This window comes from Petaurus breviceps, unplaced genomic scaffold (assembly GCF_028583685.1).
Source record: "Petaurus breviceps papuanus isolate PSGF00001 unplaced genomic scaffold, PetGlider_PUasm1.0 90775, whole genome shotgun sequence".
Lineage (NCBI taxonomy): Eukaryota > Metazoa > Chordata > Mammalia > Diprotodontia > Petauridae > Petaurus > Petaurus breviceps.
Window position 1 is genome coordinate 12,659,489 of NW_027187342.1, and position 72,089 is coordinate 12,731,577.

General features: G+C 39.1%; 1 long non-coding RNA gene and 2 pseudogenes across 1 annotated transcript; 2 read left to right on the forward strand and 1 right to left on the reverse strand.

Annotated features, from left to right (window-relative positions):
* The first annotated feature begins 2,597 nt into the window (after nt 1-2,597).
* On the forward strand, nt 2,598-8,055 carry LOC138146914 (Y-box-binding protein 1 pseudogene; annotated as a pseudogene).
* A 6,492-nt stretch (nt 8,056-14,547) lies between these two features.
* LOC138146956 (uncharacterized) lies at nt 14,548-48,447 on the forward strand. The gene is made up of 6 exons (XR_011164673.1): nt 14,548-14,677; nt 28,855-29,075; nt 30,291-30,339; nt 37,492-37,551; nt 38,190-38,354; nt 48,091-48,447. It is a non-coding gene; the product is annotated as an uncharacterized lncRNA (long non-coding RNA).
* On the reverse strand, nt 44,573-46,734 carry LOC138146955 (keratin, type II cytoskeletal 8-like; annotated as a pseudogene).
* Nucleotides 48,448-72,089: the final 23,642 nt, after the last annotated feature.

The following is a 72,089-nucleotide window of genomic DNA, read 5'->3' on the forward strand; positions in this document are numbered from 1 at the left end:
ACTCAATGTCTGGCATTTAATAATTGTTTTTTGAATTGAATTCAACAAAGTTATTATCCCTGAGATTGAATCTATCTGGGAATCTTGCATGATCTTAACATATGCATGAGACATCATGTAGGAGAAGAGCCTTAAAGTTTATATTTCATTCTTTGGAATCAAAGGCTTTATCAACACATATGGACACATTATTATAAAAAGTTATATTGATGAAAATAGTCATATTAGTTGATAATTGTCTTTTTGTTTCCTTTGTTTTGTATGAGTGGGGTGTATGTGTATGTATGTATGTACATACATGCATGTATGCATATGCATACCCACAAGTGTACCTGCATGGTAAAAATGGTAGTGATAATAATACATATGTGATTTTTTTCTTTTGGAATCTCCTTTTTAAGATATCTAGAAATCTGATTTCTGTCTGAGTCCAGGCTCATTTTCTCTCCTATCATTTTTTTGCTATTCTGCAAAGTAAAAAAAATTTTTTTTGCCATCCTCCACCATAATGTTTTACAAATGAGATATACTCTGAACCAGGATTGTTCATCACTGCTATGTTTCAACTTGGCAAGAAGATCAAGTTTTTGGTAGCTGAGGTGGTTTCTGGCCTCTTTTGGTCTCATCGTTTGGTGATTTTTTTTTTTTTGCATTGGTTAATATCCTCTAAGAAGTAATGATAATAAGAATAGATGTCTTTACTTTTATTCATTTCCCATTTTTCAGCTTCAATACCCACTAAGAGAAGTCAGGTTGGAGCTGTTGTAATTGCACACCATGTCTTCTCTTTGTCCTTATCCTTTATTCTAATTTGATATTGACTTTGACCTCTGATTAAAGAAGTTGATGATCTGTCAGCTAATTCTGCAATGACTCCCATTTCAGTAACATAAGTAATTAGTCACTTCCTGTATGTTTAGATATAATCAATGATGTTAAGTCAGCACAAGAGCCAGATCACAACTTTCCAAGATGTTCTGAAAGAGCCCAAGATTGCCCTGCAAAAACTGAGAATTCAGTTTCAGTGGGATCTCTTCTGAAGATGAATTATGATGCCTTTGTTGGATATTCTTTTGAATTACTTCCTTTTGGAAGGGGTTTGATGGACCTCCATTCTGGACAAATTGAGAGCTGTATTCAGAGTTCTTGAGAAAAATGATCATTCAGTCTGGTAGAGCCATCTAACCTGGATAGGTCCAGAGGAGATGGGAACTTTGAAGATTATCCTCTTAAATTCAATTAATGTAATGCATAATTCAAGGGTAGAAGTTGCTACAGTTAGACCAATGTCTAGAGGATCTGGCCGAGCATTTAGTTTTACTAGGGACCTATGGACTACTAATTAGCTAGTCATGTTAGACCCCTAGAATGACTTTGTGATGCTCCACAATCAGGTAAAACAAACTACATTTAAAACCTAGATGGTGGTAAGAAATCAGAGTGGAGTCACCAGCATGAGGTCTCATCAAAAAAAGCTCTGTACCTCATTTGTTAGGTGAATATGAAGTACTGCTTCATGTCTGAGGCACTTTGGGATATGATAGGATGTATCCCATTCATCAATGCTAAGTCAAACCCAGATATCATTTACTTCCAGGGCATAAATGAAATTGTTGGGCCTCTCAACTATACCTTTGCTACTGATCCCTAATTAATGGAAAGATCATGTCAAGGCATATATACCTTTTTATAATTTATCGGTCTGATGTTGGAGAACTAGGACAACTCCATCAAGAGCCTGAATGATTCCTGGTATAGCATCACTTACAGATGGAGAAAGTATGCTCATGGGAAGAAAAAGAAATTGAAGGAATTAGAATAGGCAATGAGGAACAAAACTATTACTCTTTGCAGATGATATGATGGTATACTTAGAGAATCCTACAAAACCAACTAAAAAACTACTTGAAAATAATTTACAATTTTAGCAAAGTTGCAGGGTATAAAATAAACCCACATTAATCATCAGCATTACTTTTTATGACCAACAAAGTCCAGCAGCAAGAGATAGAAAGAGAAATTCCATTTAAAATAACTCTAAACAATATAAAATACTTGGGAGTCTACCTGCCAAGACAAACAAAATATGAACACAATTACAAAATACTTTTCAGAAACATAGATCTTAACAATTAAAAAAATGTCAGTTGTTCATGGATAGGCCAAGCCAATATAATAAAAATAACAATTCTGACTAAACTAATTTATTTAGTGCTATGCCAATCAAACTATCAAAACATTATTTGATAGAGCTAAAAAAATTACAAAATTCATCTTGAAGAACAAAAGGTCAAGAATATCAAAGGAATTAATGGGAAAAAATACAAAGGAAGGTTGCCTAGCAATACCAGATCTCAAACTATATTATAAAGCAGTAATCATCAAAATTATCTAGTACTGGCTAAGAAATCGAGTGGTGGAATAGATTAGGTACACAAGACATAGTAACATGATCATAGTAACCTAGTGCCTGATAAACCCAAAGGTCCTAGCCTCCAGGACAAGAACTCACTATTTTACAAAAACTGTTGGAAAACAATAGGGTACAGATAAGTATAGACCAACGTCTTACATGAATATACCAAGATGAGGTCAAAATGGGTATGTGATATAAACATAAAGGGTGATACCATAAATAAATTTAAAAAGCAAGGAATGGGGGTGGCTAGGTGGCACAGTGAATAGAGCACTGGCTCTGGAGTCAGGAGGTCCTGAGTTCAAATCCAGCCTCAGAAACTTAACATAAGACTTACCCAAGTTGCCTTGGGTAAGTCACTTAACCCCAATCGCCCTACCTTCCCTCCTCCAAAAAGCAAAAAAAAAAAAAAAAAAAGCAAGGAATCATCTACCTGTCAGATCTATGGAAAAGGGAAGAGATAGAGATCAATACAAAATGTAAAATAGATCATTTTGATTATATTAAATTAAAAAGCTTTTGTGCAAATAAAACCAATGCAATCAAGATTAGAAGGAAAGAAGAAAGCTGGGAAACAATCTTTACAGCAAATATCTCTGATAGAGGCCTCAGTTTCTCAAATATATAGAGAAGTGAGTCAAATTTATAAGAATACAAACCATTTCCCAATTGATAAATGGTCAAAGGATATGAGCAGATCACTTTCAGATGAAGAAATGAACTATCTATAGGCATATGAAGAACTCTAAATCACTTTGACTAGAGAAATGCAAATTAAAAGCAACTCTGAGTTATTACTTCACACCTATCAGATGGGTTAATATGACAAAAAAGGAAAATGATGAATGTTGTAGAAGATGTGGGAAAATTGGGACACTACTGTACTGTTGGTGTAGTTGTGAACTGATCCAACCATTCTGGAGAGCAATTTGGAACTATATCCAAAGAGCAACCAAACTGTGCATACCCTTTGATCTAGCGATACTACTACTAAGTTTGTTTCCCAAAGTGATCATAAACAATGGGAAAGAACCTACATATGCAAAAATATTTATAGCAGTCCTTTCCATGGTGGCAAAATATGGAAACTGAAGGGGGTACCCATCAATTGGGGAATGGCTGAACAAGTTGCGGTATATGAATGTAATGGAATATTATTGTGCAATAAGAAATGATGAGCGGGCAGATTTCAAAAAAACCTGGAAAGACTTGTATGAACTGATGCAAAGTGAAATGAACAGATCCAGGAAAACATTGTACACAGGAACAGCAACATTGTGTGATGAATGACTTAGCTCCTCTCAACAACACAAGATTCAAGACAATTACAAAAGACTTGTGATGGAAAACACTATCCACATCCAGATAAAGAACTGATGGACTCAATGCAGATAAAAGTATATTTTTTCTCTCATTTTATTTTTTCATGGTTTTTTTTCCTTTTTATATCTTCTGTTTCTTCTTTTATAACTGTGACTAATATGGAAATATGTTTTACATGATTGTACATATATAAAACGATATCAAATTACTGTTTTAGGAAGATGGAAGGAAGATAGGGAGAAAAATTTTAAACTGAAAATCTTGTAAAAATGAATGCTAAAAATTGTCTTTATGTATAATTGAGAAAAAAATACTATTAAAAGTATACTCATGGATGTGCTGGAGCCAGCTCATTCTGTCTTTCAAGAGCCAACTGCTAAATTTTCAGTGTGATAATCTATATCTTGAAAATTGGTAAAGTTTACAAATCAGGGCTTGATTTATTGTTTTGTTAATTATCTAGACTTATGAAAGTAATGGAGAAAATGTTAATAATGCAGATTAAATTTAAAAGCATGTCAAGTATTATTTTCCTGGGGGAAGCTGGTTTTTAAACATTTACCAAAACACTGGGTGGAGTATTCCACACTGAAGGAGGTGAAAACCTGCTTGAAACAATAAAAGCAAAACATCAGGCCACAGTTCTTTGCTTTCCAAAGAATCAGGATGTTGTTGTTCTAGAAATCCTACTTCTTGATATCATTCACATCTGCGATTCCTTCTTCACTGATGAAAACCAATTATACTTCATCTTCCTTATTTGTTATGTCATGCTGGTAGTGACTCAGAAGTAGACATTAGGAAGGGACTTCACTTTGAACCTATAGCTGCTGCAGGATTACTGAATTACAAATATTCACCATATCCTAAACAAAGTCGAGCACAAAGATTCAAAATAGCCCAGTATCATAGAGAACAAGGACTCCATCTACCCAAAGACCCTCTTGTCAGGGCTGTCAGCCTCTGGGGACTCCTGGAAGACTCCTCCCTGCCTGGATATACTGGGGATAATAGTGTTGAAACTGCAAGACCATTCCATATGATCTTCCTCATCCACACAGTCCAATTAGCACCTTCTCCACTACCATATATACCTTCTTGTCTACCATGGGGTTCCCCTAGGCCATTTCAGCATTGGAACTAGCAGGCTTACTTTCAGAATAGGACTCCAGTTGATATGCAAGCTACATGAAGCCTGATACGGGTCCTTTCATGTTTCTGCTTCCTAATCCTTCCTTTCTTCCTACAGCTGGATAGCACAGCTCCTTCTTTTCTTGCTCTGGATGTGCCTTCTTCTGATAGGGACAATATCTACCTACCCACTTCCCTACTCCCTACAATATGAGTTAGGCTGGTTTTTGTTTTTTTCTTTTTTCATTAAAATGTGACAAAGTGGTTCCTGGGACCTGATTGTCCTCTCACCTCTCTTGATGTACCTCTCTCTTCCTGGTAAGCTGTGGTCATATTGATATGGCTCCCCTGTCACCTAAGGCCATAAAAAGGCCTACCTGCATAGACTGGGCCTTTCATACTTGGTGAATGTCCTGAAATCAAAAATGACCTGCTCTGGTAACCCATGAGTTTCCATATAGAAACAAGAGGGGTTGGTGCATCTGTCTAAACTAAGCACTAGAATAGCCTTGCTGAATATTTTTTTTGTGCTATAGCTAAGTAAAGCTCTTTTTGTTAACTATTTGAATGATCTATAGGTATATTATTTCACCCCAACCTCAAACCTGAACTAACAGGGTACTGGTCTGAGTCAGGCTTCTTTTTAACACTCTTCTTCTTCTTGGAGTTAGGGAGGTAAAGAGTTATCAAGAGAATCTCCATTCTTCCTTGTCAGTACTTTGGCTCCATCCTTAAGAAAGCAATGTTAGAAAGAACAAGAGGCTGATCCTGAAGAGCCTTTTGCTCTTGATTTTTCTCTTTCACTGCCCTATTTTTGCCTTATTTCATTTAGCACTTCACTTAATTCAGAAGTAAGTAGTTGAACACAATACTCAGATAGTGAATATCCCAATGACACTAAAACACTGTTTCTAGGGGGCCAAACAGTATCAGGACTGTAGAACCCAGACCTTATTTGTACACCTAAAGAGGTCCAAGGACCTTTAGTGCTTCCTCCATTCCATGTTCCCCACCCTAATCCCCCAAACCTAATGACAAGCCTATGGAGGCTGAGTGCCAGTCCAGGAGTCCCAACTGCTCCATTAAAGAAATTTTATTTTTGTTTTTGCTTCTTGGAGGGCAATGGGAGTTAAGAGACTTGCCCAAGGTCACATGGCTAGTAAGTGTTAAGTGTCTGAGGCCCAATTTGAACTCGGGTCCTCCTGCCTTCAGGGCTGGTGCTCTATTCACTGAGCCAACTACCCGCCCCATCATTAAAGAAATTTTGATACCAAAAGTCCATTGTATCCTGTAGAAGTTTTGATAAGTTACTGTGTGGCTTAATTTGTTCAAAAGCATGTTATTTTATTTTTGTGTGTATATATGGGAAGAAAGGAAAGTAGAAGAATAAAATATTACGGGGGAAGTGGGGAAGAGAACTATGGTTTGTTTGTTTTTTTCTCCCCATTCCCCAGTGCATGCTATGCAGCATGATCTGGGTCTAGGTATAACTACACAATCCCTCTTCCCCTCATTCACCTTCATATGTGTTTCGCAGGTTTGAATTCCGCCACATTCCTGGTAAAAATTCTTTTACCAGATGTTAAGCCAAGCTTTTTGTTTCTGCCAAGACCTTCTTCACAAATTTCTCTCTCTTGCTATTACCCTTCTAGTCCTGACAATATTTGAGTTGGTTTTTTTTAAACTATTAAAATTATCATTTATAGTTCGATTGGTAGCGGGAGCGGAGAGCGGACCTCAAAGAGCCCTGAGAGGAGCCCCGCCGCTGCCACCGACGCTGACCTAGTCACCATCACACCCCGGGAGGAGCCGCTGCTGCCACAGCAGGCCCCAGTCACCATCACCGCAACAACGAGCAGGAGGCCGAGACCCAGCAGCCGCCCATAGCGCCCATAGCCCCCCCCCCCCCCCAGCACCGCCGATACCAAGCCTGGCATCACTGGCAGCAGCGGAGGCAGCGGCGGTCCTGGCGGCCTCACATCCCACTGGCGGGGACAAGGTCATCACAACAAATGGTTCAATGTAAGAAACAGCTATGGTTTCATCAACAAGAATGACACCAAGGAAGATGTATTTGTACACCAGACTGCCATAAAGAAGAATAACCCCAGGAAGTACCTTCGCAGTGTAGGAGATGGAGAGACTGTGGAGTTTGATGTTGTTGAAGGAGAAAACGGTGCGGAGGCAGCTAACGTTACAGGCCCTGGTGGTGTTCCAGTTCAAGGCAGTAAACATGCAGCCGACCGTAACCATTACAGACGTTATCCACGTCATAGGGGGTCCTCCACGGAACTACCAGCAGAATTACCAGAACAGTGAGAGTGGGGAAAAGCACGAGGGATCAGAGAGTGCTCCAGAAGGCCGTCCCTACTACAGGCAGCGGTTCCCACCTTACTACATGTGGAGACCCTATGGGCGCTGACCACAGTATTCCAACCCTCCTGTGCAGGGAGAAGTAATGGAGGGTGCTGACACCCTGGGTGCAGGAGAACAAGGTAGACCAGTGAGACTGAATATGTATCGGGGTTATAGACCATGATTCTGCAGGGGCCCTACTCGTCAAAGACAGCCTAGAGAGGAAGGTAATGAAGAAGACAAAGAGAACCAAGGAAATGAGACCCAAGGTCAGCAGCCACCTCAATGTCGGTACTGCCATAACTTCAATTACCGAAGCAGACCCAGAGAACCCTAAACCACAAGATGGTAAAGAGACAAAAGCAGCTGAACCACCAGCAGAGACTATGTCCGCTCCCGAGGCTGGGCAGGGCGGGGCTGAGTAAATGCAGGCTTACCATCTCTACCATTATCCAGTTTAGTCATCATACAAGAAGAAAGAATATGAAATTCCAGCAATAATAAGAAATGAACAAAAGATTTGGAATGGAAGACCTACGTGCTTGCTTTTTGCTGTTGACCAGATAACTAGAACTCTGCATTATCTATGCAGCATGGGGTTTTTATTATTTTTACCTAAAGAAGTCTCTTTCTGGGAATGACAAACATGTTTTTTAAAAAGCCTGGTTTTCTCAATACACCTTTAAAGGTTTTTAAATTGTTTCATATCTGGTCAAGTTGAGATTTTTAAGAACCTCATTTTTAATTTGTATAAGTACACCTGATTTTTTTCAAAAATCCACAAACTGCAAGCACCTGTTAATAAAGGTCTTTAAATAATTTTTAAAAAACTATCATTTATTATAGATTGGTAGATTTTGTGGCAGAAATGAAGCTATAGTCCTCACATTTTATCAAGGTCACTTAGAGATTACAGTTTCCTACCATTCCTGCCCCTTATACTTTACGAGCTTTCATATTTTTATAATGTCTAATTCGTGTTTCTGACCATCTCTGCCATTTTTATAGACTCAATTTTCAAGAAGAAAGGAAAAAAAAATATCATTTCATGCATCTCTCCTTTGGGTTCCCACCTCTCAGTATTTGCTTAGTATACTGGGTTATTCCTCACTTCCAGTCGGAGTTTTGTGGTCTGGGGGAGGTTTCTGGGGTCTCCAGTAGAAAAAGTTTAAGAAGCCCTAGATCTTCACAGTCTAGAGTAGGTGTGGGGAACAAGCAGCCTCAAGGCCACGTGGCCTCAAAGACACCCCTGGTCTAGAGCAATAGCTATTTGAGGCCTATTCAGCAGAGAATGGCTTGTTGTAAAGGACACTTCTCCCAGGTCTAGAATCTATATGCCAAGGGATTTCCTTGGGAACAGTGAGGTACTGTGATAGTAATGGAATATAAAGTTCCCCCTGTATTGGCTTGGTTTTCAAATTGATTGTGTTAAAACCCAGAGCTTGTTAATCCCACCTGTGGGATGGACTTGTTGATGTGAAAAGAGAGTCCTGAACTGGGAGGAGCTGGTGACATAGATTTTGGAGAGACAAGAGAGAGGCAGAAGAACTTTTTGGAAGCAGCACCCACGTGGAGGCAGAGAGAGAGACTGATAGAATTGCTGAGGGCCACTTTGAATCGCCCTGGACTTTTGAGACCTGCCCCCGGAGCTGCCAAGGGCTGAGGAGACATGGCTGTTTTGCTGGTACTTTGTCTGTTTTGATGTTGTTTTGCCAGATTTGTCCACTGGTGAAAGACAGTCCTTTTGTTGAAGAAGTCCTGGAACCTGGCTTTTGGTTAAGAAGCCCTGAGACTGTCCTGCAGACAGAGAGTGAATACTGTCCACTGGTGAAGGACAGTGCTGTTGTTGCAGGGGTCTGGGAACCTTTCTGTAGGTTCAGAAGCCCTGAAGAAGGATTTTCTTGTTGTATGTTTACAGAAATCCTGGGAGAGGGTTTTGCTAATGTTTTCAGGGATTCTAGGACTGTTCTACAGACAGAGGATGAATTAATGAAGGGACTGGCAATGTATCTTGTGGCCTTGCTAAGCCTTGTCTCCCCAGGAACTAAGATTGCTGAGAACTTGCCTCATGTCAAGATGAAGAAAAGACCTCCATTTGGGTATTAAGTGCTGTGCTTAAACTTGATGTAAGTCTGGGGTAGATTCAATTGTGATCCAGGGGTGGGGAACTTTTGACCTTTTTTTGTTCTATTGTTGAACAAATAAATGTACTTTACTTATGTTTGGAAACTAATCTCCATTTGAGAAGAGGGGCTTTGTGATGGACTAAATGAAGGTACAGCCTAGGGGTGGAGTAGTACTTAGAACAGGGACTTTGTAATTGATTGAATGATTGGAAGGTCCTGGGGTGGGGTAGTACTTGGAGATTATTTAATCACGCTTAGTAAATGCTGTATTTTGAATGATGTCATGTTTTGACCTTCTCTGTTCTTGGTTTGTCACTGAATAAAATGGAGAGCACCTATGCTGGTATTTTGAACCTTGGGAAGTTGCCTTTCCTTGGCATTATATTACAGGTACAAAGGAAGAGGAAAATCAAGGATGTACTTACTACATTCTCTTATTTTCCTTCCCTCCCTGGGAGATCCTCTCTAATGCCTGGAGTGAATTAGGAAGGAAGTTAGGGCATATTTTCCTAATAAGACAGTTTAAACAACTATGTCTACAAACCTCGTTGGGGGATGGGGTCCATCTTCTGGCTATTTTTTTTCCTCTACAAAGGACCTTAGACTGGAAAGCTCCTCTCCACTTTACCTTCTAGGACTGCACTTCAAATCTTTTAAAAATTGAAGGCTCTGACTCAAAGGCAAAGCCAAGACTAGCTAGATAAGCTCAGACACCTTCCTCTGTTGTCTTCCTGAGCCTATATTGTTACAATCCTGCAAAAAAGATGGCACCTGGTCACCTTAGAAATTTATATTTCCTATTCTGTCCTACTGCCTTCTTGATTATGTAAGGAAGGTTGAAGGTGCCGATAATACAATGGTAGCAATGAGCCAACTTAAGGACATAAATTGGGAAATGTCCAGATCATTGGTCTGGGGTGAATTAGAGATCTGGTATTCCCTTCCATTGGTTAACTTTCCAGATTAAAACTATCAAATGGCTGACTCTTTTTGCTTTGCCTGTAAAATCCTGAAAGATCAGTACAACTGAAAACAGACCTGGGTTCTTTTGGGGAGAGGGAGCAGCCTGTTTATGTGCACAATCTTCCTTTGAGAAGTTGCCTTGGGGCAAAAGCTGTATATGCTCACCCATATAGCCTGAGAGATCCTAAGAGCAGACATTATCCCAAGAGACTGTAGCATCTAAGGCAATGATGGAGAATCCTGGAGAAGCACAGAGAGGTTACATATGCTCATTCACATGGCCCCAGGAGGGGAATCTATTGATAATATCATTCCTGAACCTCTGCCTCTTGGTTAAAGGAGTATTTCCTAGGTAGTGTGATTCTGAAGTTGAAACATCAAGAATGGGAATTTCCTTAGTCCCAACTTTGGGGGGTTGCCTGAAGAGTAACCCCGGGTTCAGAAATATGGCCTCCTAAGAGACAATTAGGTAGTTCCTAAGTGGAATGCCTTTTGGAGAAAGAAGTGGTCTCCCTGGCACCCTTGGTTAGGGGAACAGTAAAGAATTAATACCATAACCTAGGAGAACAGAAGACTTGTATTTTGCTCTCCATTATTACCATCTTTTTTTCAAACAGTCATTTCTGACTCTTCATGACCTCATCTGGGCTTTTCTTGGCAAAGGTACTGGAGTGGTTTCCCATTTCCAGCTCATTTTATGGATGAGGAAACTGAGAACAGGGTTAAGTGACTTGCCTAGGGTCACCCAGGGCCACACAATTCCAGGCCAAATTTGAACTCAGGAAGATGAGTCTTCATGACAGGCCTGGTACTCTATCCACTGTGCCACCTAGCTGCCCCTAGCTTAATAGGACCTACCAGAGGAACAGCCTTTTAGAATCCCTGGTGACCTCCACACCACAAAGAGACTGAATTGGGAGTACCATGATTTCATGTTGTTAATATTTCAATTGGTTATTATCTAAAATTCTCATGTGTTTTACAAGTAAATTAAGTGTTAAATAAGTACCCTAAGAGCTTGAAGTGTAATATGAGTCTCCCAATTTTTGTCATATTAATAGGATATATGTATAAAGAACCTGACATTCTATTCCAGTGAATTCCCCATTTTTCTCTGGAAGATACCAGACTATTTGTCCTCTTTTGCTTCATGAACCATGCCAGTTATGGGGTCTGAATCAGCCTGTCCTCTGATTCTCATGATCCAACTATTTTCCCTTTTAGCCATGATTATATTATTGACTTTGTGGAGTCTGGAATATAGAACCCTGCTGGAACACAGAAATGGAACAAGAGAATTCTTAACCATGTCCTGCCAGTGCCCTCATCTCATTGCATCACATGCTGAGGCTATCTAGTGGGAATTATGATTAGCAGTGAAACAATAGCCTTTAAAATGTACGAAAATTGAGTGAGGCAGAATTCTCCTTCCAATATAAGTATATACTTTGGAAGAAAGCCAATTTTCTGCACTCCTAAGTAAAATTATTGTTCTTGGAATTATATTACTATAGATGCCAAGATATACATTATATTCATCTCTAGAATATCTATTCCACAAAAATACTTGGTTCATTGCCTTGATAGATGAAAAAAACTACAATAAAACCCTTAGTTTTATAACTATTGAGATTTTAAAATGAAACATAGAATTTAAAATATGGGGACTAATTTCTCAACAACCTATTACGGTGTTCAAGAACAAGCACACTAACAATTGGTGCCTCTCTTATTTTGACAAACTGTGCAAATAAACTTAAATAGAATGCTAAGACTTTTATATTCTGTTTTACAGTTTGTAGGCACATTACTTGGTGTATGATGAAGTCAATTATTTTTATATTTGCTTCAGGTCCTAGCCTTAGGAGCTGTGAAGGTGTGGTTTTAAAGCCTATACTATAGCTAAGTTGATCCTTTTAGTACCCTATACAATCATGTGTATTTCTGTCAGGTTGGCACAATGTTCTTGAATAAGCTTCCTAGAATTTCAGAGAATATATATTTTTATGTTATTTGATTTGTATAACTTGTGTTTACATGTTTTCATTAATAATATACCCAGCTTTAATGGGTAGATTTCTAAATTTTGTCCTCAACATTTTCAAATATGTAGTGTGTACAATTTTGTCTTTCCCCCTTAGTATTTCCCTGTCAATTCTAGTTATTAACCTTATTTTTCACTCAGAGTGAATAACAAAACATGATAATTCATGCACTTTGCTTTTCTCACTCAGAGTGAATAATTGATACATGATCATTAATACATTTTGCTTTTCTCCCAACCCTGAGAATTCTTGTCATTTCCTACATTAGGATGAATTCCTTTATCACATGACAACTAACAACTGCATTATTTTTTTTGGGGGGGGGGAAGGTAGGACAATTGGGGTTAAGTGACTTGTCCAAGATCACACGGCTAACTTTGTGTTAAGTGTCTGAGGCTGGATTTGAACTCAGGTCCTCCTGACTCCAGGGCTGGTGCTGTATTCACTGTGCTACCTGGCCACCCAACTGCATTATTTTTTTTTAAGAAAGGGGTTGTTGGGGCAGCCAGGTGGCACAGTGAATTATTGCAGAGCTAATCACTATTTTGGGGTTTTTTTTTCAATCCTACCACAAGAATTCAAGAAATTTTAATAAAAAGTTACTAGCACTGTGCCAAGGTGCTGGAAAATGAACACCAAAAAATGTTTCTGCCCACAAAAAGCTTACATTCTACTGGGTATTATGCATGCATACCTACACATATGTATGTATGTGTATATAAGTATATCTGTGTATATATGTCCACATCCTTTACAACTTTACAGGCACAAGGCTCCAAATGATCTAATCTTATTTTGATAACAAAATTTCACACATTCTGAAGAGTAACTTTGTCATAATAAATACATTCTGATAGGAGTATATGTGGTATTCAGGGAGGACTAGCACCTCTGGTGTGAGGACTGCTGAGCCCTTTTCAGGGCTACTCATCTACCTTTGGTATCTACCTTTCATCCAACTCTTACCTCCAAGAAACTGTAGAGCCCTTTTCAGGGCTACTCATCTACCTTTGGTATCTACCTTTCATCCAACTCTTACCTCCAAGGAACTGTAGCATTCACGACAGTCATACCCCAGTAAAACTGTCTCAGCAGATGGGCTAACCCAGGTGGAGGGTAACTGACAGGTGTTAGGAGGGCTATCTACCCTGAGCATGTGAAGACTTTTCTCAGTGGAATGGGCAGAGGAGAACAATTTATCACAAAGGTGGCTGAAGCAGGTGCTGTGGAGCTTGGTCAAACATGCAAGATGCCAAGGTCATCCACTGAATCCCAGTCATCCTGACTTTTGTCTTGCCACTAGACTTCAATGACTCTGAAAGACCAGAGAAGGAGCCTGACAGCTTTGCCAAACTCTGCCTCGTTTAAATCCAATTTACCATCAAGTCAAGACATTACCCCATGATATCATTGTTCCTCTTCCAAAAAAAAGACATACAACATTCCAATAAAAGTCATGGAGGAACAGAAAAAAATCTTTCTGTCATTCTCAACTGTAGATATAATTATACTTCCTCTCCTGTCTCCTCCATATTTTCAACAAATGAAAGGACCCCAAAAAGCGCCAAGGCCCAGGGGTTTTTGGGGGGGGGAGAAGGGGCTGTATTTGGTTGATTTCTTCTGAACTTGTCTACAGATGGCTCAGATCATCAGGTCACACTAATTCATCTCTGACTCTCCAGGATTGCCTCTATTCTGAAAGAGAAACAAATACAAAATCCCTGCCTGACATGACACAAACTGTAATTTGGACTCCAGTTCTGGCTGTCTTTTTAAACCTACAGTAACACACAATCGCCTAGCATCAGTAAGCATCGGCCAGACTCATCAACTTCTGATGAAAAGATAACACTTCTGGGCTCTTCTACAAGATCTGATATTAAGTAAGATTTGTGGGGCCTTTTTAGAGGTTAATAAATACTTTATCTAAGGTATTAAAATCACTTTAGAGAAAAGATACATGCCTTAAAGATTTCTCCTCGAATTTCTAACACCCTTTCGTTTTTCACAACGGACTGGCTTCTCTTCAGCAAGTGTAGAGGCTCTGAAGAAGCTTCCCACCTGTTTCCGTTCCTATCCCTGCTGACTCCTCTTTTCTCCCTACATCACACCAGATATGGGGGAGGGGGGTGGTTGAGAGGCTGAAGGGGAGGGCGTTGTTGAGAGAGAGGCTGAAGGGGGGGGCGGTGTTGAGAGAGAGGCTGAAGTGGGGGGCGGTGTTGAGAGAGAGGCTGAAGGGGGGGCGTCGTTGAGAGAGAGGCTGAAGGGGGGCGTTCTTCACATAGAAGTTGAAAGGGGCGTTCAGAAAAAGGCTGAAGGTGTGTGTTGGGGGGGGTGCGGTGTTCAGAGGGAGGCTGAAGCGGGGTTGGGGGAAGGGGCGCGGCGTTCAGAGAGGCTGAAGGTGCGGGGAGCGCTCAGAGAGAGGCTGAAAGGGGGCGTGGCGTTCAGAGCGCTCACGCGCCGCATCTCCCAGTTCTGTCTGCACTTCATTCTTTAGTCAGGGGCTCCTCCATCTGTGGTGGCGGGCTATTTTAGACCAGGGCAGGCTGGCTTGCTCCAGGTCCCGGGGACAGCCTTGCAAAATTAATAGCTATTCTCCTTCTCATCCGCGTGGCCGCTGTAGCTCCCTACCCCCGCGGGGGCGCGAGCACGAGGCACTTGAGGCGGCCCTCCTCGGCTCGGCGGGGGCCCAGCCCCTTGCGCCCCGCCAGCCTCTCTGCCCGGTGTGCGCCACGGCTCTGCCCAGCCCGCGTGGGCGGCGCCCCCTAGCTCTGCGACTGCAGGCTGGGTGCAGTCTGTTCCGCAGTGTGGCGGGCGGGGAGAAAGAGGGCGGGCTGAGGAAAGCCAGCCTTGGGAGGAGGCGCAGGAAGGGCCTTCCAGGCCTGAGCTAGTCCAGTCCGGTCTGCTCTCCTCCTCGATGTCGTAGGAGAGAGTGCAGGCGCAGAGATGGGAAGTAGGCATCGTGGAGTGGCAGGCAGACACGAAGCTGCCAGCCAACACTAGGAGACACACAAACTGGCAGGCAAATGGCCAGGAGGGAGAAATGGTGTCAAGTCGGCTGCCACTTTCATCTCCCTTAAGTCAGTCCCTCGGAGGCCCTAGCCCAACGGGAACCTGTAGAAATCCTGGAAGGCTGGGCCAAAGGCCGGGAATCTATTCAACGTACTCCACAGAAATTGATTAATAATAAGTATTTGTTAAATTGGTGCAATTCTGCTGATTGCATTACAGCTTTGGAATATTACAGGGTTTACCATGAAGATCCATAAGATATGTGTACGGGGAAACGGATGAAAAACCTCTGTTTTGCAGACATGTAATTGGAGTCCCAGTCCACTGAGTTAGTAGGTCAGTCTGTATTTAGAATAGGTTCAGAAGGCAGGTTAGACCCAGAAATAAGGGTAAGAAGGCTACATTGTACTTGGGAAGCTGTAAAATGCTTTCAACCACCGAAAGCTGTTCCCAGTGTCCTGTCAGTGGGACCGATGTGTTCTGGGCTCAAGTACTCTTCAGTAACTTTTTCATCAGACTCTGGGGTCAAGAATATCTGAGTTTAAATCTGGCCTAAGATACTAGCTGTGTGACTCTGGGTAAGATACCTGACCTCTGCTTTATTTCCCTCAAACTCTACTGGGTGGTGAAGATCAAACAAGGTAATATTTGTAAATATTTTGTGCTTATCACAGTGACTAACACATAATAAGTTATATAAATGATAACTCTTAGTATTACCCACCTACCTCCCCATAAGTGGCATAAGGGATGTCAATGAAGAAATTGTAATCAGAAAAGGAGGCAGACCAATCTTGTGGTTCAAGGAAAGGGTGACAAATGGAAGGCCCAAGTGCTCCATCAGAAGAATGTTTACTGTATATTGCCTGCATCCTAAATAAGAATATAAACAATAATAGCATAAGATGAAAAGACATGAATGAATAGAAATCTCCATTGGAGGTATAAGAATATAATTCAGATGAAATCTTAAAGAAGTCTGCAGAGTCATTATAGTACTTTGGTCCTACTTTACCGACCTCCTGGGATAAAGTTCACCCAAGAATAGGTAGAATTGACAACTTCTCAGCTGGGATTTTGGGAGAAAGTGGAATGGTCTGGCAGAACAAAAAAATTCCTATGATTGCCTTCCCAGTCCCCAAAAATCCAAAATTAAATTTTGTTCCAAATGGTCCTTTGAATGTAAATATTACTTGTAAAGGAGGATTTATGTTAATTTGTTAACCACTACTAATAAAAGATTAGTAATAGGATTAGTTTATAGGATTAGCAAAAATGTCACTGAGCAGAGGGAGATAAAGCCACAGGTAAGAAGTACTACTTAACACTGTTTTGTAGTTCAGTCATGTCTGATTCTTCATGACTCCATTTGGGGTTTTCCTGGTAGAGATACTGGAGTGATTTGCTATTTCCTTCTCTAGCTCATTTTGCAGGTGAGGAAACTGAGGCAAACAGGTGACTTGCCCAGGGTCATACAGCTAGTTAAGTGTCTGAGGAAAGATTTGAAGATGAGTCTGCCTTACTCTAGGTGTGGCCACCAAGCTACCACCATTTTTCTAGCCTCCCAGATTTGTAACCTTGGTATCTGTTAACACACTTTAAGGGCACCCAAATATGTGGAAGGGAGAGAAGGGAGAGAAATAGCCAAAGGGCATACAATTAGATTAGAAATAAAAAGACAAACCTCTCCTATTGCAGTTACATAAAGGTCATGTAATTTTAGAGATCATCTAATTCAACCCCTTTAATTTACAGAAGTTTACTTTCCCAGCAAAAGCTAGGTCATTCTTCAAAAGAGCAGAAGTTCAGTTTTTCAACAAGTAGCATCTTCATCTTCTAAAAACCTCATTTTCAAGTTGTCACCTGAGGCCTTGCTTACTCTTTCCCCTTCCATTGCTAGACAGAAAGATAAATTCTAACTATATCAAAGAGTTTTTTGAAAAATCATAATCAAATTTTCTAAAATTTTAGAAAAAAAACAGGTGGTTTTAACCTCTTAATCTATGAGATTTTTAAAGTAAAAATTTCACAGACCTCCATATTATTAGTAGTTGTACTGTTAGTATTAAGAATTTCATCTATTGGGGTGGCTACCGTGTTTCCCCGATAATAAGACCTATCCTGAAAATAAGCCCTCCCCTTACTGTGTAAGATTCCTCTAAAATAAGCCCTCCCCCAAAAATAAGCCCTATTGAGATTGCTATTGTAGTGAAGGTGATCCCCTGCGATACACGCTATATTATGGTACCCTCTGTATGCACCGTCCCCCCCCCTGTGAAACTCATGCCACGCTCCCGAGCTGCATCTAATCAGAGCTGCAGCAGTGAGCACGTCATCCTGTTCTTCCCCAGTGATTTGCTTATAAAGGTACATTTTTTTGTTCACATTTACCTGTTTATTAAAATTGCTGTCAATGTTCATTAAAAATAAGCCCTCCCCTGAAAATAAGCCCTCTGGTGTTTTCTGTCCATAAAAAATATAATAAGACAGTGTCTTATTATCGGGGAAACACAGTAGGTGCCGAAGTGAGTAAAGTGCCGGACCTGAGTAAGGAGGCCCCAAGTACTGTTCCAGCCTCAAGACACTTAACACCCACCCACACACCCACCCCCTCACCCCCACACAAAACACTTAGCCGAGTAACCTTTGGCAAGTTACTTAACCCCAATTGCCCTCCAAAAGGCAAAAAAAAAAAATTCCATCTATCTACATAAGTGACTCTACTTCCTCTTTTCTCAGACTTCTAAATCCTCTGTAATCTGGCTTCTGATTTGGAGAGATTACTCTTTCCAAAATTATTAATGATCTCAACTGCCAAGTTTAATGACTTTTCTTAATCCTCATCTTCACCTCGACCTCTGAGGAATACTGTTGAGGTTTAGGGGTAAGGTTAGGGGTTCTTGAGACCCCAAAATATCAACACTCCAGGTCCTGTGTGAATTCAACCCAAGTCTTGACTCGCCATAATGGGTAGACTCTTAAGGAGCCTAATTATCTGTACTGACAAGCAGTCAGAACAATCTAACACAGAATTCCTGCTAGATTGAATTCTCTTCCCTTCAAGGAGGCAAGATGCATCTTATATACAGAAAGATTGTGGGAGGGATCTAGGGGTGGTCTAGAGGAGGAGTCAAATGAGATTACACTCAAGTAATAAGATTAAAGGTAGGAAATAGTTGAAAGCTACCTAGACAATGGAGGGCTAGGCTAGTTTAAGGGTAACAGATTTGGGTATAGATATTTTGATAGGATCAAGGGTGGGAAATAGCTGGACAATGGAGGGTTAGGCTAGTAAGAGTAAGAGATTTGGGCCTAGCTATAATGAAAGGTTTATGTTCTCAGGCAAATGCCTGATCAAGTGGGAGGATTCAGTCATAGTTCAAGGGGTTTCCCAGAGCCTGTACCCCATCAATACTACTGATCACCTCTTCCCAGATACATTATCTTTTCTAGGTTTTTCTGATAACCCTAACTTCTCTTTCTCAATCTCCTTTGCTAGGCCCACCTGCTGGGATAGAGCCCACCCAAGAATAGGTAGAATTGACAATTTCTCGGCTGTGATTTTGGGAGAAAGTGGAATGGTCTGGCAGAATCAAAACATTCCTATGATTGCCTTCCCAATTCCCCCAAATCCAAAATTAAATTTTGCTCCAATGGTCCTTTAAATGTAAATATTACTTATCTAACTTCTCTTTCTCAATCTCCTTTGCTAGTTCTTCCATGCTACCCCTATTTTTGACTATGGATAGCCCACTGGGGCTTTGTCTGGGCCCCCATCTTGTTTTTCCTATTTTTTTTTTTTGAGGGGGGTAAGGCAAGGCAGTTGGGTTTAAGTGACTTGCCCAAGGGGACACAGCTAGTAAGTGTGTCAAATGCCTGAGGCAGGATTTGTACTCGGGTCCTCCTGACTCCAGGCCTGCTGCTCTATTCACTGTGCCACCTACCTGAGCCCCCCTCCCCCTTTTTGTTTTTATACTGTTTCACTTGGTCTCATCAGCTCCCATGGATTCAATTATTATCTTTATGGAGATGATTTCCATTTCTATATATTCAGCCCATGTTTGTGTCTCCTGAACTACAGTCTTGCATCACCAACTGCCTTTTGTATATCTCCAAATGGATGGCCCATAGGCATCTCAAACTCAGCATGTCCAAAACAGAACTCAGTATCTTTCTCTTCAAATTCTCTTCCTTTATGAACTTCTCTTTTATTGTTGAAGATACCATCATCCTTCCAGTTACTTAGGCTTGCAACCTTGGTTTCATCTTTGATTTCTCACCTCTCCCATGAACTACTGTAATAATATTTTAACTAGTCTTCCTGCCTCATGGCTCTCCTCGCTCCAATGCTTTCTCTGTTCAGCTGCTAAAGTGATTTTTTCTAAAACTAGGATCTGACTCTGACACCTCCTTGCTCAAACAATTTCACTGGTATAAGAAGCTTCTAATGAAGAACTTTCTCTGCTTATTAAGAATGGCATCTTCTCTGAACTTTATTGTCTTAGAAAATTGTCTGGGGCTCTGAGAGGCTAAGTGACTGGTCAGAGGTAGGACTCAAGCAGGATCTTTGTAACTCCCAAGTCAACTCATTATTTGTTCAATTTAAAGAAGTTCTATTTACTCATTTATGTATTCACTCTCAACTTGATTGTGAACTTTACTGAGAAGATTGAAGACATTTGACATGACCTCCTCTTCATCTCAAAACCCCCTTAACATACCTCCCCACCACCTCTACTCTTAGCAATAGTAGCTAGGTGGCAACAGTGTATAGAGCAGTTATGAAGACCTGAATTCAAAATCAGCCTCAGATTCTTCCTAGCTGCATGTTCCTGGGCAAGTCATTTAATTGCTGCCTCCCTCAGTTTCCTAATCTGTAAGATGATGCTAATAACATCTCCATCCCAGGGTTGTCCTGTATTTGTAAAGAGCTTTGTAAACCTAAAAGCACTACTCATAGGTTCCCAAAGTGAGTGATACCCCCTGGGGGATGCTGGAATTATGGGGGCAGGTGGTAGTAGCCTCAGGTTCAATTGGGGGGTTTTGAATAAAAATAAAGGGGCAATGGTAGCATAAAAAAGGAAGAGAAGGAAATTTGGCAAAAATGTTCATACATGTTTCATCTGTTGTATTACAGAGTTAAAGCTGTAGTGATTACATTATTTTCCAAATAAACACACAAAATGCAGGTTATAACCCATCAGTGGTTAAGTCCACCCACAGGTCTTAACAAGTTGGGAAGTCCAGCATACATTGGCAGGAATATATGAGTGTTTGTTTATAATGACTTGTTTATAATACAATACTATAAACAGTTACATGATGCAAAAATGAGACATCAAAATTTCAATGCAGGAAAAACCCCGCAAATTTGCAATAAATTATTAAATTTAAGATGTTATTTTTAAAAAATTATATATTTTTTTAAATTATGGATTTAAAAAAATTGTTAAAGGGTTAAAGAAAGTAGATTTTGGGAGTTGGGGGTTGTTATGGGAATGGGAATTTAAGATCTTCCCTGCCCCTAGGCCCTTTGATAGGCTTAAGTGCACCTGGAGTCTGTGGCAGGAGGCTTGGTTTTCAGGAATGCCCACACCTTGGTGCTGTGCGATTGGGCAGTGGATCAAGAGGGTTGTGACATTCTCTGAGCCAGGAGAAGGCTATATATACCCTGATGTGAGGCTTTGCTTTGGGGGTCATTTTGAGAAGTGTGTGATTTGACCAGATGAGACTCTGGGCAGCCATTGAGCCCCCCCAGCTTTGAAAACCCAGATGTTGATGCTTCCCTCTCTGGTAACTGACTAGTTAAAGATGTAATGGTCAAGTAGAAGCGTGTCTGCTGATTTGTTTCTCTGTCTGTATTTTTTGTCAGCTTGTAACCTCTGTATTCTCTGAAGTTCCAGGTGCTGACCTTTTCCTCCTGAACTAGGTAAATGACATATGTTTGATTAAAGCAAGATTGTTGACCCATTTTGAATTGCTTTCCTTTAGAAAAGCAGATCCAAGAACCTGTGTTGGTAGCCACCCTGGGTATGGTGGGGTGCTTGCTGCTACAAGGGTTCTCAGTAATTTTTTTTAAAAGGGGGTGGTAGGCTAAATAGGTTTGAGAACCTCTGATCTAGATCATGCCCACCAACGGTGGGTGTTCCCCCAAAACTGTATCTTTGGCCCTTTGTTCGTCTCTCTATATTTTTTCTTGGTGACCTCATAATTTCCTATAGGTTTAATTGCTATGTCAGTGACTCCCACATCTATACATCCAGGCCATCTCTCCTTCCTACTTCAATACTGCATCACCAATTGCCACTATGGCATTTCAAATTGGATGTCCTGGAGACATGTCAAATTCAACATATCCAAAGTGAAACTCATCATCTTTCCCTAAAAACCTAGCCTTTTACCAAATTTCCTTACTTCTCTTGAAAGTACCATCATTTACTATAAAACTGTACATATCCATTGATATAGTACTATTAGGTCCATATCCCCAAGAGATCATAAGAAAGGGAAAAGGACCCACATGTACAATAATATTTTTAGCAGCTCTTTTTGTGGTAGCAAAGAATTGGAAGTTGAGGGGATGCCCATCAATTGAGGAATGGCTGAACAAGTTGTGATATGTGAGTGTAAGAGAATTCTATTATGCTATAATAAATGATGAGCAGGTGGACTTTAGAAAAACCTGGAAAAACTTGCATGAACTGATGCTGAGTGAAGTGAGCAAAACCAGGAGAACATTGTACATACTAACAGCCACATTATGCAATGACTAACTTTCATAGATTTGACTCTTCTCAGCAATACAGTGATCTAAGACAGTTTCAAAACACTCATGATCTGTATCTAGAGAGAACTATGGAGACTGAAGCATTGTATTGATTGTATTCTTCAATATACATTCTATTTTCTCTTTCTTTTTTTCTGTCTTGTGGTTTTCCCTTTTTCTCTGATTCTTTTTTCACAAGATGACTAATGTGGAAATATATTTAATATGATTGTATATGTATAGCCTATATTAGATTGCTTCCCTTTTGGTGAGGGGGAAGGGAAGGGAGGGAGAAAAAAAATTTGGAAGTCAAAATATTATAAAAGTGAATGTTGAAAACTCTATGTGTAGTGGAGGAAAAATACTATTAAGTTTTTTGTTTTGTTTTGCTTTTTGGAGAGGGGATGGCTGGGCAATTGGGGTACAGTGACTTGCCCAAGGTCACATGGCTGGTAAGTGTTAAGTGTCTGAGGCTGTATTTGAACTCAGGTCCTCCTGACTCCAGGGCTGGTGCTCTATTCACTGCACCACCTAGCTGCCCCAAGTGTTTTTTTTTTTTAATCACACTTTTCTAGTCTCCCATATTTGTAACCTTGGCATTTTCTTAATTTAACTGTTTTTTTTTTTTACTATTCTTTATTTTTCCTCATTCTACATATCCTATTAGTTGCCAAAGCTTCTGTGGTTTCTAATTCCACATCTCTCATCTGATCCTTTCTCCTTCACACAGCCTTAGTTGAGGCTCTTCACTTCTTATCTAAGTTATTGAAGTAGTTGATTTTCCTAATTGATTTCCCTCCTGCAAATCTCTTACTCCAGTCCATCCTATAAAGTTGCCAAAGTTATTTTCCTTGAGCACAGATCTGACCATGTAACTCTCCCTCTCTGATCAATTCCAGTGGCTTCTGATTGCTTTTAGAATAAAATATGAACTCCTCTGTTTAACTTTTAAGTCTCCTTACAACATGTCCCCAACCTATCTTTCCAGTCTCATTATACATTACTCCCCATCTTGCACTCTGTGAGCAGGCTAAAGTGTTCTTCTCTCTGTTCCTTACACATGATATTTCATCTCCCATCTCCATATCTTTGCATTAGCACACTTGCTGTCCTTCATTCCTGAAATATACTCCCTTCTTACTACTCATGGAATCCTTCTCTTCCTTTAAGACACAGTTCAAGTATCACCTTCTATACAAAGCCTTTCCCTATTCCCCCATTCATTAGTATCCTTCCTCTTTGACTACTTTGTATTTAGGAGGAGAAAGAAATGCCAAACCATTGCAGTATCATTGCCAAGAAAACTCTTAAGTGGGGTCATGAAGAATCAGAAACAAATGGATGACAACAACAACAAAAACAAAATTTATTTGTATTTACTTGGTATTATTTATTTGTATATTGGTCTCCTTGAAATGTAAGATCTTTTTGAATAGTAATTTTTTATTCATTATGTATGTAACTCCCCAAACTAGCACTGTATCAGGCATATAGTGGGTACTTAATAAATACTTAATGATTGACTGATTGATTGGACATGGTGAATTCCTTAAAGTATTTGAAGGGATATCAAGAGGGTTTAGACTTGTTTTGTTTGGCCCAAGAGAGCAAAACTAGAAGCAACTGATGGAATTTGCAAAAAGACAAAATTAAGCTTAATATAAGGAAAAATGTCCTAGAAGTTGGAGCTATTCAAAAGTGAAACGGGCCACTTCAGGAGGCAGGTATCTCTTCATTGGAGGTCTTTCTAGAAAGCATAGATTATCATTTGTTGGATATGTGGAAGAAGGGATATCTCATCATATCCTAAACTTAGAGTTTGAAGGAACCTTGTATATGATCTAGTTCAGTCCCTTTATTTTGTAGATAAGAAACTGAGACCCAGAAAATTTAAAGGACTTGCCCAAAACCACACATAGTAAATGCCAGAGCCAAGATTCAAACCTAGGCCTTCTTAATACCTAAGAAGTGTTTTGTTGAAGAGCCAAGTCCTTTGTACTGATAACTTCCTAATTGTTAGATTTTTGTTATCAACAGGAACTGAGGACATTACTGTATGACAGCTTGATGCAATAATTGAAGGTCATAATGATGGCCCAAGTCATTAAGAAAAGTTGGTTTGAGGTGGGGCCAGGTGGTGCAGTGAGTAAGAGTGCTGGCCCCAGCGTCAGGAGACCTGGGATCGGTTCCGGCCTCAGATACTCGGCACCCACACAAAAATAACTGGCCGTGTAACCTTGAGCAAGTTACTTAAACCCTATTGCTTAAAAAAAAAAGTTGTTTTGGTAGTAGTCAGGGAACTGATCAGGATTTTCTTCACCCAACCCAATTAATGAAATCACAGAAGGGATAAGGTAACAGACAACAAGATTTTGTTGTTTTCAGTCCTATTTGACTCTGTGTGACGCCATTTAGGGTTTTCTTGGCAAAGATGCTGGAGTAGTTTGCCTTCTCTAGCTCATTTTACAGATGAGGAAACTAAGACAAACAGAATTAAGTGACTTTTCCAGGGCCACATAGCTAATAAATATCTGAAACCAGATTTGAATTCAGGAAGTTGAGTTTTCCTGACTCTAGACTGGGCACTCTACTGTGCCACCTAGCTTCCCCAACAGACAATAAGATACATGTTAAATAAAATACAAAGATGTATTGTGTTACTGTTTTATGAAGTTTAAAGAAGACCTCTTTGTTAGAATTAGAGAATGACTTGCTATTGCCATAACAATGATAGGCCATTCCTTGGTGGCTTTTAAGAAACAGGATACACTTGCCAGCTAGACAAGCACAATAAAGGCATGATAGCTATCTTTTGGTCTCAAAGAAAAAAGCCAACTGTGTAGAAAGAACTCATCTCATCTCTAAGAAAGATCCTTCTTTGCCTTTCCCTTGTTCCACTAGGAAAAGGCAAGAGAGAAGGAAGGAATGCATTTTTCTCTCATTCCTCCTTACTCCCAGTTGCCATGTCATCTTGCAGCAGAGCTATTCTAGTCTGAGACACAACACTCAGGGAACAGAAAAAAAGAATTGAGGCAGTTCTAAGGAATGTGAGGGCTGGCCACAGAGAAGATACAGTTAAGAATTTAAAAGCAAATTAACTCTGACCATTAGGAAATGAGCTACAAAAAGCAACAGTCCCAGAGAGCTCAACTGAATGATCTGCCTAGTAATGAGCAGATGCCCAGTGGAGAGCAATATGAAAATGCCATGAGAAGGGAAAGGACATAGGATCTCATGAATGCCAGTGGTATGAGTTGCTTTGCTTGCATATTTCCTACATGTATGGTTCACTATCAGTGTATTCTATGTGTGTGTCCACTCTTTTCACTGGTGTTAGGTGTAGTAGGAGGAGTATATGCCCTAGGTTAGTAGGGGAAATATTTTATTAATAATTGTTTTTAACAGTAAATGCCTTTACTATGAGCTGTGTCCTATGCTGGCTGATTAAAGATGTATTTTTAAAGGTAAGTGAACCAGCAGGGACTTGTGAACCATAATTTTAGGAGTGCAGAGCACGCAATACCTTGAATTTGGGATAGTAGTCACTCCTTAGTGACCTAAGTTGCAGCCTGTGGGAGTTGGGGGCAGAATATGATATTTGTAAAAAATTTTTGAATAGTATTTTATCTTTTCCAAGTATATGTAAAGATAATTTTTAACACTTTAAATGGAATTTAGAGTTCTAAATTTTCTCCTTTCTTTCCTCTCCTCCTTTTTCCCTAAAACAGTAAGCAATTTGATGTAGATTATATATGTGCAATCATGTAAAACATATTTCCATATTAGTCATGTTGTGAAAGAAGATACAGAACAAAACGAAAAGAGCTGTGAAAAAAAATAAAGTAAAAATACTGTGCTTCAATATGCATTCAGACTTAATTCTTTCTCTGGATGTGGATAGCATTTTCCATCACGAGTCTTTTGGAAATTGTTTTGGATCACTGTATTGCTGGGAAGAGCTAAGTCAGTCATCGTTGATCATATGATATATTTTAGGGGAAAAAAGTGCATCCAAAGTATACAAAATTAATTTTGAAATTTTTGATGATTAAGAGAGTAAAGCTTTGTCAATCCAGACATTTGGTCATACAGAATTACACATTCCCTGAGGTTACTAAATATCTAGGAATCATCTTTCTAATTGGACATGAGGGCTAGTGCTGGCTGACAAAATTGACACCCTCTTCACAAAATAATGGCTGGGTTTCAATGAAACTTTTACTGCCAGAAGCTGTTCTTCAAGAGAAGTGTATTCATGTCCTTTGATAGTGGTGTGTACATTTATACCAGTTTGTTTACTGTGAGTCTGACAGAGGAAGTCATGTGAATCTCTCTGTTTACTTTTCCTTGGGACCTAGAAGGTCACTTCTAAAAATAATCTTGCTCAGTGTCAGAGAATGCAAGGTATGACACTGAATTACACACCTCATATTCTCTGTGCAGCTGGGTAACCCTAAGCCAGATATATCCAGTTTACCAAATGACTCACATAACTAACTTGAAGTAGAAAAGAGGGTTCCCAATCAAAATAGCCAGATTCTTATTTTATTTAGATTATCTTTTAGTCTTATTTAGGATATTTCTTAGTGTATACCTAGTAAGATTTAATTAATAATTGATTTTTTTAAAAGACTAATTCCTAGATAAATTCTGAACCAGCATACTAGCTGAGGGCACACACTTTGTCATCTAATGTTAATTTGCTCTGTTGGCATGCTACTTTGCAAATGTTCTTACCATCTTCTCTATATTCTGCCTTTTTAAAATATAGCCCATGACAAACTCATAGAGGTTGGGGACTATTAACTTCTATTTTATTTCTTCTGCTCTCCAACACTCTTCTTCCCAATATCTGGTACAATGTTCTGCACACAGTAGGCATTCTGTAAATATTCTTGACATTATTAAGAGTGACATAGAGTTGTTTTGTATGGGGGGAAAAAAAGGAATATTTGATGTAGCAGTAGTAAGTCTCAAGCACTCAAAGAACTTGTCCAGGTATCATCAGGGAAAAAAGTGTTAGGTGCTTAATATGAGAACAAGATAAGATCTATGCAAAATTATAAAATAGTCTTTGGCATACATGGTGCCCTTGGTATGCCTTCTGTCATACCCTTTTTGCAGAAGGGCTAGATAATGCTGACAGTATTTGCCCAGAATTACTTGTTGGGTTCTGTTGATATTATCTACTTAGTAACATAAGTTTTTCATTTGTTAAGTAATAATAATGGCATTTATATAGCACATAAAATGCTTTACAAATATTTCATTTTATCCTCACAATAAACCTGGGAGAAAGGTGCTTTTATTATCACCATTTTACAGGTGAAGAAACTGAGGCAAATACATTAAATGACTTGCCCAGCATTGTATAACTAGTAAGTATCAAAGACTAGATTTGAATTTTGGTCTTTCAGACGCCAGGTCCAGCCCTGTATTCACTGTGCCATCTAGTTATTTCCAAGAGTAAATGAGACAGTCTGTGATATAATGGAAAGATCTTTTAATCTAGAGGCAAAAGGACAGTCATCGAAGTCTTGGCTCTGCTACTTACTGACTGGCCTGAGACAAATTGCTATGTCTCCCTTAGCTGTAATTTCCCCTTCTGTAAAATGAGGAAAGTAAAAATTGTAATTGTATAACCTTATAGGATTATAAGGAAAGGGTCTCATGAGATGGACTGTGCAAGAAGGTTAACTTGGAAAACCCTATACAAAAGTAAATTATCAACGATCCTAATTTGAGGGAGGCATGAGAAATTTTTCAAGTGGTAGCTACTACCTAGACACTCTTCTCTAAGTAAACAGACTAGGTTTTTCATCCACTTAATTAGGCACATTTCTTAGTTTCCTACAGTGTGGACCTGTTCCAAAAGAAAGCAACTCTCTTTCATATGTTTACAACTACATAGTAGATTTCTTTCGCATAACTGCCTTCACTTACAGATATTACCAGAGTGGCAATATCCCAAGGTGTATCATGTGCTAATTTTGGATAAATACTTCCTATGTGCTGTAAACTCTCTGAAATAAAAAACATTTTATTAAAAAAAATACAATTCTTATTGTTTGAGCTTCCATTTCTACTAAATCCTTTAAAAACGACTTTTCTTGTTGACTGCCTAACAATAGCTATAGTGACATTCTATACATACTTACATTCAGAATCTGAATCCAAATATTTTACAAGGTCTGGAAAACTTACTTACAAAGTGTCAGTATTATGAAAGGGGATACTGATGCAATATGACTCCTCCCTTTGGAGAACTCAAAAGTAAATTTAGTCAAAGCTCCAGTCAGCATGTGTCTAGCCCAAAGGATACTTCAGTTACAGTTGCTCTTATCTGCTACTTCTGCCAATGCCTAATTTGGAAAAGCTCCATTTTTCTTGAGGTTCATTATTGTGGCATCTTGCTTTTGGACCTTCCTTCCTCCAGTTCCCAGACACTATAGTTTGCAAGGAAACTGGATAGTTCATAGAGTATATTGTCTGAAATCCAAAACGCAAAGGAGAGCTTATAAAAATCAATATGTCATGACTTTAGAAAGCATTTTTTTTTAGTGAAGATGGAACTATTAATTTACTTTATTCATTAAATGAGAAGATGAGAAGTTAATAATAACCTCTGCTAGTCTTACCTTCTTCCAGATGGAAAGTAGCTAACTGCTTTCTATTAACATACCAATAACATTTAATGACTTTTTTTCTTTCTTTCAGTTTAACCAGCCAGAATTTACCTTTGAACAATGCTAAAGTCCTTAAGACTAGATGGGTTCCATTTGACTACCTGGGGCAGCAACCCAGAGACTTGGAATGAGGAATGAAGCAGTTATATTCATCCCTGTTACAAAGATGCATCTTTAAGGCTTTGAGGGAAAATTTCCTTAAGGACTGCTGAATGTCTACTATATTCTTGAACAACAACAACAAAAAATAAGGTATTTTTATTTTTTAAATGCTTCTGTATCCTAAGAATTGACCACATCCTGAGACTTTCTAAAGTCATAGTCAATGTGCAGAAATGAATCTTCTGAAGGCCTCTATTAGCACTGCTGGCTGCCCCCATCCCTCCTTCATGATCCTGAAATGTTTAAATACTGACTTATTGGAAGTTTACACTTGTACTTGAGAACCATTCTGACTATCATAAGTGACCACTTGTAAGTAAAATTCTGGTATCTCTAAAATAAAGGATATATAGACATAAGAATTCACAATTAACTAGTTATGATTGTAGATTGGTAGCCAAGAGTAGGATCACGGAATCATAGATTTGGAGCTATAGGGAACATTCAACCTCCTCATTTTACAGATTGGAAAAATTAAGTGACATAGGTTGTTAAGGTCACATAGGTAGTGATTGACAGAACTGGGATTTATGCCCAGGTTCTCTGATTCTAAATGCAGTACACTTTTCACTGCATCATTATGAATTCATCAACAATAAAAACAAATATTCTTTAGCCCAAGGCATCAGGACTGACCCTGGGATTACAAAGAGGCATGAAAAGTCACATAACAATATGGGGTAACAAGATAAGTGCCCAATGAGTAGAACAGATGAAGTTGTATAGGAATTCAGAACAGGGAATGATTACTGAGGTTTAGGATGGTCAGACAAAGGAAGAGGAGGTGAGACTGGTCTTGACAGATAAGCCAAGGGTAGGATTCAGAGAAGCAAAAATAAGGTGGGGAGGAGACCTTCTTTTGGGTGTGAGAAATTAAAAAAACCCTATCTAGTTTTCTTTTTACCTTGCCTTCAAATGCCTGTTTTGCTCCTTATTCGCTTTTAACTTCGGGGCTAGTAAGTTCACCTAGTTCTATCACCTCCAGGATCACATACAAAATCCTCTATTTGTCATTCAAAGCCCTGCATAACCCGCGCCCCCAACCGCTTTTCTAGTTTTCTTCTTCCCTCGTCTTTCATGTACCCTGCGGCTTAGTGACACTGGCCTCCTTTTTCCTGAAGACATCTTCCTTAGCCTTTTCACTGGCTCTCCCTCCTCATTTCTATCTCCCACCTTCACTGCCTTCTTCAGGTCCCAGCTAAAATTCCACAGGAAGCCTTACCCTCTTCCCAGTCCTGGTTAGTTCTAGTGCCTTCACTCTGTTGATTATTTCCAATTAAGCCTGTCTCTATTTTGTTTGCACAGTTGTCTGCAGGAAGTGTCCTCCATTTGATTGTGAGCTCCTGGAGAGGAGGTACTCTCTTTTTGCTTTTCTTTGTGTCTTCATTATTTAGCACAATGCCAGGCTCATACTTAGGGCAACTGGCGTCACAGTGGATGGAGTACAAGGCCTGGAGTCAGGAAGACTCCTCCTCCTGAGTTCAAATCCAGCCTCAGACATTTACCAGCTATGTGGCCCTGGGCAAGTTACTTAATCCTGTTTGCCTTAGTTCTTCATCTGTACAAAGAGCTAGAGAAGGAGATGGCCAACCACTCTAGTATCTCTGCCAAGAAAACCCCAGATGGGGTCACAGAGAATCAAACACGACTGAAAGATGACTGAACAACAACTACTACTACAGGCACATACTAAGTACTTAATAAATGTTTATTGACTGACTCAGTTTCCTCATCTGTAATATAAGCCTAATAATACTTGGCCCACCTATTTTACATAGCTGGTGTGAGAATCAGATGAGACAATGTACATGAAAAACTTTTTAATTATAAAGCACCCTAAGATCATATATATTCCACTCTAACTCCCCAAAATGGCTTTAACTGCTTTACTTTATCTTATTAATATAGCTAATTATAGTAGGACACATGGAATGTCACTCTTGATGGTATAAAATATAGCATCAGGTGGGGAAGCTAGGTGGCACAGTGAATAGAGCAGTGGCCCTGGAGTCAGGAGGACCTGAGTTCAAATCTGGCCTCAGATACTTGACACTAGCTGTGTGACCTTGGGCAAGTCACTGAACCTCAATTGCCTTGCCTTCCCTCCTCATAAAAAAACACATTAAAAAAGAAATATAGTACCGGGAGTACAATCTTAGTATTTCTATAATTCTAGTACATTCTGTTTGCCCATTGAACTAGGAATAATAAACCATAGAAAAGGGGATCTTTATTTATGAAATAGGCTATCTACAAATGTTGTAGCTCTATCTGGTGTTCAGTCCCTATCTGGAACCAAAAACAACTACTTCTCCCTACAGTCAGCTCCTGAAATCTCCCACTCTGTCTCTGATATGACATTCTTAATTTACTCCTTTTTTACTTAAGAGTGTCAACCTCAGAGTTTGGTCTAAGAAAAACAAACACGATTAGGTAATGACTGTCATTTTATTTCTCTCAAAGTTGGCAACAAACATGCATGGGAGCCAGTCTGGAACTGGGCTCATTTTGGGGTTCAGGTGCATAATTCATTTATTATTTTTGGGTATACAGGGGTGATATCATGCCATCATCATTTTACCTCTGGATTTAGGAAAAACCTCTTTTATCAGACTTCCCCCCAGCCAGACCAGACAACTCCCAGTTTTGGGCTATCTAGACAGAAAAATCTGTCTCCATCCAAGCCTGAGCAGAACACAATGGGGCCTTCTGTACCTTAGATTAAATTATTTGTGAGCTTGGGTTGGGGTTTGACCAGGACAAGGAAAGTCAGTGTCATCTCATTATCAGAAATGTCCTTCTGAAGAAAAATTGAACATAAACTCAGGACTTTGAAAGAAGGGGGCTGGGGGAAGCTCTGAATTTCCAAGATAATGATTATTAAAAATTTTTCACAGGAGTAAGGAAGCTCCCTTGGAATTTTGGTGAGATTAGAGGGATTCAAGAACAAAATGCCACTTTAACAGCCATAGCTAGAGCAGCTGATTAGTGAACAGGACCCTTCAGGACTGCCTAATATTCTGGGAAGAAGTGTAGTATACTGTGTTCTGGAGGGAAAAAAGAGCTCTTAGTTTTAAGTATGGTATTTAAAGCCCTGTAGCATCATCTAGAGAGAACCCAGCAGCTGATCATTGTGTAAACTCATCACAAAGCCCTGAGAAACCTCTAGTTAATCACAAACTAAACCAGTGCCAGGGGCCTGGTTGTTTTTTAACTTTGTTCAACTTTAGGATCTTTTCCATCCCTGGGATAGTAGAACCAGTGCAATGATACCCTCTCCTAAAAGTTAGTAGGCTGGAGGGCCAGTGAAGAGTTAACCTCCAAAGCAGTGCTACAGACAAAGAATTTCACTCAGAATAGCAATAGACTGTTTTAGTATCCAGACTTAGTCAACCTCTTTGGGCAGCAACAGCAATAGCAGTATACACAGAGCCAGTCATCTGCCCCATGTGAGGTTTGTGCCAAGTCCAGGGGAAAAAGCCTATAGTGGCTTTAATTGATACGGTCTTCCCATTTCCTAGTGACCCTAGTTTTCAGGGGCTCTGGACCTGACTGAAGACTCACCCCATCCCAAGAACAACAGTGATAAGTGGTGGTAGATAGGTTTACCAGAATGGTATATTTTCTTCCCTGTACTTAGACCCTGCACTATTGCCATCCCCATACACACCCATACATTTTTGCTACAATGGATGTACTTGCAACTATACTTTCTTATTTGTTGTTCAGTTAGGTCCAACTCTGTGACCCCATTTGGGCTTTTCTTGGCAAAGATACTAGAGTAGTTTGCCATTTCCTTCTCTAGCTCATTTTACAGATTAGGAAACTGAGGCAAACAGGATTAAGTGACTTACCCAGGGTTACTCAACTTGTTATGTGACTGAGGCCAGATTTGAACACAGGAAAATGAGTCTTCCTGACTCCAGGGATGGTACTGTATCCATTGCATTACCTAGCTGCCCAATCCTCTTCTATTATTGATGGGGGTGGGGGGGAGGGGAATAAAGGAAGACTGAGCACACTACCTTTAACTAGGTAGCACTACCTTTGCCCATTTCATTAACCATGAATTTTGTTTCTATTTGATGTCATCTTTATGTAATTAAAGTCATTGTGTATAATATTTTAGGGGAGGCCTACTTTATTTATTCTTTGCAATTTCATGCAAGTCTTATCATATGTCTTTGGATTTTTTATAATCATCATTCCTTATCATTCTATTACATTCATGTGCCACAGTTTGTTAATTCATTTCCCCCAATCACTGAACACATAGTTGTTTATGGTTTTGTTTGTTTTTCAGTTTTTTACTTTTGTAGTCCCTGAAACATTCACTTTGACACATGGGTTCCTGAGAAAAGGTATTGCAGGTTCAAGGCAAGCATGAGTCTAAATCATGCTTATGAATCCCACTAATCAGTTTACTATTACCAATCATCAGAGTGCACATCAATTCCCACAAAAGGTATTTAAGGAAAGATCATGGCAAATAAAATGACGAGAAAATTCCCCTATGTGTACTTTCCCATACTGCCAGTGAGGTGGGACATATACTTTTTTTTTTCTCAATTTATTTTTAGTTTTCAACATTCATTTCTTTTTCTTTTTTCTTTTTTTTTTTTTTGCTTTTTGGAGGGCAATTGGGTTTAAGTAACTTGGCCACGGTCACATGGCTAGGTTTTTTTTTGTTTGTTTGTGTGTGTTAAGTGTCTGGGGCTGGATCTGAACTCAGGTCCTCCTGACTCCAGGGCCAGCACTCTGCTCACTGCACCACCTAGCGGCCCCCTCAACATTCATTTCTACAAGCTTTTGAGTTGCAAATCCCCCCCCCCCCCCCGCTTCTTTCCCCTACCCCTACCCCAAAATAGCAAGCCTAATACCCCTTCCCCCAATCTCTTATATCCTCCCACATGCCCTCCCCCAACTTTCTAGTAGGGCAAGATGGAATCTATACCCCAGTGCCTGTATATCTTATTTGGGACATATACTTCTATGGAACATGTGAATCAGGACCCCATGTGTAGGGCACTCATGTAGAGAATCTATGTGGCCAGGTCTCTTATATGTAGGACACATACAAGTGGTCAGAGAGATTCACAATGATAATACAGGGCTATTGATGGTGCTCTCTGCTATGTGTCACTCCACTGGACTGATGCCTAACATCTATTGTGCATTCGTAGATAGCCTGTTTCATAAATAAAGATTCCTTTTTCCATAGTTCATCATTCCTTGTTCAATGGGCAAACAGAATGTACTAGAATTATATAAATACTCAGGTTGTACCCCTGGTGCTTTATTTCATACCATCAGGAGCTTCATTCCATGTGTTCCCCTATAAAATTTTGCTACATTGGTACTCACTGTCACTGAATATTCTTTTCTATTTACACTATGGTTTTAGCCCTTGTTTTTTGTTTTGTTTTAGCCCTAGCACCCTACACAGAAGTTGCAGCAGTAAATGACCTAGAAAATTAAAGGATTACCAGGCTAACCTACAGAACACTCTTTTTTTTTCTCTTTTTGGAGGGCAATTGGGATTGTGACTTGCCCAAGGTCACATGGCTAGTAAGTGTGTTAAGTGTCTGAGGCTGGATTTGAACTCAGGTCCTCCTGACTTCAGGGTCAGTGCTTTATTCACCGTGCCACCTAGCTGCCTCAGAACATTCTTTAAACAGCTGATGTTGCATGTAAGTAGGCAACATGTAGAACAAGAATAGAACAACCCAGACACCTGGAGGAATCCCTGAAAATAAAGAATCAGGTATAGCTCTCTACTCAGAATCTTTGCTTTTACTGGCCCTTTAAGAAATTTTAAGATCATGTTGTTGGCTCCTTGTGGATTATCGAGTCCTATGACCTTTTAACTGAAATTCTCAGTCCTATGTATTCTACTTGCTGTGACAAATACACCTACACCCTCACCTTTACCAACAAAATCCTGTTTGTCCCTAATCGATATGGGCAGGAAGAATGAATAATAATAATAATAATTACTGGTATTTTTATAGTTCTTACTATGTGCCAGGCACTCTGCTAAGTGCTTTACAATTATCTGATTTGATCCTCACAACAACCTTAAGGAGTAGGTGCTATTATTATCCTCATTTTGCAGAGGAAACTGAGGCAAACAATGGTTCAGGGTCAGAGTCACACAGCTAGTTGAGGCCAAATTTGAACTCATCCAGACCTAAGGCTCTATCCACTGTTTCTGCTAGCTTCTTCATGGTGAAGAAAATCCTGAAAATATGAAACAATGGGGTTAATTCCAGTATTTTGCCTACCGATAAAAACTATGAGCTGAATGATCATACAATAAGCTTCTATCACCAGCTATAACAACAACAACAAAAAAAACCTCATAAAAACAAAACAAAAAACCCTAGCTTCAAGGTCCAGGAGAAATGGTATTCAGTCCCTGTCATTTTATAACACTTGGTCCAATATACTGAGGTCTTGCATAAAAACAAAAAGCACACACTTGAGCATACTGAAAGAGTCAAACTAGTCAACTAAACACTTTGTTTCAGTTTGCTGCTCATATGGAGTTCCCGATTTCATGAATTGTTTGGATTTTTGGCCTACCGCACATCTTAATTGACCACCAATGTGAGCAACCCAGCCCACTAATTGTTGATCCCTTTGGCACGACGACTTTTCTCTTGTTCTTACTTTTTTCAGTTTTAGCCTTTGGCTTAAGGCTTTGACTATGACTTGTAATTCTATCAGTATCTGGTGCTTGACCTTGAGTAGTTAAAGTACATGTAGCCTCTGTTGCCTTATGTCGATCTCTGTAACTCCCTGCCCCCATGTCCTTGATAGGATACCAATGAGAACTAAACAGACTAAAAAAACATGAGTTTGTAATGGGTCCAGTCAGGACTTATGTGACTTTCTCTAATACTGCTCAGAAACAAGAGCAGAAATGAAGAAAATAAACGGTAGATGTTAACTAGGATTGGGGACTGACTGAGTAAGCCCATTGGGTAAGATAGAAATCATGTAGAAGGAATTCTAGGGTCCTAATAAAAATAATATTGAAATGATTTGTCATGGGGCTCCAGACTGAGTAGAATGGCAAGTAAAACAGAAGTCTGATAGACTGGAAAACTATTAATTATAATATTTCTTCATGGTTAAAAGGGACCATAGAGATTATCTAGTTGCTTCATCTCCATCTGTTTGAATCCCTAACTTCCTTCAGGACTCAGCTCAAATGCCATTTTCTGCAGTAGTCTTTTCTTGAATCCCCCCAGCTGTCTTTTCTTCTAAATTTCCCTTCCATCTACTCAGTATGAAACATGTTTATGTAATAGGAGACCACAATGGGAGTCAATGAGCACCCAGTCCTTAGAGCAAATACAATATCCAATACTCGTTGCCAGTTTATGTGGTGGCTTGGTGAGTATGCTTCCAGAATTGTGTGGTAGGGTGGACTTTTCCCTACCTGCTTCAGAGCAGGGGTAGATGTAACAGCTGTGGATGTGGCAGCAGCTTTCTGCTTGCTTCATCTCCCCACCTGATTCTTGTGTACTATAAGACACACGGTGCCTCTGGAGCCTCTTTTCTGTTGTTCCATTCTTCCTTGGTCTTACATAACTAAGTATCAGAAATGGCATGGACCAGATTACAGCCCAGTGAGCTTTCAAAAGAGGCTCAGAAGAGTCATCAAAGCTCTCCTCAGTACTGGGCGCTGGTAACAGCAGTAGTTGAGTCAGGTGAGAAGCAGCCTGTTTGATTGAGCCTAGCAATGAATCAATCTAACATCTGAGCCACCATGTCCTGTAAGCAAGGGAGCAATGTGAAATACAGAAGTCAATTTGGGAATGAGGGCAATATTATATAACCATCACCTTAAGTTTGACTCAACCCTCCCTAGGAAAGTATATTACTGGTTTGGTAAGTTGCTATACTTTGGTTCTTGCTGTACCTTCTCAGTATTCCTCTATAGATACTAATTGATTGATGTTAATTGTTTAAATGATAATGGGAAGATATTAAGTGGTGTTTAATATTGGGGGGAACACACCAGCGGGGGGGACTTGTGAACTATCCTCTGGGGATCTAAACTGGAGTGTAGATTGGGTGAGAGTGGCTGTTCAGCCTTTGTATGCACACTCAGTTCCAGTTCAGCAAAGGACTTTGTATCAGCATGCAATAACCAGAATGGAAACAGTTAAAGAATACCTATGGTGCTATGAATCAGAGAGGAAAAAGGCCCTTTTTCTTTTTGAACATCATTTGTCAGCATGCAGAGGAAATTTCCCATGCTCTAAGGACTAGGGTTTCATTGACTAGTGTTATATATACATACAAATACATATATGTATACATGTGTATGTATATGTGTGTGTATTTATATTTATGTAAAATCTTGTATTACCCATTAGAGTATTGGCTTCTTGTGGACAGGATCTGTTTTTGCTTTCTCTTCATATCTCTAGCACTTAGCTAGGCCCTGGAACATAGTAAATGTTTAATACATACTTGCTTTTGACTAATATAGGAGCAATCTCGGGAGCTCTCATGGAGATAACCAGGCAGGAGAAAAAGAGAGTAGTAGAAGGTAGGTCACTTCCTTTTAAAAATCTACTACATCAACAAGAAGAGCCTGCCCAACAAGGGAACAGCTATGCCATCTCAAAGCATAAGCCCTTCAGGGTTTAGTTACATTCATCTCTGGAGTCCCTGGAGTTTTCCAGGGAAGCTCTGGCAACACAGTGATGGCCCCTACTGGCACATTTCCATACATGTGTCAACTCCAGCAATGTAGTCCGACTCCCTCATTTAACAGATGAAGAAACTAAAGACCATAGAGTTTAAATGACTTGCTCTAGTTCACCTGGGTAGTGAACATTCAAATACAGGTGTTCTGACTCTGGATCCCACTATCTTTACCCCATGCTGCCTCCCAAAATAACAACTCACATTTATAAAGTGCTTTAGTGGATTTTGACTATAGCAAACAATGAAACAAAGAAAAATACAAAACACCCCCCAGTCGTGTGTAACCTCCTTTCCCTTTTGTAATGACAGTGCTTGTATAGCTTAAAAGGAGACTGAGAGTGCTATAGTTTGTAGACCATCCATATTCTAATTTGACTATTGAAATTCTAAGTGTAAGATCCTTGTCCAGTGACTAACCAGTAGATAAACTGCTGGAGGAGGTGAATCATATCAATCTTGATATTCTTTCTATAAAAGGAACCAGAAGAAAGAAGAAAATTGCAGCTGAATGGAAGGCTGAGTCATAGACACTCCTTGGAGAAGCCAGAGAAGGAGTTGTTGAAATTTACATTATCCTATGACCAAAGACAACAAGAAACTATTTCATGAGAAATCTGGTCATCTTGTATTTCAGAAGTGATGGTAGGTGTTTGAAAAAAAGACAACTACAAAAATAATTACAGTTTATGTACCAACACTGGTTGTTGAGGATGAAGAGATAGAGAAATTCTATGATGAATTTGATAAGACTCTCCAAATTAAATCAATATATACAAATGAGAGAAATGATTGTTTATCTCTTATATTAATAACCCATTATTATAGGGGATCCAGGTTTTTTCCCCTTCCTATTTCCTCATTCTCTCTCTACTAGGTCAAATCAGCCTCTGAAGAGCAAGGCTTATGGTGAGACTTTAACATTGTCCTCAGTCTTACTTGATAGCCCAACTGGAGAAGCTTAGTTCTGATTAAAGAGTAAAAAGAATTCTAATATAAGTAAATTCTGGCCCAACCTTGGGGTAGGAGGGGGGAGGGTTAGATCCCTTTGTCTAGATTGTCCCAGGCTGAGAGTAGTCTGGGTAAAGAGGAATACGAGTGACAAAGTTATGGCCTCCAGCATTAGACTAGGTTCACCTCTCATTATAATATTCATTCTCTCATTAATTAACCAATCAGTTGGTTGATGCCTCTTGGGAATACCGCCTCTTCCAAGAGCATATAGACAGGGAGTGCCCTCCATGATTTATCTTTGGTTTATAAGAGAAAGCCAAATGACTATCTTTTTATTAATTATTTGCTAGCCATAAATTATCAATCATTTTATTTGCTAGCCATAAATAATAAAATGAGTGATAATTACCCAGAAATTATGTCTCTTGGACTTTTTACTTGGTGAACAGTGCAAATATAGAAAAAGTTGTCAAGAACTATAGATAAAAATATAGTTTAGGATAAAGGATTTAGAGAGGTAAAAAAACAACTTGTAAACTACATAACAAAAAAAGGGTGAAAATTATTTTAAAATAACCAATTTCTTTTCATTTTAGCATATAATGTTTCTTGACTAATGTGATGGTAATATTAAAATGTGAGACTTTTGTTATGTAGTTTACAGTTTTCTTGTAAGAGTTCTTGAAATATGATGTCTAGGGTCTATATATAATTTTTTTGGTCATAGCTCTTTTTTTTAGATTTCATGTTTTTAAGTAATATTTTATTTTTTCCAATTACATGTAAAAAAATCTTAACATTCATTTTTTAAAATTTTGAGTTCTAAATTCCCTCTCTCTTCATTCCCTTTCCCTTCATTGAGAAAGCAATTTGTTATAAGTTATATATGTATAATCATGCAATATATATTTCCATACTAGTCATGTTGTAAAAGAAAACAATTGATCATGACTTTCAGATAGTACAATGATTCTTAAGTTTTTTCTCCTTGACATGTTTTCCATGTCAGTTGTTTTTGCTATGAAATACTTTACATTTTCTTTTATTTCTTTTTCAACCTTTTGACTTTTTTCTGATATTCTTGTTGCTGTATGGGATCATTGATTTCTATTTGGCCCATTCTAATTTTCAGGGAGTTTGTTGCTTTTTTATTTATTTTCCCATTTTTTTCCTTAAGTACTCTTATTATATTTATAATATTTTTAAAATTATTGCTTCATATTTTCTAGGAACTTTAGGTAGGTATGTACCTAAGATGTATTTTTCTCTGAAGCTTTGCTTTTAGATAATTTGGAGTCATTCTAGTCTTATAGGTTTGGGTCTTGAGCTTCTTTGACACCATAATAGCACTTTATGGTGGGGTTCTTTTTTTGTTTGTTTGTTCATTCTTCCCACTTACTTACTGACTTCAAACTTGATGTTAGGGCTGGGCTATGCAGCACTTATGAAGGGAAGGTCTGGGCTAGTTCCATTGTTCTTTCTTGAGTATTGAATGTTGTGTTATTCCAAGATTACAGGGATAGGCTAAGAACTTACAAGCTTTCAGTGGTCCCAGAATAGTATGATTATATTTCTAAGTGTGCAGATAATCTTACTATTTCCTTTCAAATTGGCCCTGGATAAAGTAGAATTACCTCCAAAATGAACACATAATAAAGTTCATGATCAGTGCCCAAGTGTATTTCCTATTAAATGTTGAGTTCACTTGAAATATTATCTAAAAAATTATGCATTTTCTTTTTGTAAAAATTCTTAGAAATGAAAAAAATAAATCCTAAACAAACCAGTAGATAGCATAAATAATTTATTTCATTATACCTACTTCAGTATATACTATATTATTGTCAAGAGAAAGTAATGGCACATAATAATTGTTTTTTCATGATAATAAGGTAATTACTTCAATATATTGCTCAATGCCTAACTGGTGATTCATTAAGGAGAATTTTGAGTTTGTTATAAATATGAAAAGAAAATTTCAATATAGAGAGATCTCATAGATATAAACCTAAAGCCAGATCTGTACTCAGTTTGTGAGCTTAAGTCTATTATTAAAGTGATGCCTGAAGGAAAATATGTAATAAGAAGGCTACTAATCTAGATGTGCCATTCAACACAACTAGTTAAACATTTTTCAGAAATGGAAGGCACATATTGACAGTCAGCGATTTATGAAAATTATGTCTTCAAAAGCTACGTGGGTGTGTACCTGCTATACTAATTCCCATGAGAAAATAGTAAGAAACTTCCTCTTCAGTGAAATGCAAATGGAATGTTGGTATGCTTGGTATTTAACTGGGTACCAATAAAGTTCTATGGTATCATACTACCTGTTCAGATGCTTATAGGACTTTAACCAAGGTCTACTGTCTATTGAAATGTGCCATAGCAGCACTAACAAACAGATCAAAGGATTTTCTCACAGTTTTCTTTCTTTCACAAAGATACTCTACTATAGTTCTCTGGTTTTCATAATGCTAAAAGTCCAATAATAAAATATTTCAGTTTTTACCATTATCTCACCTTAGAGTTATCAATCTTTTGCAGATTGTATCCCTCTTGAAGCTATGGAATCATTAAGATGTAACAATATAACAGAGATATTCCCATTTCTGTTACTTGTATGTGACAAGTAAAATAAAGTTTCAGATTTGAGAATCCTTATTACAGGGAAATCTTTTGATATAGTACTAGAAAAACATTGACCATATGTATTCCAGCAACTTGTAGTTCAGTAAATTAGCTTTTATATCAATCATAGATAAAATGTTCATATGTTTTATATGTAAAACAACATTTATAACATAATTGTTATGATTAAAATGAGTATAATTTATAAAATATTTGTGAAATATTTTATAAATTAACTATATTTTCAACAAACTTTTCTATGTTTATTATATTTCTAAGTAATATTAGGAATGATATAAACAATTGAACTTTAAGATATTACTTTAAAAATTAGTGTTTTGGGATTCATAGATATTTCATCTGTAAACTAGTTAAGACAGCCAGCCTTTTGGAGGTAGCATGGTACAATGGGAGAAACATTGACTTTGGAGTCAGAAGAGATTCTAGTCAGAAGCCTGAGGTTTAAATCTCCCCTGGAATGAGTTACCTGTGTAATCTTGGGCAAGGTGTCTAACCTCCCTGAACTTTAGTTTCTTTATCTGTAAAATGAAGAGTTTGAATGAGATGGCCTCTGAGGTTTCTTCTAGTTCTACATATATGATTCTTTATTTTCTATCTCCTAATTCTTTTTTAGCGTATTAAATTCAAGACTCCCCTAATTAAGCTTACTATCTTTCGCTTTAAACCTCTTCATCCTTCTTACTTAATTTCTTGGAACACACTTTGGAGGCTCATCCAGGATATATTATGGATGTCCTATGCATTTTCAAGGATTGACTGAGATATTTTCTTCTGGGTTATATTTTGGATGTCTTATGTATTTGAGGGTATTTGGTTGTTGTCTTTCCTTCTTGAAGAGGAACAAAATGATATCACTATGCTAGAGTCAAGTTTCAATGTGGCTGACTGTGACTGATCAAACCCAATATGAGAATGCTCTACCACACGGTGGGCACAAATAGTCCATGTAAATATTTGGGGTGGATACTCCAAATTTGTGCATCCTGCATTTCCTTTGAGCTGTCTCAATTCTTCTTTGCATATAGAGCACAGCATCTTCTCTGATGTGGTCACTCCATGCTGAGCGGTCCTGTGCCAGTGTCTCCCATGTCACACAATCAATTCCAAAGTTCTTAAGAGAGACCTTGAGAGTTTCCCTGTGTCACTTCTTCTGACCTCCATGTGAACAACATAGACAGACCTACATTTGCCATTTGAACAATATGGCCAGCCCATCGGAGTTGCAGAGTTTGAATGCTTGCCAGTTTAGTTCCAATAAGGACCTCAGCCTCTGGTACCTTATCCTACCAGGTGACCTTCAGAATCTTCCTAAGACAATTCAAATGGAAGCAATTCAGTTTCCTGGCATGGCACTCCTATACTGTCCAGGTTTCACAGACATACAATGAGGTCAGCACAACAGCTCTGTAGACCTTCAGTTTGGTAGTCAGTCTAATACCTCTTCTCATCCAGGATTCTTTGTTTTGTGTATGTCATATTGCAGGGAAATTTAGTATTTCCCTGCAGAAAAAAAAATTAGTTTTTTTCTTTTGTTTTCAGATTAGTTTTCTAATATGTTTTATTTATATATCTGACAATTTGCTTTGAAATAACTTTTGAATGATAGAATATTTAAGTACTGATATCTGCTGAATTCCTGTATCTATTGGTAGCTAATGTGAACAACATGGAAATTGCATCCCTAGAATTCTGTTGCCTAGCAATACACTGAGAGTCACACAGAAGAATCCTGATTAAAGGCGTGCCTCTGAGATCTTTATGGACTCTAGGTCCAAAGAATAAAATAATTTGTCTTATGTCCTAGAAACCTTGAGTAATCAAGCCCAAATGCTTAGTCCCTTTTTGGGGGTCCCACAGACCTTTGGGGCTTTTTTGAATTTGTCTGATGTCCTTTAAGCTAGCCTGCTTGTCCTACCATAAGCTAAGTTTGGATCTTCATTTGGAGACTATGTATTGCTGGGATCCATTAGGGAAATTCTGTGTACACTTTCTATTGCAAGACCCCACTGGAGAAATTCTTTTTTGGACTTACATTTGGAATGCCATAGAATTTTATAGGGATCCATTGGAGAAATTAATGGATTGCCTATTTGCTAAAAAGACCCAAGGAGAAATTTTCACCCAGGGCAGTTTGGTTTCTCACATGAAGGTCAGGTGATAACTTCTAATTGGCTTCAGTTTCCTAATCCCTTTTGGGAGAGTCTCAGAAGCTCTGGGAGCTTACTTGGGTGTTGACTTTCCCTCAAAGAAGGGAAGCTTGCCTTTTTCTCCTTTTTCATTATTCATTTGGGGCAGAGCTTTTCATGTACCAAAGCAGGCTCTGGAACCATAACCAAATCAATGCTGCCATTGCTGCTAGTTATGGTATGTCAATCAACTCTTCTGTTGCTCCACTCACTATCCCTGTAACTTCCCAAACCAAAATAATCCTTCTTAACCACCATTCTCCTAGGTGTGTTGGCTTCTTCTGTTAGAATATAAGTTACTTAAAGGAAAGGACTCCCATTTGTATTGCCAGTGTATAACTTAATAAATGTTTTATCATTCATTCAGTTATACCAATATTCAGCCAATTTCCAATGTTCAAAATCTTGGGGTTATTTATTAACTTAAGTCTCTATGGTGTTGTGAAAGAGTACTAGATTTGGAATTATTAGACCTGATTTTTAATTCCACCTCTGAGATCTACTGTTTGTGTGGTCATGTGTAAGTGAATTCATCTCTTTGAACTTCAGTTTCCTTATCCATAAAAAGGGAATAAGAATACTTGTTTATGGTTACCCCCCCACCCAAGTTGTGAGGCTCAGATGAGATAATGTATGTATAGTGCTTTACAAACCTTAAAACAATCCATGTGGGGGAGGGGAAGGAGGGGGACAAAATGTGAAATTCAAGGAATTGTGGAATTGAATCCTGTAAACTAAAAGGAAACAAACAAATTAATAAATTAAAAATTGAATTAAAAAAAAAGAATAAAAGAATTCAATCTAAAAAAACAAAAACAATCCATGTATAGGAAGCATGCTTTGTAGTTTCACTCTCCCAGAGCAAAATTGATTCTATTTTTCCCTCAGGGTTCCAAGGAGGAGTTTAAGAGGTGTCTCTTCTTTAATGCTATCATCCCCCATCAGTTGTCATTCTTTTTTTTTTTCTTTTTTGAAATGGTGAATCGTGTTTATTTCTGAAAACACAAAATGTTTCAAGGATATTGGCAAGAATAAGGAACCCAGGCAAGGCAAAATAGAAGGTATGACTAGGACCTATAATGCAGATCTCTTCAATCTCTTCCCCCATCCCCAGTCTTCCCTTGGGTATCCTGGAGATTCTTAGGAGTATAAGGGGTGGGCTGTGAGGATCCAAGAAGACCTCTCTCGGGCAGAACATCTGATGATTCGGACACCAGCTTTCCATCTTGGGTCTCAATCTTCTTTATTTATTTATTTTTTGCTTTTTGGAGGGCAATTGGGGTTAAGTGACTTGCCCAGGGTCACATGGCTAGTTTTTGTGTTGTGTCTGAGGCCGGATTTGAACTCAGGTCCTCCTGACTCCAGGACCCATGCTCTATTCACTGCGCCACCTAGCCACCCCTCAATCTTCTTTACCACACAGCCTTACTGACTCAGCTATAAGAGGGGAGACCAGAGCCAGAAGTAGAATGGAAGGAACTCAGTCCATAGCTGAGGCCAGCTGAGACCTGAGAAGACCTCCATGGCTAGAACTAAACCCACCTGAGTAGTCTCTACTGGTGGTCTTGGTGTGAATACTCATGTTCTGCATGACCAGTTCCCCTTACTGCTTCACATCAGTGATGGAAGCTTCAAGCAAAACCCTCTGGCCTTTGAGCACCTCAATCTCAGCCTGAAGCCTGTCGACATTCCTTGGTCATCTCTGATCTCTGTCTTGGTGTGATGAAGGTCATCTCCATGTTTCCCAGCCAGGGTCTGCAGTTCCTCATACTTGATCTGGTACATGCTCTCAGCCTCAGCCTGGCTTCGATTGGCAATATCCTCATGTCAGGCTCAGACATTAGCAATAATGCCATCCAGGTCCAAGGAGCAGCTATTGTCCATAGACAGGACCACAGAGGCATCCAAAATCTGGGAGAGCAATTCTTGTATCTCTTCTTCATATAGCTGCCTGAGGAAGTTAATCTCATGGTCAGGCCTTCCAGACCGGACTCCAGTTCCACATAGGCTTCATCCACATCCTTCTTAACGAGAATAAACTCATTCTCCATTTCTGTCCGCTTATTGATCTAATCTTCATACTCATTTTTAAAATCTCCACAAGATGCTGCATGTTGCCCAACTCCACCTCCAGCTTCAGTTTCTCCTTCCCCATGGAGTCTAGCTGCCTTTGAAGGGTGGCAACATAACTCTCAAACATGCTGTCCATGTTGCTCTGAGATGTCTTCTGCTGCTGGAGGAGGCTCCATTTGGTCTCCAGCATCTTATTCTGCTGTTCTAGGAAGCATACCTTATCAATGAAGGAGGCACACTTGTTGAGGGTCTTAATCTGCTCCCTCTGTTGGCCTCATGGCCTGGATGTTGGGATCCAGCTCCAGCTTCAAGGGACTCAGGAGGCTCTGATTGACAGAGACCACCATGATCCCACCAACCCTGCTGCTGCCCCCAAAGCCCATACCCATGCCTGTGTCAAGCCTGAGACGAGATGGGAACCTACTCCTACTCCCCACCCAGAGAAGAAGGATGAGCTGATTTGGGAACTGGGGCTCCTGGAGTAGGAGAGGCTGCTAAAACTCTAGGGGTGTGGGTGGGGGGCCAGAAGAAGAGACCTTCAAGGTCCAGTGAGTGGTCGACCTGATGGACATGTTAAGGACTGATGGTGAGGACAAGGACAAACACAGAGACCCAAGAGAGGTGAGCTGCTCAGAGAGAAGGCACATCAGTTGTCGTTCTTCTATAGTTAGCCACTTGTGAATGACTAGAATCCCATTCCATTTGACCAATTAACATCAACTAGCTTTTATTAAGGGATATTTACTTCAAAGATATAAATAAAAATACAAATATCTTCCCCCAGCACCTTAGGGGCATACTCTCCCCATCTCACCTCTGTGGGTGGGAATAATGGGCTCAGATTTAGCATAGTCTCTTCACAGCACCAAGTTCATGTTCAAAGGTTACACTATTTCTCTCAGCTACCACTGCAATAAATCCAGAAGATCTCTTCCCATTCCAAGGGCCATCACTGCAAAACTAGACATGGATTCCATTCTTGGGGTCGTGGGCTCCTAGATCAGGCTGTTCTGACCTTTCAAAACTGACAAGGTCATAGCCCTCAATCTCTTCACCTAAAATAAACGGAAAACAAACCAGACAACTGAGGCCAGGACACATTTGCCTGTCTATGGCTAATAAATATCAAATGCAGGTTTCAGTTCCAGGCTTTAGCAATACCTCCTGTCTGCAAAGATGGGCAAAAGATTAAGAGGACCTGAGCCCAGGAGACACCCCCAACCCTCTACTTACTTGCCTGTATCAGCAGATCTCCTCTCATCCATTGATACACAACTTGGACTCATTCCCCAAGAGTTTGCCTTTCCCAACACCTCTTACTCTCCCATCCCAGTTATTCTGAACTCCCTCCCCCATCCTAAATGTCAGTTCCCTCATGTCCATCTACTTCAATTCAACCCTCTCCAATATATCTCTCCAAGCCTGTCTGCTCCTTCCACTGCCCCCTCTGGAATTCCTGCTTTATAATTAAGGAGGGGGGCATATTAAAAACCTCAAGTTTAGTAGAACTGAAAATATTTTTAAAATAATATTTTCTTCTAAAGCCTTTTCCAAAGCTCTCAGAAAAGCCTCTAGGACAAAAATGCTTTTCTAGGTAAATGAATTAAGGGCGGTCCCTTCATATCAATAAATAATAATAACAATAAACAATAAATAACAATTGTTATTTAGATTCATTATGAGCCAGTCTGGGCCCAAACAGTGACCAAGTAGGATTTGGTCTAGGGTAAGAGTGATTTGGGGTTAAGGCTGATCTCTAAGAGAAAAAAAACAAAACAAACTGAAACAAGTTTCAGAGATTAAAAAGTATATTCCCTTTGGGCAGAACACTGGAAGGTAAGGGTGTGATATCCTATGTGGAAAAAAGAGGGAGCAGAGGGAAAGAGGGATAAAGGGAGGGACAGGGAAAAGGAGGGAGGAAGGGGGGAGGGAGAGAGGGAGAGGGAGAGTGGATCGAGTGTCTCCCCCCACACACACACACACACACTCTCACTCTCTCTCTTCTCCTCCCAGATATTTTTTTTAAAGGAGGCCATTCTCTGCTTCATTTCTGATTAAGCCTTTATCACTGAATAAGCTTTGTCTCTGAGACTTGTTAAGGACCATAGCTTGAAAAGGTCAAGGATCCCCACTGCATTCTGGCCATCTCCAATTGCCGTGATCTATATCTGACCACTGGAGGAGAAAGTGAGGCTGGTGACTTTGCACAGCCCTCAGCTCACTTAAATCCATTTCACTTGCATTTCAGGGAATCACCTTCCTGATGTCTTGGTCCTTTTTGAGAACAAAGGACAAACAACAAACAGCAGCAGGGTTACAGGAAGAATTGGGATAGTGACTTCTTTGCTTAATTCTGGAATATTAAATTGGACTATATTTTAAGATATGTTTTACTTGTTTTTGACCCCTATAAATATAACTCAAAATTGTCTTAGGGCAGAGAAAATTACTTTATCCTCCCTAACCAATTCTCTAACCTACTCACCACAGCAGCTGTTAAAAATATTCTCTTTCAGATATCCACATCCAGAGAAAGAACTACAGAGTCTGAATGCAGATTGAAGCAAACTATTTGCTTTCCCTCTTTTTGTTTTGTTTTGTTTTGTTTCCTCTTTCTCATTGTTCACTCCATTGGTTATAATCCTTCTTTACAACCTGACTAATGTTTAATGTGAAGGTATTTGTAGATCCTATATTTGATTGAATGCCGACATGGGGGGGGGAGCAGGGAACAAGGGGGAGGAGAAGGAGGGGGAGAAAATTTTGAAATTCAAGGGATTATGGAACTGAATGTTGTAAACTAAAAGTAAATAAATATTTTTTAATTTTAAAAATGTTTAAAAAGATGCTAAAAAAAAATGTTCTTTTTAAGCCTCCAAAACCCTCCAATCCCTAGCCAACCTTCTCAGCTAAAGATCCCACCACGTCCTTCACTGAAAAAATGGAGGCCACATGTCATGAACTCCCTCCTCTTCCATTCTCCTCATTGACATCCCACCGATATCATTCCCCATTATTTAATTCTCTGTAGTCTCTGATGAAGGGGTGACCCTTCTTGGAAAGGCCAATAAGTCTACATGTACCTTTGATCCCATCCCCTCCCATCTTATCTAGCAGATTGCTTCTGTCATATCCTTTCCCTTTAATCTTCCTTCTCAGCCACCTAAAAATACTCCAAACCACCCCCATCCCTAAAATACCTTCATTAAATCCTATCATCTCCATTAGCCATTGTCCAATATCTTTCCTCACTTAAAATCCTTGAAAAAGCCATTTACATCTAGTTCCTCCATTTCCTCTCCTTACTCATTTCTAAACCATATGCAGTCTAACTTCCAACTTCATTGTGCTGTCAGTCATCAAGCATTTATTAAGTACTTATTATATGCCAGACACTGCTAAGCTATGAGGATACAAAAAATGCCCAAAACACTGTTTCTGCCCTTAAGAAGCTCACATTCTAATGGAGGAAACAACATACAAATAACAATACCCATCATATATGTAGTAATTGGAACACAATCTCAGAGAGAAAGGGGGACAGGATGTAGCAAACATGAGGGTAGAGGGGAGGGGAAGGAAATGGTAAAAGAATTTTGCAGAAGGCAGGATTTGAACAGTCTTCAAAGGAAGCTAGGGAAGTCCAGAAGTACAGGTGAGAAGGAGAGCATTTACAGGTATTGGGATAGCTAGAGAAAAGGCAAGTGTAAGGAATAGCAAGTAAACCAGTTCATCTGGGTCATAGAGCATGTGGAGAGGAATAAAGTGAAAGAAATGGAAAATGTAAGAAGAGGTCAGGTAGTGAAGGGCCTTAAATGTCAGAAAGAGACTTTTATATTTGATCCTGGAAGTAATAGGGAGCCACTGAAGTGTGTTGAGTAAGGGCTGTTTGTCAAAACCTGACCCTTAGAATCACTCTGGCAGCTTAGTGGAGGACTCATTGGAGTCCTCCATTCAGGCAGGGAGGCTAACAAAAAGGCTATTTTAATAGTCCAGTGGTGAGGTGATGAGGATCTGCACCAAAGTGGTGGCTGTGTGAGTGACAGGGAAATATGTGGGAGAAGTTGGGAAGGTAGAAATCGTCAAACTTGAGAACGATGTGGAGTGAGTGTGAGTAAGGCGTTGAAGATGACATGGAGATTGTGACCCTGCTTTTTACTGGAAGATGCTGGTGATCCTAACAATATTAGGAAAGTTGAAAAGAAGAGAGGGTTTGAGAGAAAGATGAGTCCAGACCAAAAAAAAAAAAAGATTTGTCAAATTAGCATTCTTTTTATCTAGAGGAAATACAAACGCTTATTATTACTAATCTTTTATTAAATTGATTTAACATTAAATACAATTTCTATTTATATTCTATTAAATGGATCTTTAATACTTGACTCAAGGTCCCCATCTTCGTCAAAAAGAGGAGATTCACCTTGGAATCACAAGTTTCTCTTCTCTACTCCCCTTTCCATTTTCTTTTTTACATTATTTACCCATAACCTTAAGCATTTTAGCCAGTATTACTTTAGCTATTTTTATTCTCTTATCATCCTCTTGCATTTAGATAATAACTAGTTAAACACAGTTTTAGAATATAGATTATTCTTAGCAATTTTTTTAGCTTGGTTCTTCCAAAAGCTTTTTCTGATGTGTATATTTTTTTAATGAATTCTTTAAAGTCCTTTTGATTTGATTCTTCTTTTCCATCTAACAGTATACTTACATATGCTGGAAAACTGATTCTGGTATGATAGCCTATATTTTATAATTTTATCTATCTTATGTTTCAACTCAATAGAATAATAGGGTCGTAGATTGCTTACAATTGTAAGCAATTAACAAACAGTAAACCCAGCTCAATGTTCAGAGGCATAGTTGTTCCCTAATGATAAAAGAAAAACTTAATTTGGAGTCAGAAGACCTGGTTTCAAATTCTGACTTTACTATTGTGATCTTTGGGAAGTCACTTAACTTCCCTAGATGTCAGTTTTCTCAACTGTAAAATGAGGGGGCTAGACTAGATGAGCTATTAGGTACCTTCCAGTACTAAATCTATGATCCTGAAGCCACACTTTCCCCCTTGGCATTCAGTTCAGGTGGGCAGCCTGGGTCTGAGGCTTATAGAAGGCTTTCTGAGAAATTAGCTATGCAGCTATGAAGTCCATTGGATAGAGCACTGGGCCTGGAATCAGGAAGATCCAAGTTCAAATCCAGCTTCAGACACTTATCAGCTGTGTCACCCTGGATAAACCACTTAACCTGTTTGCCTCAGTTTCCTTAATTATAAAATGGAGATAATAATAGCACTTACCTTGTAGGGTTGTTGTGAGATGATATTTGTATAAGCAACAACAATAAAACAAAATGCTTAGCACAGTAGGACACATAGTAGGTGCTATATAAATGCTAGCTATAGTTACTATTATTATTATTAATTCCTCTCTCTCTCTCTCTCTCTCTCTCTCTCTATATATATATATATATATATATATATATATATATATATATACACCTCCTTATCCCCTCACCTACCATCTTCTCTTACAGATTTCTCCCTCAGATCCTTCCTAAGCTGTCTGTACTCTTCAACCTCTACTACTAGTCTCCTCTCTACTGCCTTCAAACATGCTCAAGTCTACCCTTATCCTTAAAAAACCTTTGATTGGCACTATCATCTCCTCCAGCTATCCTTTTTCAGCCAAACTCCTAGAAAAAAACTACCTCCACTCTTTGCCTCTTCTTCACTTCCTCTTCTCAACCTTTTACACTCTAATTTCTGACTTCACTTAAAATGTGTTCCCTTCACTCATTAGATCCTTGAAGGTAGGGACTGTCTTAGGCCTTCCTTTGTATCCCTAGCACTTAGTACAGGGTCAGTGTGTAGTTGGTGCTTAATAAACGTTTGTTGACTCTGACTTAAATGGAACACTCAAAAAAAAAATGTGGATAAAGCCCTGGCCCTGGAGTCAGGAGGACCTGAGTTTAAATTTGACCTTACTCAGAAACTTATTAGCTATGTGACTGTGGGCAAGACACTTAACCCCAAAAGCCTCAAAAAAAATTAAAAATTAAATGAAAGTATTGTCTTCAAAATTACCGTCTCTTTGTACTAGTGAGTGTTGTAGTGGATGGTAGAATGAGTTGACTGACCAGCCGTCAATGCTTTTGACTCTTTCCTCCTAGATGGACAGGGCAAAATTCAGTCCTTTGATCATTCCAATCTACTCCCTGGGTAAGAGAAGGTATACTTTAGGTGTGACCATTTCTCTATTTATCACCCTTTTCCTCATCCTCTCCTTTTCCTGAGATTTCATCAGCCAAACTATTATAACAATTAGCTATGGTTTGTTTGTTTTTTTAGCTTAGGAAAAATATAATAGCATTCAAGATCATCTATTCCCTTTCTCTATATTATGGAATTTGTGTCAACGGTCCCTGGAGAAGGCTTTTGGTTTCTTTGAAGAGCCCTTGGATTATCCTAGAATGAATTTGTGTACTTATAGGAACCCTAGAACTGACCTACCTCCCTGAGGATCTTCTAGATTATGTACACTTTAGGACATGTACAAGAGATCCAGAAGACTACTCCTTGGCTCAATTAGGATTATCTTTGGGTGGTGGAGTCAAGATGGCAGAGTAGAAACAGGACTTCTGTGGGGCTCCTGCTTCCACCTCCTCCAATTCATGTAAAAGGTAACTCTGAACAAACTTTGGAGCTACAGAACCCCAAAAATGACACAGAGAAGCTAAACTCTTGCTGAGGATAGACCAGTAGGCCAGCAGGAAGCAAGAATCGGTCAGCAAAGTGCTCTGGGAGCTCAGCCCAGCCCCGAGTGAACCAGGGTGGCTTGGCCAGCCACCAGCTGGAGGGACTTCAGATAACCAGAAGCTGTGGTGGTTTCCAGAATTATCAACCCATAGATGCTAAGGACAAAGTGAGAGGTCAGTGCAGTGTGCACTTTGGAACCTGGGAATTCGGGAGTGCAGTCCGGCTTTGCCCCAGGGGCGAGAAGCAGCTGAGGCATGCTGCCACTGACACAGGGATGCTTCAGAGCTCCTGGACTGCAGATTGTAGGGGGACCAAGTGACCAGTCTGAGGGGTAATTGCTCTTGCTTTAACCTTCTTGGATCTGGATCAGTGTCTAGGGTGGAGGTCCTGGGGTGCATGACCAGTTTGCCAGAGCCAGTGAAGGTTTCTGAGAGGGCAGCCAACTAATAGCTCCAGTAGCTGAGATAACCCCAGCAATTGGGACAAACCTCCCCCCTTAAGTAGCACAGTTCTACTGTGGCAAAAAACTCAAAAGTCAAGTAATTGAGTGGCAACATGAGCAAATGAGGGAAGCAAGGCAAGCACAGCAGCCCGACTTTGGATTCCTTTTTTGGGGACAAAAAGGATCGGGGCATGGAACAAGAGGAAGACAGCAAAGTCAGAGCTCCTGCCCCAGAAGCTTCCAAGAAAAGAATAAGCTGCTTGCAGGTCATAGAGGAGCTTAAGAATGATTTTGAAAACCAAATAAGAGAAGTGGAGGAAAAATTGGGAAGAGAAATGAGAATAATGCAAGAAAATTATAAAATAAGAGTCAACAACCTGACTGAAGAAAATAACACCTTAAAAAATAGACTAACTCAAATGGCAAAAGAGGCTCAAAAAGGCAATGAGGAAAAGAATGCCTTGAAAAGTTGAATTTGCCAGATGGAAAAAGAATCTCAAAAGCTCACTGAAAAGAATCATTCCTTCAGAATTAGACTGGAGAAAATGGAAGCTAGTGACTTTATGAGAAATCAAGATACTATTAAACAGATCCAAACAAATGAAAAAAATAGAAGGCAGTGTGAAATATCTCATTGAAAAAACCACTGATCTGGAAAATAGATCCAGGAGAGATAATTTAAAAATTACTGGACTACCTGAAAGCCATGATCAAAAAAAGAACCTACAAATCATCTTCCAAGAAATTCTCAAGGAAAATTACCCTCATGTTTTAGAACCAGAAGGCAAAATAGAGGTTGACAGAATCCACCAATCACCTCCTGAAAAAAATCCCCCCCCAAAATTCCTAGGAATATTATAGCCAGGTTCCGGAATTCCCAGATCAAGGAGAAAATATTACAAGCAGCCAGGAAGAAACAATTTGAATACTATGGAAACACAATCAGGATAACACAGGATCTGGCAGCTTCTATACTGAGGGATCAAAGGGCTTGGAATATGATATTACAGAAAGCAAAGGAGCTGGGATTAAAACCAAGAATCACCTACCCAGCAAAACTGAGTATCATGTTTCAGGGGAAAATATGGTCATTCAGTGGAATAGAGGACTTTCAAGCGTTCTTTTGCTTTTTTTTTTTTGGAGGGCAATTGGGATTAAGTGACTTGCCCAAAGTCACATGGCTAGTAATTGTGTCTGAGGTCAGATTTGAACTCAGGTCCTCCTGACTCCAGGGCCTCTGCTCTATTCACTGTGCCACCTAGGCGCCCCTTTCAAGCATTCTTGATGAAAAAAAAAATAAAGTTGTGGCCAGGTAGCACAGCGAGTAGGAGCACCGGCCACAGAGTTGGGATGACGTGGGATCGAATCTGGGCTCTGATACTTAGCACCAAACCCAGAAATAACTGGCCGTGTAACTGTAAACCCCAATTGCTTAAAAAAAATTTTAATTAAAAAAAATTAATTAAAAGAAAAAAACAGAGTTGAATAGAAAATTTGACATTCAGATACAAGAAGCAAGAGAAGCATGAGAAGGTAAACAGGGAAAAGAAATCATAACAAACTTATCAAAATTGAACTACTTACATTCATACACGGAAAAATGATAATTGTAACTTATGAAACTTTTCTCAGTATGAGAACAGTTGAAGGGAATAGAAATATGTGTGTATTTATGTGTATACATATATATATGGGCATATGAATACATATGTGAATGTGTATATATGTGTACAGGTATACAGAGGGTACAGGACCAGTTGAACATGGGATGATACTTAAAGGTGAAATTAAGAGGTGAAAGAGGAATATAATGAGAAGAGATGGGGAAAGATAGAATGGGGTAAATTATCTCATATAGAAGAGGCAAGGGAAAACTGTTACAATGGAAGGGAAGAACAGGAAAACAAAAGGGAATGAGTCAAACTTATTCTAAATGAATTTGGCTTAGGGAGGGAATGACATACACACTAAATAGGGTATCTCACCCTATAGGAGAGTAAGGGGAAGGGGATGAGAGGGGGGATGATGGAAGGAAGGACAGGCTGGGAGGGGAGGGAAGTTGGAATCACTCACTTTTGAAAAGGGACAGGATCAAAATAGAGAATAGAACAAGTGGGGGATGGGATGGGACGGAGGGAAATATAGTCAATCTTTCACAATATATCCACATGGAAATGTTTTGCATAGCTACACATGTATAACCTATATTGAATTGCTTATCTTTCCAGTAAGGGTGGATGATGAGGGAGGACAGGAAACAATCTGGAATGTAAAGTTTTAAATCAAATGTTTAAAAAATATATATATTATTATTATTATTATTTTACATGTAACTGGGAAATAAGATATACAGGCACTGGGGCATAGAGATCCACTGTGGCCTACTAGAAAGTTGGAGGGGGTATGGGGGAAGATATAGGAGAGGACATATTGGGGGAGGGGATATTCAGTGCAATTGCTGTTTTGGGGTGGTGGGTAGGGGAAAAATGGGGAGAAAATTTGTAACTCAAAATCTTGTGGAAACAAATGATGTAAACTAAAACATAAAAATAATAAACTACAAAAAAAGTATTATCTTTAGCATGGACTAGAATGGACAAATCTCCAAGTATAGGGAAGAAAGAACTGTTAGTTCTGATCCCACCACTGACAATTGGGACCAAATCACTTTTCTAATCCTCATTTTCGTTAGTAATGTGAAGATGTTTGACTGAATGATTGTTTAAAGTTCCTTCCAGTTCTAAAGTTTTATGGCTTTATCAACCTAAAATGCCATTTTCTTCCTGTTCAGTTCTTTCTCTCTTCATATCCTGTGACCTGTAGGCTTTGTAGGAATTAACTGTAACTTTGTAGGAAACATCTCTGATATGGTCCCCCTGTCCCCCTTCTAGTCAATGTCCCTTGGAAGCTCAGCAAGTGAGCTGAACAATTTAAAAGATGTTGTCCAAGATAAGTTTCAATGGTGATACTAAGCTAGAGACTGGCATAAGGAAAGCCTCTGCAGAAGTCGGCTTTTTTCCCAATATATCTCTTGGAGCAGAGGGACTCTGCCTACCCCAGGGTAGTGTGCTTAGACATACTTTGTAGGGATATCTCTGAGGTGCACATTTTTGAAGGAGTGTCTTTGAAGCTCAGGGAAGAGGAAAAAATAGGGGAAAAGTTAAATGGCTGCTGAGCTCAGGAACTCCCACCTACTCCCATCCGCCTTATGCTGTGACTTGTGGACATTGACGTGTTCTCTAACTCTGCTGTGATCCAAGACTTTGGGATTCCACACAATCATATCCTGCTGACCCTCAGAAACAGTGGTTACCTTTACTGCGAGTAGAGAAGACAGATTCCTAAGGACTCAGTGAGTTTGTGGTAAGCAGCAACCTTTTGTGGTCATTAATCTGAAGGGTAATTTATCCTCTCAGAATTGGGTACCAAGCTGATAGAACCTGTACTCACAAACTTCTGGCCCAGAGTTAGGGGTTAGGATGGGGATTGGGGGTGGTTTGCTTTGTGATTTTAGTATTTCAGAGTACTTGCTGTTATTGTAGTTTCTTGATTTTATCCTGTATTTCTCTCTGAAGTGAATTGTCTTTCATTATTACAATGTGATATCATTATAGCGATTGGTAATGCAAAAGAAATTCACAGGGAATCGGGGGCTCAGAACATAAACCAGAATAGATATAAACCTAAAACCATTCCTTGGGAACCTGTATGTAGCACTGGACGGATGCGCTTAATAGACATTTCATTATATTTCAATGCTAACACATGCATTTTCTATTTCTTGCCTGGAAATAGTTCCCAATAGTAACAAGGTTATCACAGGTCAGATCCTTCTCTAGTCATCAAGGTCAGCAGGTGGTTGGTGAGGGAGGGAGTGAGAGTTAGTACAAAGCTAAAGTATTTTTGACAAAGTAAGTAAATTCAGGCAAGCACAAGAATTTTGAGGTGCCTAGAAAAGAGTTGCGTAGAAATCTTTCACAGGCTAATGAAACCAGAGACATGAAAAGCATAGGTGTATCAGCAATAGTATCAGCAATAGTTTTATCAATCCTTTATCAATCAATCAATAAACATTTATTAAAAACCAATTGTGTGCCAGATCCTGTGCTAAGAGCTGGGGATACAAAAAGAGGCAAAAGACAGTCCTTGCCCTCATGGAGATTATAATCTAAACCCTCAGTAGTATGGCTTCCAAATTCAACATTCAACTGACTTCATTCAATTGAAACTTCTCTTTCCAATGATCTCTTAATTACCAAATCTAATCTTAATCCCCAGTCTAACTGAGCCTTTTCTCTAGCTTCATCCTTCTTGACCTCTGTTGCCTCTGCTACTATTGTTGATCACCTTCTTCCCCGAATACTCTCTTTTTTTTTTTTTTAAAGCAATCGGGGTTAAGTAACTTGCTCAAAGTTACACAGCCAGTTATTAGGTACATGCCTTTGTGGTGCTAAGTATCTGAGCCTGGATTTGATTCCCAGGTCATCCCGACACAGGGGCCAGTGCTCTTCCTTGCTGAGCCACCTGGCCGCCCCTAGAATACTCTCTTCTTTCTAGGTTTCCTTGACACTACTTTCTCCTAGTTCTCTCCCTACCTGTCTGACCACTCCTTCTCAATCTCCTTTGCTAGATCTCTTTTTCAGGTTGTACCCATTAATTGTGGATATCTCCCATGGCTCTGTCCTGGGCCTCCTCTTCTTCAGCTCTGCTGTTTAATTACTGATCTCATTAGCTCCCATGGATTCCATTATCATTTAAATGCAGATGATTCTCATATCTATTTATCCAGACCTAACTTTTCTCCTGACCTCTAGTCTCAGGTTACTGTCTATTGGATATCTTCAACTGGCTGTGTTTCAGACATCTAAAACTCAACATATTCAAAATAGAACTCATTATCTTTCCCTAACATGCTTCCCCTTTTTCAACTTCCCTTTTACTGTCAGGAACATACCACCTCCTCCCAGTGTTTTAAGCTAACAGTCTCTATTTCATCCTCAACAACTCACTCAAACAATATCTAATCTGTTGCCAAGTCTTGTTTTTACCTTCATATCACCAGTATATGTTCCTTTCTTTCCACTTAAACAGCTGCCATTACTGTTGTAAGACTTTGTCTACTCATGTCTGGTCTATTACCAGCCTTCTGGCTGGTCTCCTTACACCAAGTCTACAATCCATCCTCCACTAAGCTGCCAAAGTGATCTTCTTAAAGTACAGGTCTAACTATTTTACCCTTTCCTCCCCACTCAGTAAACTTCCTTTTGCTTTGAGGATCAAATATAAAAATTCTTGTTTGGCTTTAAAAGCCCTTTCTAACCCTAGTTCCTTCCTACCTTTCTAGGCTTCTTGTATTTTTCTTTGAATAATCTATGATTCAGTGATACTGGAATACTTGCTGTTCCTTTCTTAAAACACTATATCACTCAATTTTATGCCTTTTTACAGGCTGTCCCTTATCCCAGAAATGCTCTTCCCTCTCACCTCTGCCTCCTGGTTTCTTCCAAGACTCAGCTCAAATCCCACCTTCCCTAGTGCCTTCACTCTGAAATGAACTCTTATTTACGCCGTGTATATCTTATATATACAGAGTTGTTTGCTTGTTAGAAAATGAACTCCTCGAAGTCAGGGGTCATGTTTTTTCCTTTTTTTGCTTTCCCAGTAGTTATCTCAGTACCTGGTATGTATTAAGTACTCAATAAATGCTCATTGGCTTTACTATTTTGTTGACCTTAATAATAATAGTAATAGACAACATTTACATAGTGCCAAACATTGTGCTAAGCACTTTACAAATATCTTTTCATTTAATCCTCACAAAAACCCTAGGAAATAAGTGCTATTATTATTCCCATTTTACAGATGAAGAAATTGAGGTTAAGTGACTTGCCCAAGGTCCCACAGTAAATATGTGAGGCTAGATTTGAACTCAGTTCTTCCTGATTCCAGTCCCTGGGTTCTATCCACTGTACCAGCTAGCTGCCTTCTCCTGGACCAAGAAAGGACCACCTCATTACCAGAGACTCTAGAAAAAATGAGAGTGGGAAATTATGTCAAGAGGTTTTAAGGTAGAGAAAAGGAGAAAATGTATATTTGCCTCTTCCAAGACATGATCATCAAAAATTCCCAAAATTTACTGTGTAGGGGGTCAACATTTAAAACTCTATGGCCAATTTACAACAGGTAGTTATTTAAGGATTTGCAGAAGTTAGCAACTTCTATAAAACATAGATTCTTCAAGATGGAGTCTAGAGCTGCCTACGCCATCTGGCAAGGAAATTGAAGAGCCTCTCCCCAAAGAGTGGTCCCAAGGTAGTTTTTAATGAGTAAAGTCTTTAAGGGATTTTGCAGTTACTCTTGGGCAAATCATAAAGTTAGTTTTCCTAGACTCTGTTATCAGTCTCTCTGAGTAGATACCAACTTCTAGGGGGTAAAAATCCAGATTATCATAACTCATCTTGCCCTGAATTAGCTGTGTATATGTAATCTACATACATGACATCTTAATGTGAGAGACTTACTCCTTCGCATCTCTTGCACATGATTTTCCCTTTGGAATGCACACAGGGGTACTGGACAAGTGGTTAGTGACCCCATGTTTATTTTTTCAGCTGTCTATTTAAAGTCTGGTCCAGTTGCAATAGAAGGGAATATTAATGCCCCTCCAGGTCTTAGCTTTATTGACAATTTAGTCTTTCATCATTTCAAGCAAGAAATTTTCAAAGTAAATACCTCAAATATTAACCTATTTTATAGAAACAGAAATAGAAAAGTAATCTTTTGCTTCAAAGAAAAGAGAATTAATATAATATACTGTTCATTTTTTTGTATTGTAGATGTTTTTAATATGTTCTGTTTTTATAAACTCTAACCTATACCTTACTCATACTGTCTTGCATGTGTTATATTTGTCCAAATGACTGCAGTTAAAACAAGGGTTAATGACCATAGACCAGGATCATTCCCAGGATTCCAGAGAAATTGTATCCTATATAAGGGAAAGGCTGGATATAGAAAACAGGTATAGACATGAAAGAAATGGTAGTCAATCAGTCATCACAACAGTAGGGTGAAGAGTTGGAGAGTATAGGTCATATCAGATCCTTTTGAGTATACTGTGTGTGTGCATGTGCATGCATGCGTGTGTGTGTGTGTGACTTTATTTGGGTAAAAGTTGTTCTCCCCAGTAGAATGTATTGTTCCTTGAGGGTGAGGACTGTTTTATTTTTGTCTTTGTATCTCTAGCATCTGGGACACAAAGTAGCCACTTAACAAATGTTTAAAGATCCAAGAGACAGGATCCATAAGAACAGGGAAAGAATGAGTATGAATGATCAGAAAGAACAGTGGCAAAAAGCCAAGACAGAAAATCATTACAGGAACTCAGGTAAACTAATAAAACGACAGTTTGACAATACATACAATTGAGGAACGGCTGAACAAATTATGATTTAGAAATGTATAGGAATGTTTCTGTACCATAAGAACTGACCTATATGAAGAATATTAAGAAATAAGTCACATGAAGTGAATTACTGTGGTAAATAAAGTAGAATCTGAATGACAATTACACAAATTGCAAAAATACTACTATTACTACTAATACTCATAATATAAAAATAGTGGGGAAATACACAAAATAAAGAGGTAAAAGAGGCATCACAGAAGAAAAAAATAACATTTAATTCTTTGTTGAAGTTAATGTACATTTTAAAAAACAAATTATAAATAATGGAGTTCATATGAACCTAGGGCCCTCTAGGCTTATGTGGAACCAGGTGTGATCCTGGAGATCTGACCCAAAGGGGCCATTATCTTTCATTGGTTCATTGACTCCTCTCCTAAGTAAAAGTCAAAATTGGAAGCTTAGGTATCACTTGTGTTTAAGTTTCTAAGTGGCTAATAGGGTACATCTTCCCATATAGTATATTTGATGTAATATGGGACAGCCTTTATCTCCTCCGTCAAGAAAATGTATAAGACAGAAAGGACTCCTGGAGCCCATGAACATAACGGTAACCTAAAACACCTAAGAAATACATTAGATTTCCCTAGACCACACCCAAGCTAAAGATACTTTGCAGTTAATTAATAAACATTCCCCATTCTCCTTATATTTACATTAATTTAGTAACTCAGGAAACTATTTTGAAGGGTTTTCATGGTCTAGATGGCTTATCCTCAATGGAAAATTCTATTCTTCCTCTGGGAGGCTGATACTCAATAGAGTTGAGTTTCAGGAACTCAATCTCTTGGAAACTCTACAACTTAGGAACTCTTGAATTCAGAATTACTTATGGAAATAACTCCCAAGGATAGGAATTACTAGAATTAGTCTTTTCTAGTCTGTGAATTGGAGTTCCAGGAACTCCCTAATCAGGCTCACCTACGTAAGCAAAGGCTGTTTACTATGTGTTTCTACTGCAAATCATTTTTTGCTCATAGGACAGGAAAGGGAAAAATCCTCTCCTAGTTTTAATGAATTCTGGTCTGAATGTCCAAGGAACAGAAAGTACAGGAAAATAAAAAGGGAGCAAGCCATATCACAGTTATATACATAGTACCACAAAAGAGAGATAGTTCAGCTAAGAGTATATGTTTCTGAACTTCAGCCAAGCAGTCAGAAAGAGACAGCCCCAAACTGTTCTCAATCAGTAAGAGGTCACTCTGTAAGTCCACTCCATGGGAGATGACTGTTAATTGAAAGGAATTCATAAAATTGATTGGGGGTTCCTCTAGTCAGCCTCCTTAATAAGGTTTTCATATGTGATCATTTTTCATTTGTCCACTTGAATCTTTACATTTGTTGATTATTCCTAAATATAGAAAATAAATAAATTACAGATTGTTACAAATTTCATGTTAAGTAATCTTTTAACAGTAATTTGATATGTTCTGGCTATGTGTTCTGGGCCAATGATTCAGGCTTGGGATTGAAATGAGATGAGATATCCACAAACACTCTAACATTTAACAAAAATAAATTTGCTTAACAACAACATAAAAAGGATAACTATCAAGGATACAGTATTGATTCAGTTCATTTCCCCTTTCTCCACATTTGCCATGGTGGTACATCTGATCAGCTGGGTGTATCAAGCCTGGAGTGTTACCTTCTCCTTCAAGTTTAGGAAGCCAGAAAGCCATATTAACAGTTTGAATTTTAGTCTGGGCCAATTAATTTAACTTTAATTTGGATCAATTAAGTCTTTTTTTTTTTGAGTATGTGAAGATGCCTTATTTTTCAAAAGAAGCTTCGCAGATTATTACATTTAATAAATATTCAGCAAAACAATTGTAATCTTTTTATTTTCAGTTCCCATAAAATACTCATTTAACAAGGAAATGTTTTCATTTTCTGTAATAATTTGCCCTTTATATTCTCTGGTTTAAAAATGGAATTCTGTATTATAATTTGAGATATATCAGGAGCTAACATCTTGTAACTCATTCCTTTGATAAGACTGCAGAATAGGCATATGAAAGGATCTGATCTTTGGGGGAAAAAAAAACCAGGCCAAAAAAATGGACTTCTTCTAAGATGACCCTTTCAAGCCTCTCACATCTTTCACATGTTTTCTTGGTAGTACTTTTAACCCAGTAAACCTGTAAGTGTTATTGTTATCTTTTCATAGTAGTTCCTATATACATATCCTATTCATTTCATTTCTTTTTTTTATATTTCATAGTCCAACTAAGTCTTAAGGACAGTTTTATTGCCATTTAGGAGAAACCAAGGCTAGCCTTTTTGGGGGGCAAATGTTGCTCCTGTCACATCGTGCTTCATTGTATTTCTTAAAGATATAACTGTCAGAAACATGAATCTGTACAATTTCACCCTAAATTAATAACAGTAATGTTGGGGTTCATATCCAGAAAGTTGATACTCCTAACATTCTGTCTATCAGTACACTATTTAGTTTAGATTATTTCTGGTAGGGGTGAGGATTTGCAGTGATTCTTCCATATCTGTTTGTGACTAATGGCATATATTTTTGGCACAGTTAGTGGAGGTAAAAGGTATAGTCTGTCATATGAATCAGGGTGAAGTTATTTACTTTTCCATGTAGGACTCCATATAGGATTCAAACTCACAAATTTGAGGCAGTATGCTATAGGCCATTAATCTAATCATCCATAAACATTTTTAAATGAATGAAAAAACACATTAAACACATCAAAAGGGGATAACTTATGAGTCATCAGTATGTAAATGACCATAGTATTTTGTTTTTATTTTACTAATATAATCATTAGCAAGCTGAAAGCTTTCTGTGAAATGTAAACTATGCCTCACAGTAACTCTGGAAACAGTAAATTTTTTTTAATCAAATGCTTTATTAACTTCTAGTTTACATAATTCATTTCCACAAGATTTTGAGTTACAAATTTTCTCCCCACTTTTCCCCTACCCACCACCCCAAAATATAGATCCCACTGGATATCCCCTCCTCCACTCTGCTCTCTCCCATATCTTTTCCCATACCCCCTCCAACTTTCCAGTAGGGCACAGTGGATTTCTATGCCCCAGTGCCTGTATAGCTTATTTCCCATTTACATGTAAAATAATATTGATAATAGTATATATGTATATATATATATTTTTTAAACATTTGATTTTAAAACTTTGAATTCCAGATTCATTCCCTTCCTCCCTTGTCATCTACCCTTACTGGGAAGATAAGCAATTCAATATAGGTTGTACATGTGTAGCTAATGCAAAACATTTCCATAGCAGATATATTGTAAAAGACTGACTATATTTCCCTCCCTCCTATCCCACCTTCCACTTGTTCTATTCTCTACTTTGATCCTGTCCCTTTTCAAAAGTGGGTGCTTCCAACTTCCCTCCCCCATAGCATGCCCTCCCTTCCATTATCCCCCCTCTCATCCCCTTCCCCCCTACTCTCCTGTAGGTTGAGATACCCTATTTAGTGTGTATGTCATTCCCTCCCTAAGCCAAATTCAATGAGAATAAGGTTGACCAATTCCCTTTTGCCTTCGTGTTCTTCTCCTCCATTGTAACCATTTTCCCTTGCCTCTTCTATATGAGATAGTTTACCCCAATCTATCTCTCCCCATCTCCTCTCATTATATTCCTCTCTCACCTCTTAATTTCATCTTTAAGTATCATCCCTTCCCATTAAACTGGTCCTGTGCCCTCTATCTATGTACATCTGTACACATATACACACATTCACATATATATTCACACACCCAAATACCCTCCTATAGACATATATATATATATATACACACACATTTCCATTCCCTTCAATTATTCTCATACTGAGAAAAGTTTCATAAGTTACAATTATCGTTTTTCCATGTAGGACTGTAAATAGTTCAACTTTGATAAGTTCCTTATGATTTCTTTTCCCTGTTTACCTTCTTGTGCTTCTCCTGCTTCTTATATCTGAATGTCAAATTTTCTATTTAATTCTGGTTCTTTCATCAAGAATGCTTGAAAGTCCTCTATTCCACTGAATAACCATATTTTCCCCTGAAACATGATACTCAGTTTTGCTGGGTAGGTGATTCTTTGTTTTAATCCCAGCTCCTCTGACCTCTGGAATATCATATTCCAGGCCCTTCAATCCCTCAGTGTAGAAGCTTCCAGATCCTGGGTTATCCTGATTATGTTTCACAATATTCAAATTGTTTCTTCCTGTCTGCTTGTAATGTTTTCTCCTGGCTATAATATTCCTAGGAGTTTTCTTTTTGGGATCTTTTTCAGGAGGTGATTGGTGGATTCTTTCAACCTCTATCTTGCCCTCTGGTTCTAAAACATCAGGGCAATTTTCCTTGAGAATTTCTTGAAGGATGATTTCTAGGTTCTTTTTTTGATCATGGCTTTCAGGTAGTCCAATAATTTTAAATTTATCTCTCCTGGATCTATTTTCTAGGTCAATGGTTTTCCCAGTGAGATATTTCACATTGCCTTCTATTTTTTCATTTGTTTGGATCTGTTTAATAATATCTTGATTTCTCATAAAGTCATTAGCTTCCATTTGCTCCAATATAATTCTGAAGGAATGATTCTCTTCAGTGAGCTTTTGAGATTCTTTTTCCATCTGGCATATTCAGCTTTTTAAGGCATTCTTCTCCTCGTTGCCTTTTTGAGCCTCCTTTGCCATTTGAGTTAGTCTATTTTTTAAGGTGTTATTTTCTTCAGTCAGGTTGTTGACTCTCATTTCATAATTTTCTTGCTTCGTTCTCATTTCTCTTTCCAATTTTTCCTCTACTTCTCTTATTTGATTTTCAAAATCCTTTTTAAGCTCTTCTATGGCCTATACCCAGCTTGTATTTTTCTTGGAAGCTTCTGGTGCAGGAGTTCTGACTTTACTGTCTTCCTCCTATTCTATGCTTTGATCCTTTTTGTCCCCAAAATAGGACTCTAATGTTGGACTCCTCTGTTTGCTTTGTTTCCCTCGTTTACTCATGTTGGAACTCAATTACTTGACTTTTGGGCTTTTTGCCACAGTAGGACTCTGCCACCAGACAGGGGAGCTTCATACTAAATGCTGGGGTTTTCTCAATGCCAAAGGTATTAGTTGGGTGCCCTCTCTGAAGCCTCCACATGCTCTGGCAAGCTGATCGCACACCACCAGGACCTCCACTGGACTGCAATCCAGATCCAAGCAGGTTAAAGCAAGAGCAACTCCCCCTCAGACTGGCTGCTTGGTCCCCCTACAGTCTGTAGGCCAGGAGCTGAAGCTGCCATGTAGCAGCAGCTGCACAGCCTCAGTGCCTCAGCAGCTTCTCCCTCCAGGGGATAAAGGCCAACTGCACTCCCAACTACTGGATCCCAAAGTCCACACTGCACTGACCTCTCACTTTGTCCTTAGCATCTATGGGTTGATAATTCTGGAAACCACCACAGCTGCTGGTGATCTTAAGTCCCTCCAGCCAGCAGCTGGTCAGGCCTGCCCTGGGGCTTAAACCTCTGGCTCCTGTGGGGCTGGAGTTGGCTCCCAGAGCACTGTGCTAGCTGCTTCCTGCTGGCCTGCTGGGCTGTCCTCAGCAGGAGGTTAGCTTCTCTGTGTCATTTTGTGGGTTCTGTAACTCCAAAGTTTGTTTGGTCACCTTTTACATGAATTGGAGGTGATGGGAGCCGGAGCCCAGCAGAACCCCTGTTTCTACTCTCCCATCTTGACCAACAGTAAATTTTTTTTTTAATAACCTGATGTATTGTTGAAGGACCAAGAGTTTAAGGGACTTGGTTGAAAGAAATTCAGTAAATTAGTGCAGAATTCCTGACCCCAATTCCTATCAATAAGCCTTGATCCTTCTATGATATGGCATTTGCTTATTTATATGGTTTTATTACCTCATAGAGCAAGAGATAACAAATTTACAGCTCTATCAATGCAAGTGTTATTGAGGAAGAAGCACTACTTCCTCCTCCCCCACCCCAGTGGATTAGTGGGAGGACATGGACTAGAATCCTATAGTATGGAACTGAATTGTGTACTAGTGGAGAAAGTAATGTAGTGATCAATAAGATCAGATTCACTGAAGTCTTGTTGAAGAATTAAATATCACAATATGTAGTTTTACTAGTTGGGATATTTTTTCTTCTTTCACCACAACTTGTGCCAAAGAAAATAAAAAAATAGATCCCAGTTCTATTGCTTACTACTTATGTGTCTTTTGACAAATCTTTTAACATTTCTAGGTCTTAGGACTAGTCTCTGAGATGCATTCCAGTTCCAGATATATTATCCCATTATCCTTGAACTTGTCATGTGTCTTTCTTCTACTTCAATACAACCAAACCTGATTCTATTCTATGGATACCACATCCCTTGTAACCTTGCTTACTGGAAACCACACCTTCTCCCATTTCACTTCATTCAAAGGTCCAGAAGGCATTCCCCTTGGTCCCTAATGCTGTTTCTATACCATTCCTCTACTACCAACTGCCATGACATTTTTTTTTCTGTAGTCTGTGTGCTATACTTGTACCGGCTTTTCTCCTGTTGCTATCTATCATACCAATGTCCAAATCATTCTACCAATTTTTTTCAATGACTTTAGTACTTGGCTCATAGTTTTCTTCTCTTTATTTCCAACCATCATTTTTAGAGACTTCAGTAATCATGTTAACAATTACTCTTAACAATCTGATCACATAATTCCTCAACCTCTTCAACTCCAGTGACTTCCTTTTCTAACCTCCTTTAGTCACAGAAGATGCACGTCTTAGACCTCACCATATGCTAGACTTGTGTCACATCCAAGTTCTAGAACTGAAATTTTACTCTACAATCGCATCTGCCTATCCTTTTACTTCTGCATTTTTGCTTTTGTTTATGAGGTTTTTATGCTCTGGTCTACAATATAGTCAGTTTTTGTAGATACACAAACAGCTCAGAAATATGCATATTCCTTTAAATTCCCACTCAGTAACTACCAAAGATCTAGCATATCTAACTTTTCTAAATTCTGTTTAGATCCTTAATTTCTTTTTTGTTTATGTTTTTGTTAGATTTGTCTAAGTCTAAAAGGGACATACTGAGGTTCCCAAAAATTATAGTTTTGCTAGCTATTTCTCCAAGTAACTTGATTTAACTTTTCCTTTAATTATTTTTATGCCATTAACATATATATACATATATATATAAACACACACATATGTAAATGTCTCTATCTATATATGTGTGTGTGTGTATAGTTGATATTATTTCATTATCTATGGTGCCTTTAAGCTAATGCAGTTTCCCTGTTTATCTCTTTTAGGCATGTCTATTTTAACTCTTTATCTGAGATCTGCTGCTTCTACTTTTTCGAGTTTGTCTAAACGTTATAAATTTTACTCCAGCTCTTCATTTTCATATAATCATAGATTTAGAGTTGGAAGGGAACAGAGAGGCCAATACTTTCATTTTGCAGATGAGGAAACTGAGGCAAAGATCTGAAATGGTTTGCTCATAATCACACAGCTAGTAAATGTTATGGGATTTAAACACAGGTCTTTCTGACTTCAAATCCAATGTTCTATCCACTACTCCACACTGTGTGCAACTCTATATGAACCTTTGTGTTTCATTTTTCTTGTAAACTACATCTTGTTGGATTTTGCTTTCTAATCAATTCTGCTACCTTCCCAGGTTTTATGGATAAATTTATTCCAAGCATGTGCACAGCTATGATTGTTAATTATGTATATTCTTCCATCTTATCCTGTTTAATTTTTTTCTCCTCTTTGCTCTCTTCTCTCTTTTTTGCAAAGAAGTTGTAGTAAAAGAGAAAGAATTTGATAAATATTTTTATTATGTAATTGAACCAGTCTTCTCTACTTCTCCAACTTTCCCTCTTTTTGCTTTCCCTTAACCCAAAATATTTCTTTTGTTGTTCTTGGCATTTTCTTCTCTGTTCTCATATCTCTAGCCTCAGTTCCTGGATTGGGTCTTTGTACCAGGGCCAGCCTCCATCTGCACCAGCAGTCTTGGAACAGGTGGGTAGACTGTATTTGGTCCTGTCCTATCTATATGGTCTGAATATCATTGCTGCTACAATTCTGGATATATTTTGGCTTATTCTAGTTCCTACTGTCTGCCTCAAACCATGATTTCTCTTTCAGTCTCTTGGTGGCCGTGTGGGAGTATTTGTCTCCTTCTGCCTCTGCCGCCTTCTTTTACAATCTCCAGTCAGGAGTTGGTTTTGGTTTTGTCTTCTTTGATGGTCCTGACAGGCCCCAATCAGATGCTGAAGATCATACTAGTCTAGTTCTCTTTACAAGCCCTCCCCTTCCTCTCCAAATGTATATACCTGGTTGTTGAGCTCACTCGGTCTCCTACTCTGCTTCCTAGTACTTCAAAGAAGGTCCTCTCTCTTTTTATTTGACCCATGAGGTCTGGCTCTGTCCCTATCTCTGTTCCAACAGATCAGGGCAACACTCCCATGAAAAGTAGTCCATCCTAGCTTCCAAACTCCCTAAAGTTCAGAGTGCCTATAGGCTTCAGGACCATTTACTGGCAGTCATGATACTTTCTGAATTTCCTGGAATATGCCTGATCAGAGTGCTTACAAACCTCAAGCTTGTTAACCTAGGATTGCATTGGCCTCTGCTGCCCCTGGCCTGATCTTCCACTTCCTATAGTCATCTGTTCATCTTCTCAGAGAGTCTTGAACTGGATGGAGGAGCTTACTGATGTTTCTTTTTGTTCTTCTTGATTTGTTTGGGACCATTTTTAAAGAAAGATCTCTATATAGATAGAGATAATAAATCAAGATAGAAAAATAGCTAGATAGGGCATTTATGTGCTTTACTATGTGTCAGGCACTCTGCTAAGCATTGAGAATACAAATACAAGCAAGCAAGCAATCCCTACTCTCAAAGAACTTACATTCAAATCGGGGAAGACAATATATAAAAGGGAACAGGAAAGAGGGTAGAAGGTACCTCAAGATGGGGTGTCATAGTATGATGACAGGTTGCTCACAGGCAAGATAAGGTAAGAAATTTCACCTAGCATAACTGGAAGACCTAGGAGCAGAGATCAAGGTTGAGTTGGGAAAGAGATGAAGATCATGACCAATAATGTAGGCAGCATAGTCAAGAGATGGTAGGAAAGTGATCTTTTTAGATCTTTGGTAGGGTGTATGTGAGAGGGATGGGCTATGACCTTTCACAGAGCCCTCTTAATGGCAATCCTTCTTATTCTACATGTCCGTTGTTCTAACCTTGTTATTCTCTTCTCTTATCTCCACCTGCACTGGCCACCTTTCATTCCTAGAACGGATAAAACTAGATTCTTGTTTCACTGAGAAAATTGAAACCATCCAAAATGAACACTTTCAACTCCTTTCCTCCATCCCTTAAGCTTTCTGACTGATGATACCCCTTTATTGTGTCTTTCTCTAACTACACAAAAAATGATATTTCCATAACTCAGAAAGGCTATTCTTGTAATAGCACTGAGATACTTCTGTCATTGATTCTGGTCTACCTGTCTCCTCTCTAGGACTTTTTTTCAAGATATTACCTCGCTTATGCATCTTTAATCTTCCCTTTACCAAAATCTTCTCCTCATTTGCCTACAAACATGATGAAGACTCCCTAATCCCACCAACTAAGCTTCCTCTCATTCACACATCTCTGGACTCTCTACAGACAGCTCCTCCTTATTGTCTATTTTATTAGCACCCTGAAAACCCTCCCCCCACCTCAAGGTCAGAGAAACCTTCACTCCTGCTTGGTGACTCCCTCACTCCCTCAGACCTCAGTTTTAGCAAGGACCTTAACCATTCTTCTCTCACTATCACTTGGACCCTGCAGAATCCTCAACTTCTTCCTCTCCCACTGCATCATCCCCGGTGGGTACCTTTTCCCAACACTTCCAGTTCCCCTTTATGTGTTGTTTTCCCCCATTCAAATGTAAGCTCCTTCGTGTGGAGACCTCAGAGAGGGCATCCATCTAATACCTCCGGCAGCTGAGAAAACCCCAGCATTTGGGACGAAAACTCCCCTGTCTGGTGGCAGAGTCCTACTGTGGCAAAAAGCCCAAAAGTCAAATAATTGAGTGGCAAAATGAGCAGGCAAAGGAAACAAAGCAGACAGAAGATTCCAACAATACACTCCTATTTTGGGGATAAGAAGGAGCAAGGCATGCAACAGGAGGAAAACAGTGAAGTCAGAACTCCTGCACCAAAAGCTTCAAAGGAAAATACAAGCTGGTTACAGGCCATAGAGGACCTTAAGAAGCAGATAAGAGAAGTGGAGGAAAAATTGGGAAGAGAAATGACAACGATGCAAGAAAATTAAGAAATGAGAGTCAACAGCCTGACTGAAGAAAATAATACCTTAAAAAACAGACTGACTCAAATGGCAAAGGAGGCTCAAAAAGGCAATGAGGAAAAGAATGCCTTAAAAAGTCAAATTTGCCAGATGGAAAAAGAACCTCAAAAGCTCACTGAGGAGAATCATTGCTTCAGAATTAGATTGGAGCAAATGGAAGCTAATGACTTTATGAGAAATCAAGATGCTGTTAAACAGATCCAAACAAATGAAAAAATAGAAGGCAATGTGAAATATCTCATGGGAAAAACCACTGACCTGGAAAATAGATCCAGGAGAGATAATTTAAAAATTATTGGACTACCTGAAAGCCATGACCAAAGTAAGAACCTAGAAAGCATCCTCCAGGAAGTTCTCAAAGAAAACTGCCCTGATGTTTTAGAACGAGAGGGCAAAATAGAGGTTGAAAGAATCCACCGATCACCTCCTGAAAAAGATCCCAAAAAGAAAACTCCTAGGAATATTATAGCCAGGTTCCAGAATTCCCAGATTAAGGAGAGAATATTACAAGCAGCCAGGAAGAAACAATTTGAATATTGTGGAAACACAATCACGATAACCCAGGATCTGGCAGCTTTTACACTGAGGGATCGAAGGGCTTGGAATGTGATATTCCGGAGGTCAAGGGAGCTGGGATTAAAACCAAGAGTCACCTACCCAGCAAAACTGAGTATCGTGTTTCAGGGGAAAATATGGTCATTCAGTGGAATACAGGACTTTCAAGCATTCTTGCTGAAAAAACCAGAGTTGAATAGAAAATTTGACATTCAGATACAAGAAGCAAGAGAAGCATGAGAAGGTAAACAGGGAAAAGAAATCATAAGGAACTTATCAAAGTTGAACTATTAACATTCCTACATGGAAAAACAATAATTGTAATTTATGAAACTTTTCTCAGTAGTTGAAGGGATTAGAAATATATAAATATATATATATATATATATATATATATATATATGTCTTTATATGAGGGTAGGTGAGCATATGAATACATATGTGAATGTGTGTATATATGTTTACAGGTATACATAGATAGAGGGCACGGGACCAATTTAACAGGAAGGGATGATACTTAAAAGGTGAAATTAAGAGGTGAGAGGAATATAATGAGAGGAGATGGGGAGAGACAGAGTGGGGCAAACTATCTCATACAGAAGAGGCAAGGGAAAATGGTTACAATGGAGGGGAAGAATAGGAAGGCAAAAGGGAATGGGTCAACCTTATTCCTATTGAATCTGGCTTGAGGAGGGAGGGAAATAAACACTAAATAGGGGATCTCACCCTCCAGGAGAATAGGGGGGAAGGGGATGAGAGGGGGGATGATGGAAGGGAGGGCAGGCTGGGGGGGGAGGGAAGATGGAAGCACCCACTTTTGAAAAGGGACAGGATCAAAGTAGAGAATAGAACAAGTGGGAGGTGGGATAGGAGGGAGGGAAATATAGTCAGTCTTTTACAATATATCTACTATGTTATTGTATTGCATTAGCCACATATGCACAACCTATACTGAACT